We start from the raw sequence: 72089 nt of genomic DNA, 5'->3' as shown, positions 1-72089 counted from the left end.
CAATTTGCACGAACTTTTTTTAAGTAAAATTTACTGCTTTTTTATAAGTAAAACTTACCTACTAAAATCAAATAAAATTTACTTAAAATTGCATGATAAAACATATGTTAAATAATTAATTAAATGTTACTTAATTATTTTATTTAGAAGTTAGATTTATTTTAATTGTTTAGGTAAAGTCTACTAGGTTTTTTTTTTAAATTTAAGCATTGCTGTCCTAATAATATTAAATAAATCGTATTTTCTGTTTGTTATTTTCTTTAACATATTAATATGGACCTAGTTCTTTTAAGTGTTATAAATGGCATTATAACACACAATTCATGACTGACAACAAGTCAGTCATTGAATAAACTTGATTCGGAACAGAAATGCACACAAACTGTGTTTCTGACATGCATTATCAGCACTGTGGAGAGAATTACAATACAATGTTCTGAACAGGGTTCATGTAAAGAAACACTGAGCACCTGAACGGTGACTTCACAAAATAATTATTTACAACAAAACAACATCAATAATATAAGAGCTTAAACCTTTATGACATTTTGCTAACAAATATTTAAGTAGTTAAAGTTCTTATCAGTTCTTATTCTGTGATAAAGCTTAAAAATAAAAATATTCAGGCGCAAAGAATTGTGGGTATTCCTTACAACATGTGGAAATAAATGTAAGTAAATTGTACTTAGATTTTTTTAGTGAAATGGATTTAATATTTTTAAGTAAAATGAACTAAGATAAGCTAAAGTTTTTTGATTAAAATTTACTTAATTATTTTAGGACTATGTGCAGTGACTATAAAACAGTTAAATAATACAAGAAAATATCTAATAAGACTTACTATTCCCACACAGTTCATTTTTTACACACTGAAAAAAATGATTCATTGAATTTAATCAATTTTTTAAGGTAAGTGGTTGCAATCAATTTATTTAAGCTACATTTAAACAAAAGTTTTATATTTTATTTTGCATTACTAATCTTTTTTGTTTAAATGTAGCTTAAATAAATTGATTGCAACCACTTACCTTAAAAAAATTGATTAAATTCAATGAATCAATTTTTTCAGTGCATGAATTAATTGTGTATTTATCATCATTTTACTTAGTAAAATCTAGTTCTCAATAAATGTTAATATTATTATGTAGAAATTATGAGAGTTAATCTAATAAATATTACTACACCAAAAAGTTCGTTTTTTCAGTGTATAATGATAAATTCTGCCAAAAATAATAGTAGGCTACTAAACTATGTGTAGTTTTAAACTCTTTAACAAATAAAGAGCAGAGAGACACAAGAGTGTTGCTGTCAGTGGCGGTCATCTGCGTTGTCTTTTTATTTATTTAAAACATAATAAACAATTAAATCCATGAAAATGCAGTATTGTAACTTTTCAGTAATTACTCATTTGACTGAATTCATATACAAATACATAAATAAACTGAACTGAATTTAAAAGCTGTCACACAGCTTATTGAACTATTAAGTACTTATTGGTAATTAACATACCATGACATTGACAGTTACCTTTCCACCATAACAAAACAGTAAGCAATATATTAAAATAGTTTATTGAATACTTTTACCAACCTTTAATAAAGAGCAGAGAGAGACAACTGTGATGCTGTCAGTGGCGGTCCTCTGTGTTGTCTGGCATCAGATCATCACAGTAACTCAAGCTCTCAACTGCCACCCATTTAAATAATTGTTCAACAAACTTGATGATGTGATTATGTTACAGTTTTTCTTGGTTGCTTAAACACATTTCTTGAAACTATCCCTCATATTTTGAAAACAGTAAACACAATATCATAACGTCTCACACAATTCTCCAAAAATCCTACAGTATTTTCAGGTAAAAATGAAGCTCTACACTCAAAACCATTTACTCTTGCTGAAAAACCAAACTTTTCCTTCAGACATCACACACAAGCTTTCAAAAACACACACACTACAACTTAGTACTACACACTGGTGCACAAAACAATATATCCAAAACTGGAAAGTTGCTTGTGGTTCTCCCGCTCAAAAACCTTTTCACATGACCAAAAAAGACACAATCAATGTATGCATTAGCAGATTTTTATTCATTCGTGTGCTACACAGCACAACTGTAATTTTTTTATTATTCTGCTGCCTCAATATCCCGCCTTTGTTCTGGGTCAGGCCAAAGAATCTCAACCACATCACAGGCTATATTGGCCCTAGCCAAACAGCGAGGATAAAATCTTCTTGCTTGATCCACCCCTGGCATTCATCTACTGATATGTCTGTCTGTATGGAAGGCAATTTTATTCATTTCTTTATTCCAGTAGCATAGTCCAACAATGTATGCACACTAAAGTTACTGTACAGAGCAGTCTACTGAAAGTACATCTATCTGATTGCCTCCCTGAAGACTCTCAAGATGGAAGTAACAGTAAAGCGACTCAAGTTAGGCTTTACTCATTGCTCAGCATCCCTTCTCCTCAACCTATTTCTTCATCATGTCCTCTTCCTCCTCCTCCTTTACAGACCCGGCGCCAGACACAAATTCACGGACGGGCATTTCATTTTTTAGGGGGGGCACAAATGAGAGCAACGTCACTGCAATGCATAATATCATTAGTTATGCATTAAGTGGACAAAAAAGCGAGGAAGAACTAACATACCTTTCCATTAACGCAATACGGAGAAGTCGTAAAGATTGGACCTAGCTTACTGAAGCAATCTAAACGCAAATAAAACACGTCGCAGGGCTCGACATCAACGCTTGTCCGGTTAATATCAGAGACAAGTGGATTTTTTAAAAGGCCAAGTGAAAGAGAATTTTACTTGCTCGACCGAACAAGCTGCCTAGTCTGATTAAAAAAACGCCAATAACAATCACCAAAACAGGATGATGATTCTGCATCCTTTAATCAAAGGCGACCGAAAGTGCATAATGTAAAAACGCAAAGTTAAACGAATAAGCACAGCAAACACAAAGTGTGTTAACAAAGTGGGTTAAACATACTGCGGTAAAAATGTGGATTTTTTTAATAACATGATACAGTTAAGCAGCATCATATCACGGTTGAAAATGTGACAGATTTAATGACAGTTCACTACAAGTAATTAATATTAAGCCACTTACATTTTAGACGCAATGTTGACTGTTTTTGTTGTTCCAGCAGCGAAAATAGTGAAAGATAACAGCAGAACCATAACGTGTCAGTCTCACTGCAGGCAGCACTCAATCGTGTCTTAACATTAAGCGGTGGCGCGCTTAGCAAACAACCAAACATTTCCGCGCTCACTACTGACAAACCAATCAAATTCGTTTAAAATATATATATATTTTAAATCAGACCAAACACATTTTTATTTTTATTCATGAGTTATATATGTACAAAACAATAACTTTTAATTAATAACAGTGGCCTATTGATAAAAACATGGAGCTGGTGAACAGGTGAAGGGAGACCGCAGGTTCGTCCAGGGCGGGCACTAGTGACTCACAGGGCGGGCCCGGCCCCCTAAAGCCCGCCCATGGCGCCGGGACTGCTCCTTTACCACGTCCACGTAATTGTTTGCTAATTGAGCCTAAGCTGTGCTGACTTGAGTGAACAGTAGTGAATGGTATGTTAAAGGGATAGTTCACCCAAAAATGAAAAATCTGTTATCATTTACTCACGCTCATGTTGTTACAAACCTGTATAAATGATTTTTTTTCTAATGACCACAAAGGAAGAAATTTTGAGAAATGGTTGTAACCAAACTGTTCATGGACCCCATTCACATCCAAAATAGGAAAAAAGAATACTATGAAAGTAAATGGGGTCCACGAAAGGTTTGGTTACAATCATTCCTCAAAATATCTTCCTTTGCAGAACAAAGAAACCAGCCTCTCTGTCCTGCTCCTGCTTCCTCGACGTGCGATTAAAAAAATCATAACAATCGACTTTGAAAGTGGGGCATATGAACAGGATTATGAAAAGTGGATGGGACATGTCCCCCTGTCCCAGTGGAAATTACCCCCCTGCCTTGATCCATTCAAGTTAGTTGTCACGGTATGTGACTGGAGACAAGGAGTTGAAAAACAATAAAATTTAATTTTATAGACGGTTTTATAGGACACACACGGTTACGTGTCTGTTCAGAACTTTACTTTTGGTTTCTGTTTGTTTAATGGTCTGGCTAGTGCCTAAAATGAACTCTGAAACAAATACCTTGTCAATAATAACATATGTTTTGGTTTCCAAAAAACCTCTGAGACGGCGATCATGACTCACCACTATGTGAAGGCAGGTTTGGCAGCCGGTTTGTAGTTAACATTGTATATATTATAATTTTTTATTATTTCTTATAATTATTTTCTTTACCACAACTTCTCTGTGTTTCAGCAAATGGGATGATTTTGGTGACAAATCTTATATTTACACATATTTTAAGAAAATGCTTTGAAGTTTTTCAAAAAATTGATAAGAGCTTTCACTATTTAAAATATAGGTTAAAGCTCTTCCAGGTGATCAGTGTTTCCTTACATGAACCCTGTTCAGCACATTTTATTGTATTTATCTGATAATGCATGTCAAAAATACAGTTTTGTATGTGTTTCTGTGGAGAATCACGTTTGTTCAATGATTTGACTTTTAGTCAGTCATGAGTTTTGTGTTATAATACCATTTATAACACCAAATGTATAAGGAAATAAAATAGAAAAATCTCGTGGATTTGTTGGACAGATCAATTTATATTACAATTTAAATCAACTTAAAATAAAGTTTACGGAACTAGAATTTTTAAGTTAAATGTACTATTTGAACTAATACTTTTTAGTAAAGACAACTAATGGCAACTTGATTTGTCTGCTACACCAACTAAAGGTTCTATGTTAAAAACAACTTAACCTGTTTAGTTTCACCCTGTGTAAAAACTGAAACGATTTAGTGCAACAGGTTTTCACACAAATTTCTAGTAATGGTAACTAATTCGGTTAAGAGTGCAGGCAGAATGGCACGGAGAATACTCACTAGCATTAGACTAGCATCAAAGTCTTGTATCACTGCAGAAAAATATTTATGACCCTGTTATAAATCTATTTGACAGAGTATTAACCTCTTAATACTATTTTAATGACAAATTATGTAATGTTAACACATAAAGCTAGTTCTTTAAGTTTGATAATTTATCTGTGTAATACTGGATGTTAAATAATTAACTTTAATTTTATTTATGAAGAGACACTATAAACAATTAAACCTCAGGTGATGTTGTGAACCCAAATTTGACTCTTGGGTGGAACTGGTTACAGACATGAAACTCTTGGTGCTCCTAATCTCTTCATCACAAAGGCTTTTGACTGAGTTTCTGCTGAAATATATGATGTAATGTATACATATTTTGTGGTTCTAAGATTGTAATTTTATATTAATGTTTAGTATTATTTTAAAGGTCATGGTGCGATGAGTAAAAAGGTTTCATTTATATAAGTCTAAGATCAGTTTTAGAACTTTGGATAGAAGATGCATTTCTTGTAGAGGAGGGGGTTTGCCTTGATATTTCTGGCTAGTTTGACCAGTTGCCAAGATACTCCTGGCTAGTTTGACCAGGTGCTCTTACTGTAAGTATCACTTGGCACAGGTCAAACTGGATTTTGACCAGGTGTTCTTTAGTATCACTTGGTACAGGTCAAACTAGATTTTGGTAGTTTTCTCAAGCTGTGTATAAAAGGTGGCCTGGCAAAATATTCTGGGAGCCATCCTGTAACCAGGAGCTCCCACACTTTGTGTGTATATTAAAACATCATGGAAGAAATCTTTAACAAAGAACACTGTAAAAAATTGCTGTTAAAAAACAGCCAAATTTAACAGTATAATTCTGTTTTTTAACAAAAACAGAAGTATACTGTTAAATTCTGCATTCTGTAAAAAATCAGTTCTCCGAATAATGTGAATTTACAGCCCTGAGAGTCCACCGTTTAAGACTGCGTCCCAAATCACACCCTACACCCTCATTCACTATTCCCTACATTAGTTTCCTAATGATCCACCTGAAATCAAGTCAATGAGTTCAAATACTGAAGCATTAATGATGGACACCTGCTGCTAAAAAAATCACTGAAGAAAACATAAACAAAAAAAGAGAAGACATGAGCAGAAACACTTACAGACACAAAGACTTAGATGAACACCAACTAAAAATAACACAAAACATTAAACATCTCCATATATCACCAGAGGAGAATTAAACATTTCCACAAACACCATTACCACCATCTTCACTTATAAACCACTTTGACTTTATTTCTGTTATACATTTACAAAAGTTCTTACTGAGAACAAACATGTGTTTACTAGACTTTACAAGCATTTTCTTTAAAGTCACCATTATGGTGATCACTGTTTCCATTAGTTGGGCTCTTGACTTGGTTTTCAGTCTGGTTGCTATAACTGTGTCTTTATGATGCATGTTTGTTATGCCAAAGAAAACCAAGAGATGATAGAGTCTCATGAGGTTGGGTGTCTGATTATTGATCAGTAGTTTATCTCGCCAGCTTTAAGAAGCTTAAACATAACAATTAATAGTACTTAGGGATGTTTATGATCGAGTATTTACATATTTGAATCAGAATCATTACAACTATTATTACAGTAATTTGATATCTTGACAGAATTGTATACATATGGACTTTGGTGAACGTGAAACCCTAGCCCTCAGCTGACACACACAGACATCAAGAATCAGCCTATGATTCTCAACTATGGTGACAAAAGAAAATGGGAAAACAGTTCATCTGCATAATTTATCCATGCTGCAATGCATGCTGGGAGTCATGAATGAGTTTTGTACTATGCTGATACCCAGCATGCATTGCAGCATGAAGCTTTTCATTTGATAGTCACCATTGTTGAGATTCATAGCCTGATTCTTGATGTCTGTGTGTGTAGTTTGCATATGTTTTTTATTTCATTTATTCCCAATGTTTTTAAAATTCCTCTGGCTACCTCAATACTCAGTTTCTGACTACTATAAAGGGTTGCCACCCATCTAACCACTTATGAGCTTCTGTATAAAATCAGTAAATTACTTTTAACTCATGACACTAACACCATAATGGTCATTAGTCAGTGATAATACTTTACTTATACTTTTTTGCCATATTCAATGTCTTTCAAATCACATTGAAAAGGCCTGAATAAATATAACACCAAAGGGCAAACCCAAGGATCAAGAGTCCTACTAAAGCAACCGCTGATCACGAGAATGGTAACTATTATTTAGGGATCAGACTATTAGACTACAGCTGTCCAAACTCAAAACAACTTGCACTGACATATCTTAAAGGGGACATATTATGAAAATCAGACTTTTTCCATGTTTAAGTGCTATAATTGTGTCCCCAGTGCTTCTATCAACCTAGAAAATATTAAAAAGATCAACCCAATAACTTAGTTTTGGTAAACCATTTTCTGCAAGCATGTGAAAAATAGGTCATTGTAATTTGGCCCTTATTGTGATGTCAGAATAAGGTAATACCGCCCCCTTTAACTGCACTATCCAACCACAGCACAACCATTCAGTAGGGAGAGAAAGAGAGAGATAAAATATTTCACAGCACAATTGAGTTTCAATTGCAACAAACCACCATCATTGTGATCAGTGGTTGCACTTCATCCGCTCATTTGCATTTTAAATGACACACCCAAAACGGCACACTTTTGCTCAGACCTATTTTAGACTTAGTTTTCATCTTTAAAAAAATCTCATAATATGTCCCCTTTAAAGTGGCTAAAACAGTTTTAGTCTGCCTGAGTTAGCTGGTGCATTTAGAACATATCTGCTGCATGCGTTTCACCTTAATATCAACATCAATTACCCAAAGAGGGATTTTACAAATGGCTGATTTTCATTTTTCACTAAGATAAAATTCGGATTAGGATAATTGTCTATTTGCAATATAATTGTTTATGTGCCCCTTATGTTTTGCTTATTGTTTTACTGTAAAAATGTCTGGGTTATTTTTGACCCTAATGGACAAAACACATGCTAGGTTTAAAATTACTCAATGCATCCATGAGTTATAACAACCCAGCAGTTGGGTTAAAACAACCCAGCATTGGTTCAATTTTAACCCAGCGCTTTGTTCTGTGCAACTACCCAGGGTCAAAAATAACCCAGACATTTTTCAAGTGTTGTTTACTTGATATTGCCATCTAAACAAGTATTTTACAAATTAAAGTCATGCTAATGGTTTAAAAGTGCTGTACAAAAATATTTATTATTAAGTCTTAAAATGTATGCAAACTAAATTGGTTTTACTGAATAAAGTGGTAAATGTATCAATTTATTTAAAAAGGTACCTGAATGTGGTCAAAAGTGGACGAGCTCAAAGCGGTTTACAAACTGTTTACACCCGTATTTAGCATCATTCACTTGTAATCCAATTGAACAAAACGCATTTTAATACCAGGTGTAAATGGCCCTTATTGACTCATATACTGTCATTTGAGAATATTGGTTTTAAGAGGGCAAAAAGTCTTGTTGCTGTATAGGCACTCTTTTGTGTACACTGTTAAACCTTGCTCTAGATTTCTGGGTAAATAACTGTAAAATTGGCAGTATTTAGCTTTAACATCGGTGATAGGTATTTTACTGTGATATGAGGTGCAGTTATGCTGCACTAATAAAAAACTACAGTAAATTACTCTTTGTACCAATTAAGGAAACTAACTGTAATATTATCTGGTAAATTACTGTTCTCTACATTCCCCATGATGCACTACGTCACAATTTATTGAAAACTGTTTACATCTTCAGTCAGAAAACAAGGATTAATGCATTAACACACACATACGCACACATACATGTGCATGCATACACACACATATCCACAGGTGCAGGTGTCACCAATTTCCCTTGATAAACTTTTTTTGTTTGTTTTTGTTTACTCTGGAGCTTGTTAAACAATATAATAGTGGTTCCCTTACAATACGGTTCACTTCGCATTGCGTCAGTTGCTGACGCTATGTGGGAAACTCCTGTTTACTCTGCGATTGAAGCCTATTGGTTAACGTCTGTAAAAATTACAGACCTATGGCGTTCGAGCCCACGAAAGTGGCGGGACTATGCCCTATAATAGTCCGAAAAAGAGCGCCATACCTCATTCGCATTCTCCTTCAGCGCGAACCTCTCACTGCTCCGAAGAAGAAGAAGCCTTACTCGCCGTCGACACAAGCCCTGCAGCGGAATCCAGGCCCAGCGTCTTCCCCTGCCGTTTTCCGTCTGAGAACCGAAGATAGCAGAATCCAGGTCTAGCGTCTTCCCCTGCCGCTTTCCGTCTGAGAACCGAAGATAGCAGAATCCAGGTCTAGCGTCTTCCCCTGCCGCTTTCCGGCTGAGAACCGAAGATAGCCTTCGCTTGCCGTGGTACGAGCCCGGTGCAGTGGACACCTGCCTGACGAGGTCTCCCCTGCGGCCGCCCGGTAAGATCAATATTTTTAATATAAGCTATAAGCTAAAAGAGCAGGCGCTGTTGTAATAGCGTCCAGCACAGCGGCTCGAGTGAGCCTCTCTGCTATGAATTTCCCCCAAGTGCGTCACCAGTCTGGCACCTTCCACACCGAGACCGCTCTCATATGCACGGTTGTCCTATCTATGTTTCGTGCTCCCCCTGCTTTTCCTCTCTCGCGGAGACAAACAAACGGCGAGCCGTGAGACTAAGATGGATGCATAGACTAGAGCACACGGGCTGCTTGATACTGTTAACATGCCGCCATTGGAGCACCAAGAGCACTTATTATAAGAGCCTAATGAATTTGTTTGATAATATGCTGAGGCCCGAACACCTCCCCTTATTCAGTCCCGTCCTATATCAGTGAGCTGAATATTGGTACATTTCTTATATACCTGGGTTTTTCTGCCCTTTTAATAAACGGCAAAACCACGGGCCTCATGGCAGACTTTCTCTCTGCGTATGAGTTCAGTCTGACACCTAGACATACTGCTCTGCTGTGAGACGCTCTGGTCACCGTCACTGCAGAGGCTCGTGCACCTGAACGGCCAAGCTCTGGTATTACTCGCAGCATAGCTGCGTAGACAGAGAACAGACTGTCTGGGAGAGGAAGGGTTAAGTTGCGCCTCCGCTGGACTGCCCTGAAATGTTTTTTGTGTGCTCTGTTTATCCAGAAACATTCACATGTAATACTGTCGGTTATGCGACCTCACTGTAGTGGCGAACGGTATTGAATTCCTCTCTAAGAGCAATTTCCGTGCTTACTATACTGTGTATTGACACCCCACGGCTGTACGGTGTCTCTAAACACTTTTTTGCCTAACCGACAAGCAGTCAATATACGCACACACGGCCCGCCATCCATAATTGTATCGACGCTCGCCGAAAAAACCCTGGTTTGGCGATCCACTCCCGGGACACTGGGCTGGATTCTAAACAATAATTCTGACGTTTTCTCGCTGAAATTCGCTTGCAGCCCACCTCAGTTTTTCCGCTATGATACTGACGGTGCAGGCGAGCACTGTCTTGCGGCTGTTATTTTCTCTTCCTAGAGAGACGGCAGCCTCAGACATTTTCATAGCTCCAAGCATTTGAAACGCGCCCTCTCCGGACGGCGACTCAAAGGCTTACAGCCAAGCGGTTTATGACGTTTTTCGGCAATATGGCTGGTTTATATCAGTGGATCCGAAGACGCTTTTACGACCGACCATTCATTAATTCACAAGCCTGTCATCTCTCAGATGCGGACGGCGGCGATAACAGCGAACCACGCTTTTACATCCGGCCATTCATTAATTCATAAGCCTGTCATTTCTCAGATGCGGACGGTGCCTGAGGCCCAAGGTCCTGAATGACAGATACGTCTGACGTACATCAGACGATCAGCTGTTTGTCTGCGTCACAGATCACTCACTAGCGCACCAGTCAACACAGGCTATTTATGGATCGTTGAAGTTATCACCTCCCGTAACAATGATGCTCACTCGTGGTTAAGTCTACTCCATGGATGGATTAGCTTTACCTCGGGCATGGTCTTAGAGGTTTCTCATTTGACATTTGTGACACGGCCAGCTGGGCCTCGCCGTCCACGTTGTCAATTTTACAGCTTCGACATCCCTGCCTTGCGCACTACTGGGGTTTGTTGCATTAAAGGTGCGCCCGTAAGCTCACCGGTATGCACGATATGGTTTTTAATTATATGCGTCCACCATGCGCTTAAAGAAGTTCACCTATGCACGCTATAAGATTTCGGTATACACTAAAAATGCGCTTGGAGAAGCTCACCTGTATACACGGCTGTGTTATCCTTTTGTGACACATACATTGTTGTTCATCTGTGTACGGTCATGGTGCGTTGGGTACCCACCGTTACGTTCATCAATCATATCTGTACACATTCACGGTGCATTCTGTGCACTGATTTACCTATACGCATTTATGGTGCACTGAAGGGTTCACCCGTGTGCGCACAATTTATTATCAGAACACATGACGGCGCGCTCTAGAATCTTGCCGGCCTGTGCACTATAACACTCTTATTCATCTATATGCATTCACGATGTACTCAAGTGTTTACCTGTGCCGGTGCAATTTATGGTCAGTACACATTTACGGCGCGCTTGGGAAGCTCACCGACCTGTGCACTATAATATTACCTACTGTATATGCATCCCCGATGCACTCGAGGGCTCACCTGGGTTCACACTATTGTGGTATCTGTATAATCCCACGCTACGAACCGTTCTGCCGCATATTAGTCAGATCGACCGTTCGTGAGCCTCGCAGATCACTCACTAAGTGTGCCGGTTACTCCAGTGGCTATTTGGATGGATCGTTGAAGCCATCGCACTGGCTCACGCCTTCCTCAATAAGCTATGATGTTAGAGCCCACTCTCTGCGAAGTTGGCTTCATCATGGGCTTGGTTTACAGGAGTGTCTATTCTTGATATCTGCAATGCAGCCGGCTGGTCTTCGACGTCTACTTTTGTCAGATTTTACAGCTTAGACGTCCCTGCCCTACGAGCGCAGGTTCTCTCGGCTTAACCACGCACGCGCATTCATGCGTTGTATATGTACACCGCGGTGCGCTCAGCGAGCTCACCAAAGTGACTTTGGACTTACTTATTCTCGCACACCAGCGGCGCGCTCTGTGATCTTGCTGTCTTGTGCTATGTAATGTGCTTCCCGATGCGTTTAATACCCCACCGTATGCGCGTTAACATTTTATATGGTGCTTACACTTTTGCTTCAAAGCTGTGAATATACGGAATATAGGGCCACATAGAGTGTCTCTCCGGTAAGGCACTTCAGTCCGTTGTGTATGCACGGCGTGATGGGATTACGTTTCCCCGTAGCGTCAGCAACTGACGCAATGCGAAGTGCGTATTGAAAGGGAATGCTTAGGTTACTCACGTAACCCCGGTTCCCTGAAATAATGGGAACGAACATTGCGTAGTTGGCCGTGCTACAAACGCCTACGCAGCGAGCTTCATTCGGCTACGCGCTTCAGTTGAATGCAAGTGAGGTATAGCGCTCTTTTTTGGACTATTATAGGGCATAGTCCTTCCACTTCCGTGGGCTCGAACGCCATAGGTCTGTAATTTTTACAGACATTAACCAATAGGCTTCAATCGCGGAGTAAACAGGAGTTTCCACCATAGTGTCAGCAACCATACAGGGAACCGGGGTTACGTGAGTAACCTAAGCGATTTGTATGTTTAAAAGCTAAAAAATGTATCACACAACTATGAGTAAGTAAACAGTTAAAATATTTGTGATTGTCTTTAAAACACATAAAGTTAAGGTTAACCCTTGTGCATTGTTCAAATCCACTGCCCTTTCGTGTTGTTCGTGGCCAAAAACTGCCACTAAATGAAACTGTTGTAAAAAATTATCAGATTTATATTTTTCAAAAAAAATTCATAAATCTGTTAATCAACCTCAATACTGATCAAAATTACCAAATATTTACAAAAATCCCATGATTGTAACTCTTTAAATGCCAAGTTAATAAGTGATGTTACTTATTTGGGAAAAAACACAACCCTTTTCACAGTCTTGAGCATTTCAAAGATTAGAAAAAAACATTGGCTTTGATGAATTTTTAGTTTTTGTGCAGCATCAGATTTTTTTTCTTCCTCATTTATGGTTTGTGGCCATTTTTGCCCCATTGACTTCCATTATAGCAACATTTTTTGATTGCAAAGCCATGACTTATTATCATGCATTATTGAATGTTGGTGGTTTTTCCTTTTGCAAATAGGTAAAATTTTTACTGTTGATCATTATGTGGCACCATTAACCTTTTAGTAGGCCTGTGCAAAAACAGAGCTAATTTCTGGTTTCTACTTCGAGTTATATGAAGCATTTTTGTTAATGCCTGAATTGTATGGATATAAGAAGGTCATTTAAATTATGTTAAATTACTGCAGGTTTGGAATAATCTGATGGTCAACAGTGACTGAAATCTTTTTTTTTTGGGGGGGGGGCTTTGACATGATTTTGTTAAAGGGGGGGTTTAATGGTATTTCAAGCATTCTGACTTATTAACACAGTTATAGAGTTGTTTCCTCATGCTAAACGTAGGCAAAGTGTCAAAAATGCAGTTGGGCGTGTTTCAGAGTATTTCTGTGCCGAATGCACTTCGCCAGGGTTCGTACAAGTTTCGGCTAATTTTTTTCGATTACGGTTCTAACTGACGTTTCAGGGGTTTTCGATACGTATCACTTCTTTATATGGGCTTCCGCCGGAAAACTTCCCCCGGAAAACCCCGCCCAGCCGTCAGTCAGCGGGAGACGCTAGAGCTTGCTAACACCTTATCACGCCACTCAGGCTTGTTTAATTACAAAAGTCAACAATGGCACAACAAGAAGTGTGTTTTTGGATGTAAGAAGACGACATCCAGCCTTATGGAAACAATGGATATAGTTTATTATCCGGATTAGCAGCGGAGTTTTGCGTGTGCGTTTGATGCTGTGGATTTTCAGAACCGGGTCATGACGAGTTACACGTGGTAAGTAAGACTTCTGTCTTATGTTGGAAATAGGCGCGTGTATATTATATAAATGACACGAACATGTAGTGAATCATAAGTTAAAACAGTGTTGTATAGTGTTGTATGACTCGTACTCGCTCCTCCCGTGTTATAACTCCTCCTTCTTCATTTTTTCGTACGTTATCGGAAAGATTCGGTAAAGCTAAACTTTCTTTTATAAATCTGATTAAACTAAAGACTCTTCAGAGATATAAAGGATGTCATACTACTCCATAGGTACTCCAGATTAATATCAGAAATGCAGAAACAGCGTGTGTTACGTGAGCTTTAAGTGTCTTAAAAGAATCTGTCTATTACACTCAAAGTAAACCACACAATTTGCCAGATGTGGTGCAATTAATTTTTTTTTTTTTTTTGGCTATGTGTCGTCCCTACCATCTTGCCAAGGAGTCTTGTATTGTATTTATATCTAGTCATGATGGCAGGGTTCTGGCAGTCCCATGCTCTATGTGGAGGTACATGGCCTTGTTTATTGGGTCATGTGCCTCCGGTGTCTTGTCTCTTGTCCCCGCCCCCTCGTTCTTCTGCTTATTAGTAGTCATTGGTTTTCTCCCATCACCTGTTCCCCCAACTTGTTTGGTTTTTGCTATATAATGTCATTGTGTCCTTAGTTCTGTGCTGGTTCATTTTGTTTTGTTCTCGTGTTTATGTGGTTATCTAGCCAAGTTATCTTGTCAAGTTTAGTGTTATCTGTCTGCTTACGGTGTTTCATGTCGTGTACCCTCTCGTGGGTTTTGTTTTATGTTAGGAAATAAAGTGTTTTCTGTTTTCCCTGACTTCGTCTGCGATTAGGTTCATCCGTCCTCTGATCCTGATATCTATTGCCACAGTAATAAAGTGTATTTGTCTAAATATTTTGGGGTTCTTTCTCCCTTTTTAATAAAGTAACATAAAAGAGTCTTTTAAAAGTTTAAGAGTACCACAATGAGTACGACATTTTCTATACTGTAGATACAGTATTATACCTCAAGCATGTGTGGTACTGTACAGTAATTAACTGAAATCACAGCTGCCAGTTATTAACTGTAATTACTAACTTACAGTATAAAACTGGCAACATTGTTGCCAGTAAGACACCGTAATGGAACAGAGGCAGTAAATTAAGTGACCATTACAGATGCTGTACAGTAACTAGCTGGCAACAGTGTTGCCAGTAATTTACTCCTAAAAGCCTGGAAAGGTTTAACAGTGTATAAATAAAAACATTTAACAGCATCAAGTTGCCAGGAGATTTAAATGTTTCCCTGTGGAGGTTGAACACAACCTATATCCTGCTGGAAAACCAGTTATACCAGCTGGAGATAAAGAGTGATAACATACAGGTATGATAACTTACATTATTATTTCCAGAGAAATAATTTACTTGCCTGAGCCAAAGATGTAATAGGCTTTACAAAGGTAAAACAAACAAATAAAATAACTGTTTTAGTTATTTAGTGTGACGAAGCAGGTTCCATTTGCAACTCTTTATTGATGTTAACACACAGCAAACAGTAAGTAAATAGAGGGCAAATCCAGATAATCATAAACGAGTACACAATCCAAGATCGGGGCAGGCAGATATCGTTCATATACGTTACTCAGTCCAAGATCAGGGCAGGCACAAAGCAGTCGTAATCGATAAACAGTCCACGGTCAGGGCAGGCGGCAATCAGCAATAATCCAAGAGACAGTCCAATATAAACACCAGGAAAGCAAACACAGGTAGACACAAGGAAACGCTCACCCCGGATTTCCACCGACTGCGGAGCGGCTGCAGATCGGCTCCGCTGCGTTACGGCTCCGCACTCGGCCGTCCGTCAATACCCACCAGATCCGTATCTGTTGCAGAGCGGCTGCGTGCTGAAATGACGAGGACCCATGAGGTCTCGCAAATTCACGTGATGATCGCGCGATACCTAGTTCTGACTCTGCCCATTATGCCGTTGAATTATGATGTTTTTACAAAACAGCCCAGATCACAACACGAGATGTCGCGTAGACAGAGCAGTACATCAAATCCATCCAAAATGTATAAAATAAGAAGGCTGCTAAAACATGTATTTATGCTCTGTCTTTAATGTATTTATTTGAAACTCCCCCTGGCTCTGTTCTTGTCTATTATTTGTTGTTTCTGTATTAATGACTTTATTTGTGTGTGTTTGTAATGTTTGTATTGCAAAGATTTAATAAAGAAAAACACGAGTTCTCGCGAATTCAGGTATGATCACGCGATAAAGTCATGGCTCCGCCCTGCGGAGCTGTCCGGCATCCGTCAAAAATAGAAGCTCTGCGTATTTGTGCCGGAGGGCTGCGGATGGCCGGAGCTGTGACGGATTCGGAACGCAGTCAGTGGAAATACACACATTGAATTGAATGGAAACCGATTGACTCCGCCGCCGTTCCGCAGCGGATCCGCAGCCGCTCCGCAGTCGGTGGAAATTGAGGGTCAGTAATGCTACTAGGGGCAAACAAGACTTCGCAAAGATAGAGTGGCAGAGTCCCAGGTTAAATAGGCCCGCTGATACGTTACAGCTGGTGTGTAATCAGCGGGTCACGGTGCATTATGAGGAAAGTAGTTCAATATGCGGGTGAATGGGAAGTACCGGGAGCGTTAACGCTGACATCCGTCACATTTAGTTATTTATTTAGTTATTTTGGAGCAAAAACAATATATATAATTTACACAATATCAAGAGTATTGAGGGGAGAATCTGCTATCTGCTTACATTTTGTTGATGAAAAATGTTTTTGTTTATTTAAAAACATGTTGATATTGTTTGTTTTAAAATTCAAAGTTAAATAAAATAATAGAATAACTCACTTTCTCTTTAATGTTTTCCGGACAGGGTTTAGATAATTTCAGGAATAGGCCTAGCTATTAGCCATTCAAGTATTTTTTACAAACAAATCTTACAAAAACAATACTGGTGCATCTTGAGACAAAACAATGGCACTGATATATGTTAAAATGTGTTTTAACCCTCTGGGGTTTGAGGATGTTCTTTTCCATGCTTTTTTCCAGATTGATCTCACGGAAAGTGAAAATAGGGAAAAAAGGGAAAACAATACATAAAATTACATGAAAAATAATGCCACCGACATGAAAAACTGTTTAAAGAAATTTGTGCAGTGACACGAAAGAGACATTTGTCCTCAAGGCATGAAAAAAGCTGAATTTCGTGTCATGGACATGAATAAATGTATAAAATTTTGTATAACTAACACAACTTTTAGTGAGATGATGTTGCTTTTTCAATTGCTTAAAACATTTATGTATCACATAACTCTGCTACAATAATATGCAAGTAAAATGTATGCACACATTTGCTTTTTTAAGTAATTCAATTCAATTCAATTCAAATCACTTTATTCATCCCCATGGGGCAATTAAGAGACACAAAGAGCAGCACATTCCACCACATACAATACAATACATCACCAGTACATAAATATATATAAGAGAGGGCAAGGGATATGAGATCAATGCATCAATTTTCAGTCTATAGAAAGATTTGTGAGGTAAGAGGGCTGAGAATTTAAGAGCTGAACAGCTCTAGGGACAAAGGTCACCTTCCTCCTCTGGGTCTTACACGCCTGACAGCGAAGTCTACGTCTTGAGGGGAGCCATTCAAACATCGGAAACACAACATGTGATGGATCACGAAGAATCCTCCAGGCGGTCTTCAGGGTCTGCTGTTCACATAAGGTAGACAGGTCTCTCAAGGGGTGTCCAATAATCTTGGAACATACTTTGACAGTTTGATGTAAACGATTCCTATTTTGTAGACTAATAGAATAGAACCAACAAGTGAAAGAGAAGGTTATCACACTTTCAATAAATGAATAATAGAATGTGGTCAGAATGTCCTTGTTTACATCAAATGATCTTAATTTCCTGAGCAGGTACTGCCGCTGATGGCATTTCTTCAAAATTTCCTCTGTGTTGGACGAAAACTTCAGCATGTTATCAAAAATGGTCCCAAGATATTTATATTCCTCCACAACCTCTACTAATTTTCCTTGAATAGTGGTGTTAACTGCCTCAGCCAACTGCATCTGCTTGGAAGAAAAGGTCACTATCATCTCCTTGGTTTTATCCACATTCAGCTCTAAACAGGACATTTCACACCACTCCACAAACTCCTGCAGAGCTGAACTATGGTTGTGGAGGGAGCCTGAAAGCAAGGACAAGATGACTGTGTCATCAGCAAATTTAACTATGTGACAGTTAGGCTGAGTCGATCTACAATCGTCTGTGTAGAGGATGTAAAGGAGGGGAGAAAGGACACACCCCTGAGGTGAACCTGTTGACGTGGTCAGAATATCCGAGTAAATGTCATTAACCAATACTCTTTGAGTCCTGTTAGTCAGAAAGTCTATAATCCACAAAATGAGATGATGACCCAAATGAAAGTGGGTGACAAGCTTTTCTGCCAAGATATGTGGCTGCATGGTGTTAAACGCTGACGAAAAGTCAGCGAACAGAAGTCTGGCTGTCGAGTTTGGGATTTCCAGATGTTTATGGATATTGTCTATAATGAACATTTTAGCATCATCGACCCCCCTCCCCACCCGATATGCAATGTAAATGATGTTTATGCATGGTTAATAACCCAGATAGCATGCAAACCATTGAAACAATGTTAAAAATCGTTGATTTGTCAATGTTAATACCATTGAATCAATATCACGTTTGCACCCTCCATTAATATTGAAAAAGTTTCAACAAATCACCATTAGCGTGATCAGTGTTTGGTTTAGTTGGGCCCTTTACTCTTGTGTTTTAATGGTTTCTTTGGCTGCTGAAGCAGTGTTTTAAAATACATCTGTTTTTGCAAAGAAAACAAAGATCTAATGTTATCAAGTAGTTTAATTATTGTAGATATACCTAAATGATATTAATGAAATACTGTTAAAGTTATGCAAAAAATGGATGTTACAGTAGTAGTTGGAAACAGTGTCAAGTCTTTTATTTTGATGATTACAAAAACACATTTAAAAAGTTAAACTACTAAATCTATCTCTGACATCATAAATCGGTCTATGAATCTCATCAATGGTGACGATCAACAAAAGAAAGCTTTATGGTGCAATGCATGCTGGGTATCATCGTAGTACTAAACTAATTTGTAACTCCCAGCATGCATTGCAGTTGACCGTTTTATCTGAATTTGTTTGATGATTGTCACCATTGTTGATTGATTTGTAGGATGAGTAATGATGTCTGAATGTGTCAACAATTTTTTGTTTGTCTTGTCACAGTATATTATAATTGTCAAAAATGGTTCAACATAATCATGTAAAGCAGCTTAATTTTATATAATCTTGACAATCTTCACAAAAAGCTTAACTTAACTTTGAAACACATCTTTCTTTTCCAACACACATGTGTTTCTACATAAACACATACAAACACAAAAAAAAGAAAAGAAAAATTTAACTTAGTGCATAACTAGAGTCAAGGACCCAACTAAAGCAAACACTGATCACAATAATGGTGGTTTGTTGAAATCTCAATCTATTTTCTATATTAATGGAGAATGCAAACCTGATATTGATTCAATGCAGTTAACATTGACAAATCAACTGTTTTTAACATTGTTTCAATGGTTTGCATGCTATCTGGGAAACCAAATATATTTTAGAAGTGGCTGAAATAAGGCCAAGGAACAAATACTAAACACTTTTTAGACTTTAAACATTAAAGACTTTTGAGAACTGAATCTTGTTGAGAATTTGCTACAGAAAGATGTTAACCACTCATTCATATTAAGCACTACATAGATTTAACTTCTGTATGACACTTTTTGTTCTGTAAAGGCAATATGCACGAGAGTTCTAATGATCATGAACATTGATTTGATTCACACCTGACGAGATAAAGAGCATGAGAAGCAGATAAAAAAAATGAATGTGAGGAGACTTAAAGAAAAAAAATAATTGTAGTTTAATAACAAAATAGTGTACAATATAATCAAAATACAGATAAGTATCAAATGTACATTTTTGTACATACAAATTTTAACAGGCATCTTTGTGCCACGTGTGAAGTTCCTGAAGATACAAGTGAACATCACATGCCTGCCAAGTCTTTTACCAAGCAAGGCTCAAAAGCATTAGAGGCACACTGTAAAAAAAATCTGTAGAAATTACAGTATTACTGATAAGAGTTAAAATATCCTGTTGTATGTTTAAAAGTACTGAAAGTTGCCATCAAGGACAACATGATAACAAATGTAACTGAGAATAAATGGCTTGTCAGGTATAATAACTCCACTGCAGGGGTGTCATGCACATATTTTTTAAAGGGGCACAGTGTGCATACTTCATACTGTAGTCATAATTATAAACAGCCATTAATAGAATACATTAAAACCTTGCAGCACCAGAAGCAACGTGTCAGCAACCGTGCACAATGATGGTGCCAGTGCTGTTCTGTTGCCTCCGCGGTTTTGTATCATTTATTAATAATTCATTGTGTCCAGAATGAAACACATGATTAAAACAGCGAAATGTGTGAAGTGAAGAACTGGTCATGTTTTGCCTATAAAGTTGCATGCAAAATCCACTTGGCTCAAAAAAAGTTTGTTTAAAAGTAGACATTTCAGGCTTTGTTTAGACATATCATGTTTGTGTAACGAGTATTCACAGATTATTAATTGGTTTTTGTAACATGTTTAGAAAGATGTTTGCAGAGTTTATTTTGTTTATTTGATAGAAGCACACAGTTTTGTTGCTATAAATGATCATAAAAAAGTTGACCCTCTTTACAGTTTTGAACGAAGTCTTATTGAATGATTATAAATAATGGAGTTATGCTTTGATGAGAAAAAAATCCATCAAACCACACCCGTCCGTTTGTCAACCTCAGGGTGTTAAATGTAGGCAGCTCAAACATGCATTTTAGTCCAGGATAAGCCCTGTCCAGGAAATGCACTGTAAAAAATAAAAAGTTGGATCAACTTCATAAAAAATTATGTTACTTGGTTGCCTTAACATTTTTAGTTAATTCAACTTAAAAATATTAGTTGACACAACATTTTTACTGAACTTTTTTGAGTTAACTAATATTTTTAAGTTGAAATAACTCAAAAGTTTTAACCAGGTAACTTTTTTTTTAAGTTAAAGCAATAAATATTTTTACAGTGTATGTGTGACACATATAAAAGACCCACAGATTTGTTTTAATCTCAAAATGTCTTGAAGAACATTTGAGTAGTAGGGTTTGAATCATTGGTAACACTTTATTTTACGGTGTCTTTGTTACACATGCTACATGTAATTATTATAGTAATAACAGAGTTAATTATGCATAATTACATGCAACTAACCCTAAACCAAACCCTAATCCTAACACCAACCCTATAGTAAGTACATGTTGTTAAGGATTATTACTTAGTACTTAAATGTATAATTACACTGTAACAGTGATGCAGTAAAATAAAGTGTGACCGAATAATTTATTGTGGTATATGGCATTATAAACAGGATTGTTTTATGTAAATTTATGTAAAGCGATTAAAGCATTATTTTGTACGATCTGTTTGCCTACTTCCTACAGTTTAAATTTGTCACAATCTTGTCTGTGTTTGCTTCCCTGTTTTTATATGTTACATTTGAATTGTGGCTTTGGAGCTTGTAAAATGGGCGTGCCAAATGAATCCTCAATTCGAAGCTTGTTTTAACATAGAAATCATGTGACCAATGACAAACAAAGCTTCACCTCTGTTCAGTTATGTGGGCGCTTCGCATTGCGTGTCAGAACGTTCGAACCCTAGAGTTTTTTTTAAAGTTCTTTGCCTTATTCATATTTTAGTCCCACATAATACTGTAAAGATAGAATTGTATGTACATATACTTGTGTGTGTGAGATTATGTGCGTGTGAACATTATTCTGTACAATACATTATTGAATCGTATGAAAATTAACTCATACTGGAATTTTCACTTTAATCAGTAAATGTATTTATTACATTGATCATTCACACATATGCTGCACTCTAAGCTTTATTTGTACACATAACATAATAATCAAAGGCATTGCAGATATGTGGGAAATTATTTTTGTCTAAGCAAATAAAAGTGAACAAACGCTAAAGAGCTTAAATCAACTCAACCATTTATTCTGAAATGTCTTTCCATGGCGTGCCATCCACTTAACACAATGCAGGTGTTTTAAACAAATTAGAAAAATTGTCATTGGGAGAAACTTAAACAATGCTTAAACAATGCAAACATCATATGCCAAACCTGAAAAAACTGCATACAATTAATGATAAAAAATGTGATGTGCCATAGTTGTGGTCTTGACCGGTCTTGAAATAAAATTCAGAGTCCTCTTTGTCTGAGACCGAGACGAGACCGAGTAAAAATGCGGTCGATTCCAAGACGAGACCAAGACCTTTTAAAAACTACAACACCACTGGTTGCTCTGTTCAATGGAGCTTCTTCCAGAAGCGACTGCTATATGTTTAATTAACCAACAGACGGCGCTGTTTTCAACACTCTCGAATTTTAGTTTAAACAATCAGGGGAAGTCTCTGTGCTTCATTCGAAGTGCCATTTTCAGGTCACAAAGCTAAGCAGAGTAATGCTCAAAAAGGATGCCAAGGCAAACAATACTTCTCAATTACCCCAGGGTAAAAGTGAAAAAAGTGAAATTTACATGCTTGTCAAGTGCAATGCATAATCAAAATGTGCATTTAACCCATCCCAGTGAGTAGTGAACACACACCCAAAGCAGTGGGCAACTATCCCAGTGCCCAAGGAGCAATTAGGGTAAGGTACCTTGCTCAAGGGCACTACAGTCACAACCTGCCAGCTGTGAGACTTAAACCGGAAACACTTGGGTTACAAGCACAATCAAAGAAAGTCCATGCATGAAAGTCCTTAAGCTAAGAAATCCCTTAAATATAAGGTTAAGGGTACCCTTAATAAAAAATGGGTTGCAAGAAAAAACCTTAAGTGTTCACTTAGGGAACCATAAGGCTGTCAATAAGTACACTGTAAAAAATGTCTGTAAATTGAACAGTAAAATACCGTATATATGATACAGAATAAAACCGTATTTCACAAAACATGTGATAACCGTAGGATTCACTGTGAAAAACTTTAATTAGTTTTACAGACTAAGACCTTACATTTAACAGTAAAAAACATATAAAAATATGGTTTATTGCAGTAAAATTAACAAGATACTGTATTACCATAAAAATGAAAAAAAAAATCTTGAGCAATATCAGCGTAATAGATATGGCATTATGCGTTACTGATGTAACATTAAAACTTTTAGAGAATATATTTGTTACCAATATACTGAACCATCTGTTTATATTTTATTAAATCCTTGTTGATAGAGTTTAAAAATTAGAATAATATCAGTCTGCACTATAGTGGTCATCATGCAGGCATTTGTCATCAAGTTCCTACTTTTATCACACTAAAATTACTTTTAAACATAAAATTACAATTATTTTCTAAACATGGACGATAATTTTACAACTGCTGTCAAAACAAGATACAAGTCCTCAACTATTCCAGCATCCACACACGTGATTTAGTAGACAAATCTCCTTTCCGACGTGATGTAATCACAAGTCAAATGGATATTTTCCACCAAATTAATCCCATTAAATCTCCAGTTTGTGGTTGTTTAAGATTCATTTGAAGTCACCATTATTGTGATTAGTGTTTCCTTTAGTTAGGCTTTTGTCCTTGTAGCCTTCACTGACCTAACTCTCCTCATTTAGCAATTGCAACAGTGCTTTATTAAGATCACTTGTTTATTGCTAGAGGGAGTAGGAAAAACTATCATGTGATCTATTGATTGCTTGTATGTCATGCATATAATTTTATATGCATAAAATTTTATAAATATTTTATGAACATAAAATGATAAAAGAACAATAAAGATATAAAGCACAAAAAAGTGATGCTCTATGCAAATGACACTGTTTTGAACAAGACTGCTGTAATGTTTTAGTTAGTTTCTTTCTTTTAGTTTCTTTAGACATCAACACTTTGGATACAAATCTCAACAATGGTGACAGTAAATGGTAAGAAAGTTGCAAAATTTTGTCATGTCACAATGCATGATGGGAGTTATGAATGAGTTTTCTACAATCCTGTTACCCAGCATGCATTGCAGCATGAAGCTTTGTTGTTGAATGTCACCATTGTTGCGTTTCATAGGCGGATTAAAGTGTCTGTAAAGACTACGGAGAATGTACTGTAAATTTACAGTATTTTAAAGGAATTCAAGGAAATGTCTGTAAACATAATGGAAATAGTACTGGTAATCTATTTTACTGATTTTTTTTACAGTGTAGCATTTAAATTTGACAGTTCTGAGCTGTAAAATAGATGGTACTGAACCGTCATTTGTACAACATAAACCTTTACAATAAATAGTTTTGAGCTGTAAAAAATGGTAATGACCCATAAATATTACAATGTTAAACCTTGAATTTGACAGATATAAACTCTTTTAGCAACATAAACATGTTAAATAGACAGTTATAAACTGTAAAAAAAACATTTAAAATTTGTAAAATATACAGTACAATGGGTGCAATCCCGTAAAACCAATAACATTGCTACCGTATTTTTGACGGTAAAGATCTGGCAACCACAGCTGCCGGTTTTCTACCGTAAAATGCACGGTTTATTTTTAACAGTGTATTAACCCTTAAATGCTAAAGTACTACCTTGAGTTCTGCTATGTGTTGCTACAGTCCCTAAGTCCCATTTTCCCTTAAAAACTTAAGGGACTATAACAGGTCCCTTAACGTCACAAGCGATGTCTGATTTTATGGTTATTTAAGAAAAGGAAGTACCAACGCACATTTCTAATGATTGAAATAGTCTCTTGTAGAAAAGTGATGTGCAGTTATTAGGAGTTTAGTGGTTTGATCGTCAGTCAATTCAAAGTGCTTCAAGTTTGAATTACTTTGAGCTTTTATACATGAAGTCTGTTATTTGCGTCATTTCACTGTACACAAATCCGCCGTCTGTTGAGCTGCGTGCGTTGATTTGTTTGCTGTGAGATTTTGCAACCGCTTCTCAATTGCTGTGTTTTGGCAGACTACTGTAAAATATCTAAGTTTATACTACGGGTCCGTTGAATGCTTGAATGTGATTGGCTAATGAACGTTCTGAGGTGTACAATTATTTTCTGGGAAAAACACAATGAACGTAGTTAACTGTAATAACGGACTAACAAAAACAACATGACAAACGATTTTCCGAGGCAATAACAGCGCTGTTTAGAGACGCACAGAGGTAGCCTCATTCACACAATCTCTCACTCGCTCTCCCTCTCTCTCTCTCTCTCTCTCTCTCTCTCTCTCTCTCTTTTCTCGCTCGCTCGCCCTCTCTCTCACTCGCCCTCTCTCTTTCTCTCTCTCTCTCTCTCTCTCTCTCTCTCTCTCTCTCTCTTTCTTCTCTCTGTGTCTCTCGCTCTCTTTTGAATAACTTCATTAATAACTGCATTAGAATGCTATCAACGGCTCCAGCCTCCATTGTCAGCTTTAAAATGACCTTTTGGAGCAAGCAAAAGAGCCGTTGGATGAGACGCGAAAAAAATAGTCCTACTCACAATAGCGATTTAAATACAAAAACCGGACGAATCCCTGTAAATATAAAATGTGATCGATGTCTTCGAGGTGTGGTAACTGTAGTATAAGCGGAATATTTTACTCCGGGCCGTTGAATTATTGAAAAATGCACACCCATGGTGTAACAGCCACGACGCATCACCACCTCGGCTATGCATAATTTTTCGAATTATTCAACGGCCCGTCGTCAATTATTCCTTACATAAAAACTTAGGTAAGGGTGACAGTTAAGACCATTTTTTGCAACACTCTTAAAGAAATCCCTTACCTTAGGAATTTTCTCTCTACCTCAGGGAAACACTCACTTAAGGAGTTTCATGCAACCGGGTTTAGGTCATTAGGCCAAGATTCCAGTTCTCAATAGTGACTCTCTTTCATCTAAACTTTCTTTCTCTGTTCTCTATACTATCAGGTAATTTTTCACATACATTGGAAACAGTTAATTGTACTTTTTTTTCAATTTTTCAATTTAGCTGTTTCCCCATGTGATCGAGCGGTTAAGGGGAATGATGGAGGCCGTGAGGCTTGCCACAGGACAAGCAGTGTTCCTGTTTGCCATTTTTCTTTCTGCGTTATTTGTTTGTGAAGTGTCATGCTTAATTCAGTACACTCGATCAGAGCTCTTAAACCTCAGATACACCTCTCACTGTGATCTGGGTCTGTCTACGTCCTTACTGGAGAATCTATGGGAACTAGATATACCAAGCCAGTCAACACCATGGCTGCCGACCAAAAAAGGCCATCACTCAGGAACCTTTGCCAGGTTCAGGAGATGGCCGCACGGCCACCGATCCTAGCCCTCTATGCACAAAATGGATGAACTACAACTTATGTTACAATTCAACAAGGCTACAGTGTTTGCTCTGCTTTCTGCCTAATGGAGACCTGGTTGGATCAATCGGTACCCGATTAAGCGGTAACACCTCCAGGTTTCACTTTACATCATGCCAATAGATCACCTACACCAGGGGTGTCCAATCCTGCTCCTGGCGATCGACTATCCTGCAAAGTTGAGCTCCAACCCAAATCAAATACACCTGAAGCAGCTAATCAAGGACTTCAAGATTATTTGAAAATTGAAGGCAGGTGTGTTTGATTAGAGTTAAACCTGAACTCTGCAGGATAGTCGATCACCAGGAGCAGGATTGGACATTCCTGACCTACACTATCGAACAAGTCTAAAGGCGGTGGTATTTGCATAATGATTAATGAACGCTGGTGTACAAACAGGTAAAATATAAAACAAGCTTTATTTATTTAAATATTAAAAGTAAACTTGGGGAATGGGGAAGGGGCAATTAAAACTAATGGTCTCAGCTCTGCCCTCCAGGTAGGCCACGGCCAGGAAGAGTAACGGGAAAAGAAGGGGGGGGGGGGGCAACAGGGGTCCGGGGCACTATAGGCCGGTGAGCGTGGGACTCAGGCTCCTGCCTAGTCTTAACTTCCCGTGGCGCCCTCCTTTTCCTCCTGGAGGCAGAAATAAAAGCAAGATAAGTGTTGGGTCTAATGTCTCTTCACTGTGTACCTTTCAGTCCCTGTGGGGTCTCCTCTGTACGTGCTCAGGGGGGGGGAGGAAGTCTGATAGATATAACAATGCTTCCTTGTCTCACATGTATCTCCTTTTTCTACAGGCTGCTGCGGAACACCGGGGATCAGCTGCCACCAGCTGCGAGTGGCCTCCTCTCGTCCTCGCTTAGGATGCGGTCGGGTAAGTATGGATCTCTCTCCTCCTCTCCTCGTCTCTTCTCCTTCTCTCCACAAGCGGCGGCTGAGACACAGAGACACAGTTACTTGGACTCGGTTTTACTCTCACCTCTTTGCTGGGTACAGCGTACGGTAAGTACAGGATTCACGCAGTGCGTTTTCGTGGTGCTCACTCTCTCTCTCTCTTCCTCCACAGACAGCGGCTGGGACACAGAGGCACAGTTAATTAGACTTGGATCACTCTCACCTCTTTGCTGGATACAGCGTACGGTAAGTACAGGATTCACACGGTTCGTTTTCGTGGTGCTCACTCTCTCTCTCCTTTCCTCCACAGACAGCGGCTGGGACACAGAGGCACAGTTAATTGGACTTGGTTCACTCTCACCTCTTTGCTGGATACAGCGGACGGTAAGTACAGGATTCACACAGTGCGTTTTTGTGGTGCTCACTCTCTCTCTCTCTTCTCCTCCACAGACAGCGGCTGGGACACAGAGGCACAGTTAATTGGACTTGGTTCACTCTCACCTCTTTGCTGGATACAGCGTATGGTAAGTACAGGATCCACACGGTTCGTTTTCGTGGTGCTCACTCTCTCTCTCTTTTCCTCCACAGACAGCGGCTGGGACACAGAGGCACAGTTAATTGGACTTGGTTCACTCTCACCTCTTTGCTGGATACAGCGGACGGTAAGTACAGGATTCACACAGTGCGTTTTCGTGGTGCTCACTCTCTCTCTCTTCTCCTCCACAGACAGCGGCTGGGACACAGAGGCACAGTTAATTGGACTTGGTTCACTCTCACCTCTTTGCTGGATACAGCGTACGGTAAGTACAGGATCCACACGGTTCGTTTTCGTGGTGCTCACTCTCTCTCTCTTTTCCTCCACAGACAGCGGCTGGGACACAGAGGCACAGTTAATTAGACTTGGTTCACTCTCACCTCTTTGCTGGATACAGCGTACGATAAGTACCGGATTCACACGGTTCGTTTTCGTGGTGCTCACTCTCTCTCTCTTCTCCTCCACAGACAGCGGCTGGGACACAGAGGCACAGTTAATTGGACTTGGTTCACTCTCACCTCTTTGCTGGATACAGCGTACGGTAAGTACAGGATCCACACGGTTCGTTTTCGTGGTGCTCACTCTCTCTCTCTTTTCCTCCACAGACAGCGGCTGGGACACAGAGGCACAGTTAATTGGACTTGTTTCACTCTCACCTCTTTGCTGGATACAACGTACAGTAAGTACCGGATTCACACGGTTCGTTTTCGTGGTGCTCACTCTCTCTCTCTTTTCCCCCACAGGCAGCAGCTGGGACACAGAGGCACAATTAATTGGACTTGGTTCACTCTCACCTCTTTGCTGGATACAGCGTATGGTACGTACAGGATTCACGCAGTTCGTTGTCATGGTGCTCACTCATTCCAATTCCACACAGCACGTCCTCGGTTCCTAACAAGCAGATTCCAGGATATAATAATACGGTGAACAGGGTGGCGGACTTACGGCACTGGCGTCTTTGAAGTGTCAGCTGGGGTAAACGGTTCCAATGGGGCGTCGGGGGCAAACCCTCTCGACGACTCGACGGTTGCAGAGGGGGGGGGGGGGCGTCGTACTGTCTCACCGGGCCGAGCGCTGCCCTCTCCTCGCTACTGGTTAGGTGATCGAACACCGGACAGGGGCGCCCCTTTGTAGAGACCTCGGGACAGACGGGATGTACCACCTCTCTCTCTCTCTCTGCAACGGTAAGTATCATACAATGAAGGTATCCAAAACAATGACCCGTAGTTGTACTCACACAACTGAAAAACTCCAGCGCTTCACCGCCACTCCTAGACCCACTCAGATATCAGCAAGGGAGGGTCGTCCAGGACACCACACTGTTACTACACGCCTGGGGCGGCTTCACAGCATGTATTGAATAGCCACACTGGACACGGCAGCCTCTTCGTTCTCCCTCGACTAGGCGTATGAAAGCGGGGGTTTTGTCTGACAAGACACACAGCAATACACAGCAGTACACAGCAGTACACAACACCACGTCAAAAGTGAAAGTTTAACAGCACCAAGACTCACCCACCACAATCAAGTGTACACTTAAAGACGCCCGCCTTCTTCCACTTCGCCGGGGTCAGTTCGGCGGTGGTTAGTACGGCCCAGTCGGTAGATGCGTCGCTGTAGCTAGCCCCAGCAAAATATTCCTCCGGCTCACCCACCGCGCCAACTTGGGGGTAGGGCCGTTTTCCTTCCCTTGGAGGTAATCGCAACAACAACAGCTATTATGCAGTGTGTCTTCAAAATCAATGTTCAATACTCACGGATGATGTAATGTTGGTTCAACCGTTCTCTGTTTCAGTTCACACGGCGATCGCCTCCTAATCCCAAAAACGGGGCGTTTCTTCCCCTAACAAGGTTATCACAGCAAATCCATGCATCTCAATGACTCTCATGCAAGTATACACTCACGCTAACTCCTTTTTCCTCTCCTTTGTTGCGTTTCAGTTTTCAACAGTCTCCGTCCGTTCTTCAACCCGTAAGGTTTACAATGTTCACACAGCCACACACTTCAGCCTGGGAGAGAGATAAACAATCCGCAACGAGTGCACCGGGCGATAGGGATGGCTCCCGCGAAACTGACGTTTCGACACTGTGTCGAGATCCCGAAGCGTAAATGTTTCGAAACACTGCTCCGAAATGTGATTCGAAACACCCATGTCACGTGATGAAGTGATTCGAAACACCAAGCGCTGCATTTCACAAGTGTTTCGAAAGGTGAGGTACCTGTCGAATCTGCGTCGAATCTTAAACTGACAGGGTAGGAAACAAATCTGACAATACCTCATAGATGCGTTTTTGGCAAAATCAAATACTATAAATTACTGAAAAGAAGTATTTTTTCCTCATATATATATAGGTATGTAACACTTAGGCTACTTACAAAAATGCATATCAGCAACAAGTGTCCCTTGTGTGAGAATGTTTTCAAAGGCTGGAGAAATTATATGTAAAAAAAGAAGCTGGTTGAGTTTATCAACACAGAACAATTTATATATTTGAATAAAGATCTTTATATGTAAACAATGTGGCATATTATGGCTTGATATATTTTATGAATCTCTTATTATTTACAGTATTTGGTATGTCTCTATTACATTTTTTTTATTAAATAGACCCGAATAGCCTATAGTTATCGACAATTGTGAGCCTAAAAGCTCATGTAGTTGTCAAACAGATGTTAAAACAACAACAACAACAACAACAACAACAAAAAGCATTTTATTATGATGACGTAGCGCATGCATTTCCCATGATCGATCCTAAGATCTACGCATGAGAGTCGAGAGCACTATCCACTCTCCCATTCTATCACTTGTGTGTCAATCAAACAACATGTGGGATACAATGTGTCAGCGCTCGTCTAAAATCTTGTCAAGGCTGCTTCATGTAAAGACATGCAAACGACCGCTAGGTGTCACTGTGGAGGCGGTTTCGGATTGATGCTTCGAAGCCTCGAAACAAACGGCACAATTGATTCAACTGTTTCAGTGTTTCACGAAGCCTCGCTCTGCCCACCACTACCGGGCAAGCACAACACAGCACCTCAACACTGCACACGAACAACCCCAAACTATGATTTTAACTGTCCTTAAATACCGCCCTGCTCGGTGTGTCCTCCAATCATCGTCCGCTCTGGTTAACTAGGCACATCTGTGTTCAATTCACCGATTTTCCCTCTCGCGGCGCTACCGGAAGTTCCGGTGTTCATCTTTTCCGGTCCGGGCAGAAACGCTTCCGGGCGGAACCAACCTCTCGTAACTTCGGTTCCGCCACTCAAAAGATCGTCACCGTGTGACATTCTAACTACATCCATTATAGTCTGGTTTGGCAGTCTTGACACTTTTTACCAGAAGAAATTACAGCGTATCATTAACAGAGCATCCAAAGTCATTGGTTCACCTCTACCATCCCTTGAATCACTCTACCACAAACGGACATTACGCGTAAGATAATCTCAGAAACTACTCACCCTGCACACAACGCTTTTCAGCTATTGCCCTCTGGAAGGCACTATAGGGTTATAGCCTCCAGAACAACTCAATTTAAAAACAGTTTCATCTCAAAAGCAATAAACATTCTGAACTCTGAACGCTGAGGACTGTGTTAAGTACAACCCGTTAAATACTTTGTATTGTGTATTTATGTGTTTTTCGGTATGTATGTTACTCTATATGTTTAATGTTTATTGTTTAACGTAATGTTGGAACCTGTACCAAAGATCTGTACTGTAAAACAAATTCCAACAGCCTGGCTGTGTGGTCATTAAAATGGAAAAAAAAGTGTTTTATGCAGGCCATATGGCATCCTAACACGTTGTATTTTTCTTTTACTTTTGATATTTACATTAGATGTTTGCAGTTAAGATAATGGTGTCTGATTATTTTATCAGATGAAGTAAAGAGCATGTTTCAATATTGTGTCACTTGCCAAAAATAAGGAAGGTCTTTCATGGAAATTATAATCCTTAAGCCTAGGTGATAATGGAAATGTTTAAACAAATGTTTTACAGTTACCGGTTTTGTATAATGGTCAGGTATTTTCACAACGGGGCATTTCATTTGTTGCTATGGTGTAAAGCATTTAACAAGATTACCTGAATTTGAAAGACAACCTGAACAGACAATATACAAATACAAATTCATAAATGCATGCACCTCATTTAAAGAGGGTTTTATTTGATATTATTTGCACATATTTTTTGGAACTCAATATATAGAGCAATATAAATTTCCTACTAAAGTCACATCAAGACTTAGGGTGTGGTCAGTACAAACAGTTAGCACTTTAGAACAAAAAGTTAGCAATATAAAAAATAAGAAACACAACAACACAAGATACTACACATTGACAGACAAAATCTTACCTGACAAACTAAAACTAACATAGATTCTGTAATTTGTAGTGTTGCAGAGTCAACTTCTTGATCCCATTTTTCAAACTTTAGTTAGTGTTTAATGTTGCTGTTGGAGCATTGGTCACCAACTTTTTACACGCAACCTGATGAAAGGAAAGATCTACCCATCAAAGGGCCCAGACTGAATCTCCAACCTGAGGCGTTTAAATTACATAAAATGCATGGATCCAATTTTCAGATGCCAAGAAAACTTTATTTAAAGTTTCCAATATCCATGTGGCAAAATGAGGGAAAAACATTGATTGAGAAAGTTCTTAGCATGTGAAATTTTATTATAATAATGACTTGGTATTTCATAATAATAAAAACTTGTGCATTGTGGCTAGAACACTGCATGCTGGTGACACCCACTGGTAAAAGCTGTGTAGTAAATGCAATTAGAATGATGCAGAAACTGATTTTATAAATCAATTGTTTTTATTACATATAATATTATAACAATTTTAAGTTGATGTATAATTGGTAGGTTTAGTAAGACGTCTTCAAATAATTTACATTAGGTCAGATACTGTATGTAGCCTAATTGTTTTATCAGAACTGCCCACATAGCAATTTTGTTCCGGCCCAGATCCGGGCCACACAACCAGTTTTCCTCGACCCACATACAACGAAGAATGACAGCCCTACAGTGGCCCAGTTCTGGATTACAGACAATAGCCCATAACTGGCCCAGACCTGGGCCGGACCCAGCTAACAGAAAAAAGTTCTAAGAACGTTCCCTGAAAGTTCTTTACGTTCCCAAAAACGTTCTGCCAACGTTAACAGTGTCCAGTTTTCTTGACGTTCTAAGAACGTTTTTGTGTTGTCTCAACGTTAGAGGAATGTTACATTTTACCATTTTTAAACGTTATGACAATGTCATGTTTTAATGTTCACACAATGTTTAAAACAACAACTGTTTATTATATTGACTTGTTTAATTGTTATGTAAATGATAGAGAAACATTGCATTTTATTATATTTATTTTTTATATTTATATTATTTTATTATATTTATTATATATTATATATTTATTATATATTATATATCTATTATATATAAGTTTAGATGTTAATGTTTTGTTTCATTTTAAGTCACCATTATTGTGATTAGTGTTCGTTTTAGTTGGGCTCTTGAGCCTTGTCTTTTGCTTGCTAGTTTTTTCCCTGGTTGTGTTAACTTTTTGTTAATACACCACATTTGTTATGAACATATTAAGTTAGTAGTGTAATTCTGTGGTGTGGTGGTTGGTACATAAAGGAAAAAAAAATCATCCCTAATTAATTAAAGTTTATTTTCTGTCAATAATGTAAATGAGATCCAGCACTTTCACAGCAGTTTGTCATTAAGGAGTTTAAGAAACTTTGGACAAAAAATATCTGCTGTATAATTGGGACGCACAAACATCAAGAATCAGACTATGAATCTCAACCATGGTGACAAAGAAAATTGGGAAAAAAATCATTATTTATCCATGCTGCAGTGCATGCTGGGAGTCCTGAATGAGATTTGTAATTTGTTAATACCCAGCATGCATTGCAGCATTACGTTTTTCATATAATTTTCACCATGGTTGAGATTCAGAGTCTGATTCTTGATGTTTGTGCGTCCCATTTGTACAGCTGATGTTTTTTGTCCAAAGTTTCTAAAACTCCTTAATGACAAACTGCTGTGAAACAGTTGGATCTCATTTACATTATTGACAGAAAATAAACTTTTGATTAGTAAATTAATTAGGGATGATTTTTTACCATTATGTACCAACCACCACACCACAGAATTACACTACTAACTTAACATGTTCATATCAAATGTGGTGTATTAACAAAAAGTTAATACAACCAGAACAAATGTGGTGTATTAACACAAAGTTAATACAACCAGGGAAAAAACTAGCAAGCAAAAGACAAGGCTCAAGAGCCCAACTAAAACGAACACTAATCGCAATAATGGTGACTTAAAATGAAACAAAACATCAACATCTAAACTTATATATAATAGATATATAATATATAATAAATATATAATATATAATAAATATAATAAAATAATATAAATATAAAAAATAAATATAATAAAATGCAATGTTTCTCTATCATTTACATAACAATCAAAGAAGTCAATATAATAAACAGTTGTTGTTTTAAACATTGTGTGAACATTAAAACATGACATTGTCATAACGTTTAAAAATGGTAAAATGTAACATTCCTCTAACGTTGAGACAACACAAAAACGTTCTTAGAACGTCAAGAAAACTGGACACTTTTAATGTTGGCAGAACGTTTTTGGGAACGTAAAGAACTTTCAGGGAACGTTCTTAGAACTTTTTTCTGTTAGCTGGGGAACAGGCCCTACAAACAAGCCTACGATGGCCCTTGCATGGGCAGCCCTCACTTAGCCCCCAGGAAGCCCCCATGCAGCAAAACCCCCAGAGCCAAACAAACACCGCTGGATGCAAACACCGTCCCAATCCTACAGAGCGTCAAAATGCAACACCGAAGCAGAAAGCTCCGCCATCCTCTCTCTCACCATCTCCGTCCAAACCCAAAACTGCATTTTCACCATTATTGTGATTAGTGTTTGTTTTAGTTGGACTCTTGACCCTTGACTTTTTTAGATCTAGTTTTTCCTTGGATGTGTTAGCTTTGTGTTCATACTGAAAAACACATTTGTTATGGTAATAGAGCAATTCTGTGGTGGTTGGTACATAATGGTAAAGATCATCATCTACTTAATTTACTAATCACAAGTTTCTTATCTGTCAATCATGTATATGAGATCCTGATTCTTGATGTTTTTGTGTCTACATTACACACCGGTTAATTTTAAGTGTCAGTGTTTCAAAATTCTTCAGAATAACAAACTGCTATGAAAGAGCTGCATCTCATACTGTAGTATCACATTATTCTCAGAGAAAGATGCTTCTGATAAGTGTTCAAACACTACATTAATACATACATTTTCTAGTTGATGATGTGAACAGTGCGAACCACCATCAAAGAATTGCTCTATTGTCTTTTCCCTGCTATAAGCAGCATGTCTTAAAAACACAAAGTTAAAGCAGTCAAAAAATTAAGTAAGGTAGGAGTCAAGAAACAAGTTCAACTAAAACAAAAACTGTTCACAATAAGGCTGACTTTAAATGAAACAAAATCTAAACCTAAAGTAAGAAAATGACTCTACAAGTAAGATGTAAAATAAAATTTTTGGTTTCAGACAGAGATGGTGAGAGAGAGGACAACAAAGCTTGTAATTCTGCCCCAGTGTTACCCTTCAACACTCTGCAAGATTGGGACAACACACACATAAAGCTGTGCTCATTTAACACCTGCATTTCCTGCATTAGGGCTTCCTGGGGTCTAAAGGCCGGGATACACTGCACGATAATTGGCCGTCCCAGAAGAAAGATCGCCATCGTGAAACTATAGTCGCGATTTCTGTGATCGTGGCTCTCCATCGGTGGTCCTATGTTGTACAGTGAGAGAGGTTCAAAGACAGCCGTTTTCCCGGTCTTGCGTCCAAAGATAGCCTACGATAGTTTTCTGGCAGTGTCAGAAACTTGGCATGATCACCGCACAGTGTGTTTGCTGCTGCGACCTGCGCGCCGGTATTTGTTTACCACGAGCGCATGCTGGTGACATTGCGCAACGTGTGACGCAGCCGCCGAAGCTTCCGTGTCATCATCGTACAGTCTACATGCCTCTCGTACCCGAGTTTAAATGATACATGTCGCACAGTGTGATAAGGTAATGATCTTATAAGAGGACAAAAATCGTGCAGTGTATTCCGGGCTTAAGTGAGGGCTGCCCATGCAAGGGCCATCATAGGCTTGTGCTATTGTCTGTAATCCAGAACTGGGCCACTGCAGGGCCGTCATTCTTCGTTGTATGTGGGCCGAGGAAAACTGGTTGTGTGGGCCGGAGCTGGGCCGGAACAAAATTGCTATGTGGGTGGTCCATTCCACTGTAGTAATGTTTTCAAATATCATTATAGTCGTATCTTGATTTAATAAGATATTAAGATAAGATAAGATAAGTCATTATTATAAGGAAGTTTCTGGTTCACCAAATAAAGTCTGACAACAACTTATGGAATCTTATATTAATTGATAAATTAGGATTGACTGTTCCCTAACAAATAACACTTAAAACTGTTCCATAATCCATCATCAATCACTGACAGAAACGCTTATCATTCCGCTACTATATGTGAAGAACATGTTCCGTTTCATGTTGAAGAAACATTCATGCAGTCCATAAAGGTTCTTATGTGTTTTTATATTATGAGTAGGGCCGGGACTCGATTAAAAAAAAAAAAATCTAATTAATTAGAGGCTTTGTAATTTATTAATCGAAATTAATCACATTTTAATCACATATAAATATTTGACCTGAGAACATTGAGAAGTTATTTTTTCACATGGATTTTTAGTATACCATGAATAATGACTGATTACATAAGCTTAAGCAACAAAATATTGTTTATTTTTGTTCAACCAAGTCGTTGTACTCGTTGTACTGTACACTAGCTGCTATATGTTTTGCATTGAGATGATACTTGAGGCTCGATGTGCTGCAGTGATATGTGAATTCCTTGTTGCATAGCTTACACACAACCATGCTCTTATCGACGCTTCCATCCGTTCGTTTTTTTATAAAAAAAATTCCCATCCACGGGGCCAACCAAAGCGATCTCATCAGCTTCTTAGTTCATGTTCACTGTGGATTGTTGTTGTCTGAAGTCATGAACGCTAGTTGGTGCTCCAGTATAATCGGTCCGCCGCGGTGCAAAAATAAGTGTGATTAAAATGCGTTAAAAATGTTTAACCCGTTATTTTTTGTGTAATTAATTAATTAATCTTAATTAACGCATTAAAGTCCCGGCCCTAATTAGGAGTATATAAAAAATAAAGTGTGTTATGGTGTTGTGCCGAAAAATGACTCCTCTTAAATTGTGATCCATTTACCAATACACACTATACGCGCTGCAGTGCATGGTGCTTGCGCAACACGAATGCTCTGCTCGTGTGTGGATTGAAACTGATTGAAGATTTTTCTATTGAATGCCTAATTCTGAATATTTGACTTAGTAGGGCAAATTTGTCGGCAAGCTGCCGGAAATTGTCGCGGTGATCCCGATGGTCCGGGCCTGGACCAACTTTTTTTCTCTTACTTACAGGATCTACAGTGGAAGTCGATCGACGTGTTGGCGACCACTGTATTAGAGTATACATAACACCTGCAAAATGATAAAGCCCAAAGTTCAATGCCAAGTGATATATTTTCCTTAAACCTCAAACGGTCCTTGGGGTCTATATGACCGCAAACAACATTTCATTAGTTAAAAAAGTTCCTTTCATCTCAGAGATGTCCCAATATGACCCCAATTGAAAGTGAATGGGAAATTAGGGAAAAAATTGTCAAAAAATAAATATCAATAAATCCAGCATAAATCTGAAAGTTTTGACACAGAAATGAAGCCCTGGTACTTGTGCACACACACACACAGTGCCCTATTTTAACGATCTAAGCGCATTGTCTAAAGCGCACAGCGCAACGTCTAAATGGGCGTGTCCGAATCCACTTTTGCTAATTTAACGACGGGAAAAATGTTTTTTTGCGCCGAGCACATGGTCGAAAAGGGTAGGTCCTATTGTAATGGGAGTATTTTGGGCGTAACGTGCAGTAAACCAATGAGAGTCACAGCTCTCATCCCCATTAAAAGCAAGTTGCGCTGGCGCTATGTCTAAGCCCTATTTAGATGACGGACTTTGTAAACTGAAAAACTAAGCGGAGGAAGAAGATCCCCAGTTTAAGATTAATGTTAAATAATTGTGTTGTTTTTCACTTGTATTGAAATTGTTATTTTTTTATTAAAACCTTTAAAACCCATTTTCTTTTAGTCATGGAAGTAAAAAGCAGGCTTGTAATTGCTTTAAATGTATGGCTATCCAATATCATCAAAACATAATTTACAAGTATCTAAGATAAGGTTTGTACTCTAAAAATACTTTATTTGTAACAAACAGGAGATAAAGAATTTACAAACGGCTCTCCGCACGTTTCAGCACTTTGGACAGCGTTTTTTTTTAGCAAAGAGTTTTTTTAAGCATTACTTAAAAAAATTTCTCATCTCACCATATCCACAGGTACATCATATACAATAAATCCATGAGGTAGCATTAAAAAAAAAAAAAAAACATTTAAAAACAGACGCCGTTGTTCAAAGCAAAGCATTTATTTACTTACCAGGCTGCAGGTGAAGCAGCTCTTTGCGCCTTCTAACGTCTCATAATTACTCCTCATTTATGTCCAAGAGACTCAATAATAATCTTTTACATTCAATCATTTAATCTTTCATATTTAAAAGCATTTTTGTGCTGCTGCGCATTCATGTGCTTTGTGATAAGCAAACCCGCGTTGTCCTCCCGTTTATAGGCGCATTTTACTAATGCGCTCTTTAAATAACATAAAACACATTGCGCCATTGACTTTAGACTTTAGAGCAGGTTTTTGTTGGTCAATGGCGTAGTCTATTTTAGTTGCCTCAAAATAGCAACGCGCCAATAATGCGCCTGAACACACCTCATTTTCAGACCAGAACGCCCATGGGCGCAAAAGGGGGCGCAAATGCATTTGCTATTTAAACAATGTGGCGCTAAACGTGAAAATTAGGGTGGAAACTAGCGAAAGACACTTGCGTCGCGCATTGCGCTGCATTGCGCCGGGTGTAAGATAGAGCCCACAGACACACACACGCGCACAGACACACACACTTACACTCAGTCAAATTTCTGGGGCATTTTGTAAAAACAGACATTTCAAAATGCATCAAAAACTATAAAAAATGACTATTTGAAATAATATTTATTTTTAATGTCCTTTCTAATGTTTATATAAACATAAATTCACTAAAGTAGTGATTAGAACAGTTGTCCATATCCAGTAAAATGAATGGGTCTCTATGGGCATCTGTTGGTCGAAATGATTTAATTCCTAAACAGTAATTCTTTTATGTAAAAAAAAACAGGGCCAGAAATGTACACAGAAAATGAGGAGCATTTGAGGGTTAATAGAATTCCCCTTTCAAAGCCCACAGCCCTTCACTTCCTGGTTTTTGACTAAACTCCGCCCACAGGAATACGTCAGTCGCCAAGCTAAGCTGCTGTCGAATCACAACACATTTAACAAACTACACAATCAGAACTTATTTCTGAAGGAGGGACTTCCCACCTAGAAATAAAAAGTTCTAAGAACGTTCCCTGAAAGTTCCCAATGTTCCCATAAACATTCTGCCAACGTTAAAAGTGTCCAGTTTTTCTTAAGTTCTAGGAACGTTTCTGTTGACTGAACGTAAGAGTAATGTTACATTTTACCATTTTTAAACGTTATGTCATGTTTTAATGTTCACACAATGTTTAAAACAACAGCTGTTTATTATATTGACTTGTTTAATTGTTATGTAAATGATAGAGAAACATTGCATTTTATTATATTATAAAACATTATTTCTGAATGTTCAGTAAATATATTGCTGTAGAAAACACAATTCACTTATTAGGTTTAGATGTTGATGTTTTGTTTCATTTTAAGTCACCCTTATTGTGATTAGTGTTTGTTTAAGTTGGACTCTTGACACTTGACTTTTGGCTTGCTAATTTTTTCCCTGGTTGTGTTAACTTTGTGTTATAATGCAGACGTGCTCGTCGCAAATGTTCCGCCACAAACTGCAAGTCTGGAAAAAAACTGTTATGGTGTCCCTGATTCTCAAAATGTGGATGTTTTTCATCGCTAAAATGGAGTTTGGGAACTTATAGCAGAGCACAGATGACATGTTTGCTCGAGACAGTGCAAGCTAGTACTGAGGTAAAGCTAATCTTTTACATTATAGTGATGACGCTGGTAGTGATGTTTCTCTCAGACCAATTAGTGATCTACAGTGTTTTAGCGTCACGTTTGGTACTAGTTTGGGTCGCTTGGAACTCCAACCGAGGTGGTACGACAAAAGTATCGGGTACTACGTACTGCACCCAGTGGAAAAGCTCACAAAAGTAAGCTGACCCGACCCAAACAAAACCAAACTGTGGGATACTATGCAATGGAAAAGCGCCATTAATCTCATATGTAATCCGAGTTTAGTGTTAAGTTAGTGTTTTGTGAGTTTTTGTAAACATGCACGTCTCTTTTATCATAAACCCTTTTGATGTGTGCAGCAGGCATGTATTTTGACGACGCGTGATGCACATAAGTTTACATGACGCACCGAGCACATATTTTGACATGACGAGCCATACACAACCCTCAACCTTTTTGAACTCCCAAAACTATTTTTTGATTCACCGGGTAGTGGGCACCACTTCTTCTCTGTATGGTTTTCTTGAAACACTCTCACAGAATTATGATGTTATCTGCCTCTCAGTTTTTGTGGCACCACATGAAGTCGAACAAGCCTGTTTTATCAGTCACTATTAAGATCGGTGTAACAGTTTAAAAACTGGACGTGGGAGGTCCCATATGGGACAAATCAATAAGCTCAAAATACTGGACAGTTGGCAACCCTGGTAGAGACACTCCTCACAAAAAGTTATAAAAAACATTTTTATAGACATAAAATACTTTCTTCCGTGTCAAAAGAGTGATCATGCTTAACAAATATAATGGAACACGATATAGGTCATCAAAATCATGGCCTGAGGGTACATGTTTGTTTACTGAGGGCACATGTTTTGTTACAGTTCCACCTTTTGATCCAGAGATTTGGAATAGCTGTTTCCTTATCTGTTAGTGTTCTTATTCTACTTCTGCAATGGAGGTCGGTGGCAGCCCATAAAACTGTACATAGAAAAGCTGTAAAATCTGGAAAGCAGATAAAGGACATTCGGAACTGTTACAATACCAAATTTGGAGCTTCTCTCTCAAACTCTCTAGTGCCAAAGTGAAAAGTTCATTTATGTGTATGCTCAACTTTTGAATCCAAGTCCTAGAAACAAGCTTTTTTACTCTTTTAAATCTTTGGCTCCTGATGAAAATGTCCCTGCTATTTATCCTGCTGTTAATAACCCAGCATACAATTTAAACAACATGGCTAAGGTATTAATGTGGTTCTTCTAAACTTGTCATCAGAGGTGTTAAGTACTTGACTAATTTTACTTGATTACTGTACTTAAGTGTTATTTTTGGGGATTTTTACTTTACTTGAGTACAATTAAAAAGCAATACTTTTACTTTTAAATTACATTTTTCTAAGAAAAAAAGTACTTTTTACTCCTTACAATTTTATTTACAGTCAAAAAGTACTTCTGTTTTAGAGATCTATTTTGCCTTGCTCTATCAAACCAATGGAATTGCGCTGATGTCCAGTTAAATTTAAATGTTATTTATTCTGGAGCCTTTGGACCACACTAAGGAATTGCCCAACAGTTCATCTAATGATGAAGATTTTTTTTGCTTCTTTGAAACTGACAACACATGAAGTGTGACACATTCCCTGTTGTTTGCAGCCTTTCTATCAAGACTAATACCTTGTTCACACTGTCAGTCCAAATCTGGTTTTGGTGTATATTTAATTTGACAGACTCACTGTCCACACTGTGTATCACAACTGTTCAGATCTGTGCATCCTGTAGCCGTTTTCCGGATTATCTGTTTCTATGACAATGACGTCGCACTGGCACGACAATCTGCCTCGACGTCTGACATGTTTTAATGTGACGTGACAGCATGATGTAACCGAAAAGCTACACAAATGCGATCAGGGCGTTCAGACTGAAATGGATTCCTGGAAATGCAATTTGAAAAGGATTTCAAACCACCTCTGGATGTAGCCTGAAACGAATTAGAAAAAAAACAGATTTCATGTGGATTTTAGCCGTTCACCGTTCTAAATGTGATTGGATTCCTATCGGATATGCACCAAAATCGGATTTGGACTGACAGTGTGAACCAGGTCTAATACACCTCTTCCTGCATCGTTTGCTTGTGAGAGGCTTAATAGAGCTTGAAATTTAAGTTAAATTCGACATTTTACAATTTTTAAAAGCATGTTGTATACTGAAATTCATTGTCATTGTCACCGATTTCGGCATTTGTCTGTGTCTGTTCCACGAACTTTCTTTTTCTGTGTCAGTTTCACGTATTGGTTACTCAATTGTTTTTCCCGTTTTCTTACCATTTTCGCGTGGGTTTGGGGTTAGAACGACTTTCTGTAATATAAAATGACATCCAAACCCAACTCCTAACCCTAACGTCAGGCGACAATTGTTTAAAAGTCAGAAAAAAATAGTATAAACCAATAGTTAAAGTGGCATCCTAAGCCAAACCCAAAATCTAACCCCAAACCCACGCGAAAATGGTTTAAAAATAGGAAAAACAACCGAGCAATCCATTTGCTAAACCGACACGAAATAGAAAGTCTATGGCACAGACACGGAAAAATGCGGAGATCCGTGACAATGACACGGATAAATGAGCAAAAAAATTCTGTGACTATACCACGAAACTTTGTGAGATCATGTTGGAAATTATTAGTTTTAGGGGGCGTGCACACCAATGCTTTTACGCCCGCGGCCGGCGCATGTTTTCAATTGTTTCCAATGGAAGCTTGGCATTTTTCAAACTAGCCAGCAGCTAGCGGTTTTCTTCCGCTGAACGCCGAGAGTTGAAAAATATTCAACTTTGGGTAAAAAGCTCCGCTCGTCAATGTCAGTCCTCAAACGGCTGTCCAATCACAGTGGAGGAGGGGTGGGGCATTACCACAGCAACCAACCGGCTCACAGCTATAGTATCACAGCTACCAAAGCGTTTAGATAAAGAAAGCTGGATCTCAGCTGAAAAACAGCTGGCATTCGGCGTTGTCCAGGCGTTTTTAGCCATGTTTAAAAGTTTTGGTGTGCACAACCCCTTATAGTTTGATAATGAAATACAATTAAATACAAACAGTTGAAAAGCAGGATAAAACATTGTATGTGGTTCATTCAATTCATGTTTTTAGAGATTAAAAGCTTAAACATGAATCTCTTTTCTTCTTCCTGTTACTTTTACTTTTTTAATACTCAAGTTCAATTTTGATGTGGTACTTTTTTACTTTTACTCAAGTATAATTCTGGCCAGATACTTTTACTTTTTGTTGAGTAAAATTTACACTCAGTACTTGTACTTTCACTTGAGTAACATTTTTGAGTACTTTTTACACCTCTGCTTCTCATATAGGGAACTTTGAATAAATTAACACATTCTGAAAAGAATCTGTAAAAATCATTCTGAACATTTCAAAATTAATTTAGCATTACACAGAATTAATAAGAATAACTAGCTAAAATTCCTAGTAAAACAGCACCGTGCATTTAATAGATTTTAGTTAAAACATGTTTGTTACATAACAATATTATATCACAAAACAACATTAAGTCTGTATGGCTCCTTTGTTACTTCCAATGGTATTTTGAGTATATCCTTTTGACACTTCTGGGGCCTGTCGATGCAGGGGAATATTGCAATTGGTAACTGTTGCTATAAGTTTGAGCGAACCTCAGCAACATCTTTAGCTACACTACAGAAACGAATAGTTTTTATTGTGTCTGTTTTGGCATTAATATCTCGCCAAAGATACTCAGGTGAGAGCACCTTACTGGGTTTATAGTAAAGAAAATATTTGTTCAAGTGAGACTCATCGTGCCATATTGCCTCAATAGATTTAGCAGCATCAATTTTCTGCTGCTCACTGCAGGTTTTGGTGAGTTTATGCACTTCCTGAATCGAGCCACCAAATGCACCACCAGCGTAATAATAATCACCTTCTTCAACCGGAATGAATGCTTGCGACTCTGGTCTACGTTCTAAGGTGAATTGATCCCGTCGATAATCATATAGCCAAGGATGAATCAATCCTACAAGACTGCCTAAAGCCTCCACACTCCAGCGGGCATAAAACTTTGTATCCACATCAAGGCAGAAAATGTAGTCAGCCTCATTAACCAGTTCACTCTCAGTTAGTTTTGCAATCATTTCCATTCTGCCCATAGTAATGTCCTGCCACCTATCCATTTTCGGCACCGTCTGCACTCTCAGCTCACGTTGTTCACCGAGCTTTACATCAGGAACCGCTTCTGGTTGATCTGTAAACAAGTAATAATGCACCGGAAATCCAACAAAATAATGCTGCTCAGCTGACTCCAGAAAATCTTTGAGAAAACGTGTATATCTGAAAAAGAAAGAGATTTTTAAAAATGTATCTGTTCGTTTTTGAAAGCATAAAAGACAAATTCGTATGAATAAAAAACCACCCCAAACCCCAACGTCAAAGGGGGTCAAGGCATAGTTTCATTTTCCACTGAGGGGCATCCCTTGTACTGTATGCACTAGGGGTGGCACGGTTCACAAAAGCCTCGGTTCGGTTCGTATCACGGTTTTATGGTCACGGTTCTCGGTTCAGTACGGTTCTTCTTGTTATTTTTTCTTTTAATTTTTTAACACTCCAGAAATGTATTATCTTATTAATGTATTAATTATCCATACTTTAGGATAGAGTATTAAAAAGTTATGTCATGTAATCATGCACAAACTGAATTTGACATTAAGCACATTATTGGGACCATCTCTGAGGAAAGCCAGGTGAGATTTTGATACAGGAAGAGAGAAGACATTGATGATTTCAACATGCTTAACATTTATTTGGCAAAAATATAGACTGTGTATTGCCATCTATGTGAACTTATGTGCCTTTTTAGCACACAAAGATAACTTGCATTTATCAAACTGCCAACTTCAGTGTAGCTCTAAGATTTATCATTGAGAGGCTGCTTAAATACTGCAGAGAGTATGTAGACGAGAGAGAAACATAACGTTTACACCTGTAATATTAAAAATCTGTCTCTTTTGTCCACTTCTGTCCTGATTACTTTGAGGGCCAATTTATGAAATAAGATCGCACAACTTTCACATGCTAACAAAATGAAACTATGCAGAAATCAGCTGCGTCTGTTTTATCAATGAAAGGCTAGAAATAGCGCTGTTCACTGTATGTTCCCAGCAGAAGTCAGAAAAGACGTATAACAATTGTGTTCAGTACCTCAGATTAGATAAATGGGCCGAGAGGCGGTCTCCTGTGGCTGTTCGAACACATTCAACCCATAGACCCATATTTCCGCTGTCATCAAAGGTAACATGAAATAAAAAATGTTTCCACACACCAAACTTATACGACGCTGGCGCATCCTCCAACTCCGGGCAGACTTCCTTCCCACTTGCCATTTCTACACGTAACTTGACCTGCAGCACTCACTCTCCACATCAGTCACCTCTTCTTTCGTGCAATTCGCAAAAGGGAAACATGCTATCTGAGGTCACATACAGGGCACGAGGCTACATACATTGCGCATGCCATGAACCATCGAACCGTGCGACGCACATATGCTCTGAACCGAGACAAGCAAACCGAACGGTTCGGATTTTTTTTATGAACCGTGCCACCCCTAGTATGCACTACAAATGCGTCACTCGTTGCCTTGGTAAGAAAAGTGTTTACAAATGGTATGCAATGTAAAAAGAGAGTGTGTTATGGAGGATGATCATCTACTTTTTGTTTTTAGGACTACTTTTTACCTGATCTGTGTTTACTTTGCTCAAATATCGCACTTTACCAGCTACAGAGAGAAGCTTGTAGCCAGGCCACATACGAATGACAGATCCTGAGCGGAGGCATCAATAATTCGTAAGAATTTATATGAAGTATGAATTTAATTGTGGCGTACTATTTTAATTATCATATTCTTTATATAGCCGCCATGTTCCCTTGTCCTTTGTTTAGCTTTAATGTCGGTTGATCTTCTGTTCAGTGAGTTTATGCCATGCTCACTGCTCGCCTTTTAGTGGATTACATTATAGAAAACTTGCCAGAAAAGAATGAACCCACCCTGCAAGTAAGCCTACAATGGCCCTGTATGGGCATAGCCTAAGGGCCTCACGCAGGTTTGCTCACTGTCGAAACTTTGGCCCCTTAGCGCTGGCCCTGCATGAGCAACCCTCACTTAGCCCCCAGGAAGCCCTCATACAGAAAAATCCCCTGAGTTAAATGAACACTGTTGGGTGTATATATTGTCCCATCTTACAGAGTGTTAAAAAGTAACGCTGAAGCAGAATTAAAAGCTGTGTTATCCCCTTTCTCACCATCTCTGTCTGAAACCTAAAATTGCATTTTACATCTTACTTGTAGAGTTATTTTCTTACTTTAGGTTGAGATTTTGTTGCATTTAAAGGCACCATTATTGTGATCCGTGTTTGATTTAGTTAAACTTGATTCTTGCCTTGTTTAGTCTTTTGATTGCTATAACTTTGTGTGTTTAAGACATGTTTGTAAAGGGCATTTTCCGTAATAGACTGAATAATTTTTAAACTATCTAATGCCTGATAGCAGTGGCCCATTGACTCATGGGGAATATATTCATTATGCACTCTTGTTGAGTTGTTCTTAATTTACTGTGGGGACAGTGGAAGTGGAACCCCACATTTCTACAGTGCCTGCTGCTCCATGGTCTGGGCACACCAGAGAGTCTCCATACCCCTACTGTCATTTCTGGAGTTATTCACATCATGCCTGGCAAGCCAACGCCTGCTCACATCATCCCTGCTAAGCCAGAGTCTGCTCATGTCATGCCTGCTAAGCCAGATTCGGCTTATGTCATGTCTACTAAGCCAGTGTTTGTTCATGTCATGTCTGCCAGGCCAGAGTCTGTTCACATCATGTTTACCTCTCCAGAGCCAGTCCCCAAGATGGCCACCTCACCAGTGCCAGCTCCCAAGATGGCCGCCTCTCCAGAGCGTCTCCTATGATGGCCACCTTTTCAGAGCCAGTTCAAAGATGGCAGTTACTGGTTACCCGTGGTCTTCAGTCTGGTTGATCCTCCACTAATCTCTGTGCATGCAGCTGGCATTCCAGTGGTCCCAAATCCACTGCTACCAAATCCAGTGGTCCCAGAAGCGTCTGCAGTGCTTTCTGAAGTGGCTACTGCTCTATGGTGTGTATGGTCTACTGTCAGCTCCTATATGTCTCCAGAAGTTGATACAACCCATAAACCTCAATCGCTCGTGATTTCCATCTCAACCAAGTTGTCAGACCTTCCCATAATGAGCAAACATCTGTACCTAAGTCCCCTGAGCTTTCTGTCTCAAACAAAATGGCTGAATCTGAATCTTCTGAACAAAACATCTGAACTTAAGTCACATGCGCTTCCTGTCTCAATCAAGATGGCCATTCCTGAGCTTTCTAGTCTCGCTACCATAGTCAAGATGGATATTCAGGAACTCTCTAGTCTTTCTGCTATAGCCAAGACAACCTAACCAAATTGTCTTGTCTCTCTAACCAGGCCAAGATGCCTTTTCTCTTCCTTCTGTCTCATCCTAGGTTCGTGTTCAGGTTCCTCCATGGCTCCCTGCTTTACCGGCTCCTGGAGGCTTCCTGCTCTGCCAGCACCTCCATGGCTTCCTGCTTATTTTTGAATTCCAATGTTGACAGGTAAGCCATAGTGTTAGCCAAACGTTAATTTCAGTCCTTGGGCCCCCCCTCCCAGAATGTTTTAGAGATCTCCTTATATGACGTCACATCGTGACTGACGAATTGGGAAACACTACCAGAAGAAGAAAGAACATGAGAGGATACCGGCTCGATACGAACACAATATCACCTGTTGAACGTATTAGGTGTTGCCCAGCCTGCAGCTCTACAAATGTCTGTTAGCGAGGAACCATGAGCCAATTCCCAAGATGATGCCAAACTACGTGTAGAGTGAGCATGTAAATTAAATGGGCAAGGAATGTCTTGTTTTTGTCATGCAAGGGCAATAGTATCCACAATCCAATGGGACATCCTCTGCTTGGTGACAGCTTCCCCATTCTGCTGACCACCATAACAGACAAAGAGCTGGTCCGAGGTTCTAAAGCTTTGCGTGCTGAAGGGAGTGGTGGGAACTTTCGGCACATAGCCAGGCCTGGGTCTCAATGTTACACTGGATTCAGCAGGTCCGAACTGTAGGCATTAATCGTTGACCGAAAATGCATGGAGATCCCTATCCTCTTAACGAAACGCCAATGCGAGGAGTGGTAAAGTTTTAATTTGTAAGAAACTTAATACTCACAGTATGCAGAGGCTTTTCAGAGGCTTGTCCTGTAAGGCTTTCAGCACTATGGACAGATCCCAAGGAGGAATAGCGGGAGGGCGCGAGGGATTTAACCTACGAGCGCCTCTAAGAAATCTAATGACCAGGTCGTGCTGACCCACAGTTCTACCATTTACGGCGAGTGGAGGGCAGATATTGCAGCAATATCGACTTTAATAGTAGATGGTGAACTCTCTCAGAGGCACACTGGCCCAGAAAAATTTCTCTTTCCAGGGAGCGAATGTGCGACAAAACGTAGGTGTAATGATAGCAAGGTGATCGCCCTCTCCTGGGGACGTGAAGCCATTGGTCCAGGTCCAGGATCGGTCGCAACCCTCTGCTTTTCTTGAGTACAATAAAGTAAGGGCTGTAAAACCCCGACCACATCTTGGCTGGAGAGACCGGCTTGATCGCGTCCTTCACCAATAGGACATCGTGCATGAAATACGTGCGCATCGGCAGCTTTCACAGTAGTGAAACGAATGCCTGAGAATTTTAGAGTCGGATCGTGCGTAAAAGCCAACGTGACGGACTGGGAAGCTGTTCCCACACCCCCAGATATGGTGTGAGAGGAATTAACGGCACGACGGCTGTACCCGTGGCAGGAGGGGAGGAGGTGATTGCTGGTGCATGCGTATCGGCCACACCAACTGTGTTGTGTGATGTAACACTCACCTGAGCCCACTGAGGGGTGGGAGAACGGGTGATACTCTGCTGAGGATGTCTCAAGCTGCTCGATGCACCCGTAGGCGAAGGAGAGAGAGGAGGATGCTAGGTTATGAGCCCGTGTGTGCCTCCCGTGCTCCTGTGAAGAGACAGAGACCGAGGAGAGGTTATGAGCCCGCTCGAGTCTCTGGTTCCCTTCAGAAGACCTGGGGATGAAAGCAGAATTCACTCTTTTTGTGAAAATTGCGTGCCGCTGAAAAGCCGGCGGAACAGAAAATAACTGAAACCAAAGATTCCCCACCCGGCCCTCCTCTGGGGAGAGTTGTGCCTTCACCATCTCCCAAAGAGCGACCCCTTTCACCTCCAGGTCTATTTTCTTTTCCACCTTGTTTAGCGGGCTGAGCGGGGGGGCTTTGAAGAGCCCCAGGGAGGAACGGGGGCAGCCGCTGCAGGACGCCCTCGGCGAGGGGCAGACTGAAGCGTCAACGGGGCAGGAACGGAGCTTTTGTTGCAGCACAATGTGGGCCGCAGAGAATTGCTGGGCAAATTCCTCGACCGTCTCTCCGAACAGGCCGGCCTGGGAGATCGAAGCATTGAGGAGCCAGGATTTATCGGCGTCTCTCATGTCCACCAGGCACAGCCAGAGGTGGCGTTCCTGGACCACCAGGGTGGACATCGCACGACTGATGGCACGTGCGGTGACCTTGGTCACACAAAGCTCCAGATCAGTAGCCGAACAGAGTTAGGAAAACTATGCAGAGTCGTGACCCCCCTTGTGCAAGCCCCTCAGAGCCTTAGCCTGGTGGACTTGCAGCAATGCCATGGCATGCAGAGCTGCCTTCCCACAAGCCTTGTAGGAGGAAACAACACCGGTCAGGCACAGCTGCATTGCAACCGGGCGCTCCACCCTTGAGAGAGGTGAGGGGAGAGATGATTGGAGAGTAAAGTACCAATCATCACAGGGACAGTTCAGGTGGGGGAGGTTGAGTCCATTCCAAACCCCCCCCCCCCCCCCTCTGATGTTACAGTGGACATGACATCCAAGGGAGGCACGACAGAGGGTGAGGACACCGTAGAACACGGGCCGCTCGTCTACATCAGAACCTCCGCTGGCGACGAATCAGGTGGCTGAGAGTCACTGGACATACAAGCGAACCAATTCAGCCCCGTTATACGGAAGTGTCCCTTCGCAAACTTGGTAACTGCCCCCTTGGAAGTACAAGGCTTGGAAGCTGGCTGTTGTTCCCAGAGAAACGACAGCCGCCTCCTCAAATCCGCCATGGACATGCCCTTACAAATGGAGCATGAAACGCAGCCTCAGTGTGCTGGAGCCCCAGACACGTGACGCAACAATCATGACCATCCCGGGGAGCCATGTACGCACTGCATCCAGAAACGGAACACAGCTGGAATGACATCTTTAAAAAGACGCACCCAACCGTGACACGAACGAGTAGCTGTCTTCAAAAAGACACAAGCTAGAACGTGCAACTCTTTCAGAGGAATCACTCTTTCAGCGCTGAGTTGATTAAACACACAGGGGAGAGGCAACACACACACTCATCTCAAGTTCAAAACTGAGAAAAAGAGGAAAACGGCGAATGCTTCCGCTGTGGTGCTGAAGTCAGACCAACTTGAGCAGCAGAGTACTTCCTGGAGAGTTTAAAGAGTAGCTTCTTGTGAGTAGAGATCCTGCTTGGTATTTTGCACCAGCGGCTTACATACGCACCTGGCGGGGCGGCCTCAGCATTATGCAAATACCTGCATCCCAGCTAGCAGAAAAAAGTTCTAAGAACGTTCCCTGAAAGTTCCCAAGGCTCCCAAAAACGCTCCGCCAACGCAAAAAGTGTCCAGTTTTCTTTAAGTTCTAGGAACGTTTTTATGTTGTCTGAACATTAGAGGAATGTTACATTTTACCATTTTTAAACGTTATGACAATGTCATGTTTTAATGTTCACACGATGTTTAAAACAACAACTGTTTATTATATTGACTTGTTTAATTGTTATGTAAGTGATAGAGAAACATTGCATTTTATCATTTAATAAAACATTATTTCTGAATGTTCAGTAAATATATTGCTGTAGAAAACACAATTCACTTATTAGGTTTAGATGTTGATGTTTTGTTTCATTTATAGTCACCATTATTGTGAGTAGTGTTTGTTTTAGTTGGACTCTTGACCCTTGACTTTTTGCTTGTTAGTTTTATTCCTGGTTGTGTTAACTTTTTGTTAATACAATTTGTTATTAAAAGTTAATAGTGTAATTCTGTGGTGCTTCGTGCATAATGGTAAAGATCATCACCCAATTAATCCACCAAGCAAAAGTCCATTCTTTGCCAAAAATGTAAACGAGATCCAGCACCTTCACAGCAGTTTGACATTAAAGAGTTTAAGAAACTTTGGACAAAAACCATGCTATATAATTGGGACGCACAAACATCCAGAATCAGAGTATGAATCTCAATCATGGTGACAATTAAATTAAAAACGTCATGCTGCAATGCATGCTGGGTATTAACAAATTACAAATCTCATTCAGGATTCCCAACATGCACTGCAGCATGGATAAATAAGGATTTTTAAAGGGGTCATTTTATGAGATATTTTGAGATTTAAAATAAATCCTTGGTATCCTCAGAGTGTGTATGTGAAGTTTTAGCTCAAAATACTCCACAGATAATAGAGCTAGAGCTTGCTAACAGCTTATCACGCCACTCAGCTTTGTTTAATTTCAAAAGTCAACAATGGCACAACAAGAAGTGTGTTTTAGATGTAAGGAGAAGACATCCAGCCTTATGGAAACAATGGATATAGTTTATTATCCGGATTAGCAGCGGAGTTTTGCGTGTGTGTTTGATGCTGTGGATTTTCAGAACCGGGTCATGACGAGTTACACGTGGTAAGTAAGACTTCTGTGTTATGTTGGAAATAGGCGCGTGTATATTATATAAATGACACGAACATGTAGTGAATCATAAGTTAAAACAGTGTTGTATAGTGTTGTATGACTCATACTCGCTCCTCCCGTGTTATAACTCCTCCTTCTTCATTTTTTCGTACGTTATCGGAAAGATTCGGTAAAGCTAATCTTTCTTTTATAAATCTGATTAAACTAAAGACTCTTCAGAGATATAAAGGATGTCATACTACTCCATAGGTACTCCAGATTAATATCAGAAATGCAGAAACAGCGTGTGTTACGTGAGCTTTAAAATCACAAATTTGTAGGCCTGAGCAACAGTGTGCCGTTTTTGGGTGTGTAATTTAAAATGCAAATGAGCGGATGAAGTGCAAACACTGATCATAATGATGGTGGTTTGTTGTAATTGAAACTCAATTGTGCTGTCAAGTACTTCTTTTCTCCCTCTTTCTCTCTGCCCTAAATGGCAGTGCTGTGGTTGGATAGTGCAGATAAAGAGGGCGGTATTATTGTAATTTGCCTTGCTACCTACCTCACTAAACAGGTGAAATCTGAACAACCTAATTTTTCACATGCTTGCAGAAAATGTCTTACTCAAATTAAGTTACTGGGTTGATCTTTATCATATTTTCTAGGTTGATAGAAGCACTGTGGACCCAATTATAGTACGTAAAAATGAAAAAAAAGTCAAATTTTCACGCTATGACCCCTTCAACAATTTTATTTGTCACCATGGTTGAGATTCACACTCCGATTCCTGACGTCTGCGCGTCCCAATCATACAACAGATATTTTTTGTCCAAAGTTTCTAAAACTCCTTAACGACAAACTGCTGTAAAGGTGCACGATCTCATATACATTATTGACAAAAAATAAACTTTTGATTAGTAAATGAATGATCTTTATCATTACATACCAACAACCACAGGATTATACTATTAGCTTTACATGTTCATAACTAATGTGGTGCATTAACACAAAGTTAACACAACCAAAGAAAAAATAGCAAGCAAGTGTCAAGAGTCCAATCAAAACAAACACGAATCACAACAATGGTGACTCAAAACGAAACAAAACATCAACATCCAAACCCAACAAGTGAACTGTGCCCTCCACAGCAATACATCCACTGAACATTCAGAAATAATGCCTTATAAAACAACAAAATGCAATGTTTCTCTTTCATCACTTACATAACAATTAAACAAGTCGATATAATAAACAGTTGTTGTTTTAAACATTGTGTGAACATTAAAACATGACATTGTCATAACGTTTAAAATGATAAAATGTAACATTCATCTAACGTTGAGACAACCCAGAAACGTTCTTAGAACTTAAAGAAAACTGGAAACTTTTAACGTCGGCAGAATGTTTTTGGGAACATTGGAAACTTTCAGGGAACGTTCTTAGAACTTTTTTCTGCTAGCTGGGATGCCAAGTTCATTGGCGTTTTGTTAGTTTCTCGAAGTAGATAGGTCTCCGCGAAGCGGTTCCCAATTGACGTCATAGTGACCGACTGAAAAGGAACTATAATTTCTGTCAGAAAAAGGTAAATACCTCAAAAGGATTGTTTGTATACTTTTACAATGTCTAAAGATGTACTGCACAAACAGGTTTAGATGAATTGACATTTAAATGAATTGAATCCTAAAGAAATAGTAAACAAATGACAATCTAAACCTTTTTTAAGATTCATTAATACGCTAAAATATTAGTAGTGTGTGGAACTCACTTTCCCAAAGCAAAAACAGTGGTGGCTATGGTGATGTTCTGTTGTTTGTAGATAGAGTCGATAAGGGTAGGATCAAAGGTTCCCTCCCAAACAATTGGCGCCAACCATGGCGTCACATAAACGACATCTGCTCGCCTGTTTTAATCAAGCAAACAACACTGTTATTCAAACCTGCCTTTTAAATTGAATGTGTAGTGCTCCAATGTAATACGTACCCATTGAAGACACTAGGCTGATTGTACAATAACCTGTGCAAAGATTAAACAGAGTAGATTATTGTTTATGGACTTGGTTTTTGATAAACATTTAACACAAGTTATAATTTTGTGTATGTATGTGTAGCTGTACACACCCAGGTTGTGAACGCAATCCCAAGTCTTTAAGCTGCTTCTCTTTCTTGATAATAAAATAATCTTTAGTATATGTAGGCTATTGTGAACATGTGGCATTTAAATATATAAGCATGTGAACACTGACAACAATGTTAAATTATACATAGGTGGCATTTGTGGCCAAGGGATTTGCATGTAGAAATAATGCATGTATTTCTATTGTAAAATTACATTTAAAAATCATGTAGTGAAAGTGACTTGAGTTTAGCCCATACTCGACATGTGACCTCTGTGTTTAAGTAGTGAGTAGTAAATACACACGCACCCGGAGTGGGCACCTCCGTCGCTTTCTGCCAGTTGTAAGAATAAAAACTGAACCTTCAGGTTTCAAATCCCTTGGCCACAAATGCCACCTATGTATAGGTGTGTGCATATGGTTCTTTGTATATTGAAAAGTAAATGTGTATGTCTATGCCTAGATATTTAGGAAACATCTGTACAGTATAAGTATTTGTGAATCTTTTACAGTGTACATGTGAATGTTTTAATGCACGTTTGTACATGGATTACATAAGCACTTACTTGATAATGTCTTTTTGTTGAGTTCTGCAACTAAAAACAAGAAGTCACAAAAATTATTTAGGAATAGACTTTCCAACTTTTCATTCTCTTTGAGTTACTCTACGTGACTATTGTGGAATTTATACATTTGTGTACATGTGTTTTTTAGTTTTGTGAAACTCACTTTAGCCAATTGGAGTTGTAGCCCACAAACAATAGCCTGTAAGAGAAGACAAAATATTCTAATAAACAGACAAACAGACAGACCAATGTGAACTTTTTTCATTGGATAGTACAAGTACACAGCAATAAGATGCATTTAGCATCTATCAGAATTACAAAAACACAGTACAAATGAGTTGATTTATAATAGGAAAAACAAACACAATGGAATTTAGTGGGCAGCATCAACTGTGTGCTTACCATCACTTATTAAAATATCTCCATCATTTATCACAATACTTCCATAATATTTGTATTCCTTCTGTGGAAGTCAAGGTTTACAATCAGCTGTGTGCTTACCATTTATCAAAATACCTATTTTGTGTTCATCAAAATAAAAAAACTCACACATGTTTAGAACAACATTGGGGTGAGTAAATGACATAATTTCATTTTTGAGTGAATTATTCCTTTAAAGGAAAGAAAGAGTAAATCTAAATCCACATAATAATCAGAATTAATTGAATTAATTGTATTACATAAAAATGTTCATGTGTCAAACACGCTCTGGTGCGATTTGGTTTGGATAGTGCACTGAAAAAAAATGATTCATTGAATTTAATCAATCTTTTTAAGGTAAGTAGTTGCAATCAATTTATTTAAGCTACATTTAAACAAAAGTTTTATATTTTATTTTACTTTACTAATCTTTTTTGTTTAAATGTAGCTTAAATAAATTGATTGCAACAACTTACCTTAAAAAATGTATTAAACTCAATAAATAATTCCTTCCAGTGTGAGTCCACTTTTAGCTTTTGCATGGCTTTGCTTGGCAGCAAACAGATGCGCGCTAAATGCGGGTAATTTTTTCACCACTTGGCAGAAGCTCCCACGCAGTGGCGGCTCGTGACTGCTCATCCGAGGGGCGCAAATTCAAAATAAGTGTTCGGAGTGTCATGTGTGTTTCTTGTGTTTTCCAAATATGTGCTTTTTGCATCATGTGAACAATGTGTCAAAATAAGTGCCTACTGCACACACATCAAAACTGTTCATGATAAAAGAGACGCTCACGTTCACGAAATACACTCAAGACACTCACTTAAAAAGGACATATTATGAGATTTTTTTAAAGATGTAAACTAAGTCTAAAATAGGTCTGAGCAAAAGTGTGCCGTTTTGGGTGTGTCATTTAAAATGCAAATGAGCGGATGAAGTGCAACCACTGATCACAATGATGGTGGTTTGTTGCAATTGAAACTCAATTGTGCTGTGAAATATTTTATCTCTCTCTTTCTCTCTATACTAAATGGTTGTGCTGTGGTTGGATAGTGCAGATAAAGGGGGCGGTATTACCTTATTCTGACATCACAATAAGGGCCAAATTACAATGACCTATTTTTTCACATGCTTGCAGAAAATGGTTTACCAAAACTAAGTTATTGGGTTGATCTTTTTAACATTTTCTAGGTTGATATAAGCACTGGGGACACAATTATAGCACTTAAACATGGAAAAAGTCAGATTTTCATAATATGTCCCCTTTAACAGTAAACTCCGATTACGCATGAGATTATGTGAGCAAACGCGAGCATCTCTTTAATCATAAACCCTGTAACCCAAACAGGCACTTTTCTGACAAGACACATGATGCACATAAAATCGCTCGACGCGCAGATCAAATATTTTGAAATTACAAACAACAGACATGACGGGCTACATACATGTTGTGACGAACTTCGCATCGAGCGCCCTCGAAAAAAAGAAGTCACTGGCCGCCACTGCTCCCACGACATTGTTTTCTATCGGCTGGCAACTGAAACTGAAATTACACAGAAATAAAGGGAATAAGAATAAGAACCCGGATGCAGACTTTGCAAGGTTTATTATATAAACAAGGAAAGCAAATACCCACGAGTGGCAAAATATAGACCAGGATATCATAATACTAAACATGACTAAAACAAACAATGAACTTGACAAAAATCTCACTTTTAAATAACACTTGACACAGGGAATGTTATTAAATGAATTAGCACAAGACAGCAAACACAAGGGCAATAAATAGGGCAGGAACTAAACAAGGTAACACGGGTGTGGGGCATAAAACAACAACGACATAATTAACGAGGAGACAAGAGAGTGGGGTCTGGAGATGAGACAGAAGCAGGGCTGGACTGGGACAAAAATTCGGCCCAGGCATTTTGGCCCAAACTGGCCCACACTACACTGCAAAAAAATGATTTTCAAGAAAAAAATTCTTAGTATTTTTGTCTTGTTTTCAGTAAAAATATATCTAAAAGTTCTTAAGTTAAGATGCTTTTCTTGATGAAAATTACCCAAGAAAATAAGTCTAGTTTTTAGACCAAAAATATCAAATTTAAGTGATTTTGTGCATAAAACAAGCAAAAAAATCTGCCAATGGGGTAAGCAAAAAATCTTGAACATTTTCTTAAACACTAAATGCAATAAATTCCCCATGCTTACCCCATTGGCAGATTTTTTTGCTTGTTTTATGCACAAAATCACTTAAATTTAAAATTTTTGGTGTAAAAACTAGACTTATTTTCTTGGGTCATTTTGCTCATTAAGAAAAACTATCTTATTTTAAGAATTTTTTGATATTTTTTACTGAAAACAAGACAAAAATACTAAGAATTTTTTTCTTGAAAATCATTTTTTGCAGTGTATACACTCTAAAAAAAATCCGTAAAAAACACGGACAAAGTACTGCACTGAAAAAACGAACTTTTTAGTGTAGTAATATTTATTAGATTAACTCTCATTGTAACACCCGCCACTCATTCATCCAATGCCCAGAGGGCGCCATCGCCCGAATATTGACTGTGCTCTTACTCTCTCTCTACTTCCTGTGTTTCACTGTCTTAAGCCCCTGTTTGAGTCTAAGATGGCGCGAAGTATTGCCAGCTCACCACTGTCTCTACCAAGCGTTTTGTCATTGCCTTCTTTGCTAACTACGTGTATGATTACTGCCTGTTTTTGACCTTGTTTCTCTTGGATTGTGATTTGGACTTGTTTGTTATACGGACTGCCTATTTGTTATCGATCTACTGCCTGCCTATATCGACCACGATTCTCTGCCTTAGCCATTGTTTATACTGTGTGTGCCTCATAAAATCTGCATATGGATTCTACCACTCCTCCGAGTCATTCACCGTTACAGAATACTTCGCCTGACCAGAATCCAGCGGAGATGTCACAACTACAGGCCGCGTTCGCTTATCAGAACGAGATGATTGCTGATTTTCAAACCCAGCTCTCGACACTACGGGCCGCGAACGACCATCTCACACGGTACATCCATTCTCTACCCACCAATCGACCTGAGACGGTAAGATTATCATTACCGGATAAGTTTGATGGAAAAGCGGAGAAATGCAAGGGGTTTATACGACAGTGCACGTTATATTTTGATAACCAACCAGAGGCCTTTGCACATGATAATACCAAGTGCTCATTCATGATGTCATTGTTTACCGGAAAGGCTTTAGAGTGGGCCGCAGCTGTATGGGACCAGGATGAAACGCTACGTACATCATTTACTTACTTCTGTAAACAACTCCGTGAAGTTTTTGAGTATCCAGCTGGTGGACGCGACGTATCGATGCAGCTAGTGGATATCAGCCAAGGTAACCGCACTGCTTCTGAATATGCTGTTGACTTTCGCACGATCGCTGCACAGAGTGGATGGAATGAGACGGCGTTAAAGCCGATGTTTAAGCGGGGTCTTCACCCAAGGATTCAGTCAGAGATTGCGTGTAAGGATATTGACATGGATTTGCATCAACTAATTTCTATGGCCATTCGCATTGATAACCTCCTTCGTAACAGCCCCACAAGCCATTTGACCATGTTAACATCTGCATCTGCTTTGAGTCCATCTGAAGTCGCTGAACCTATGCAAATTGGATTCACAAAACCATCCATGGAGGAACGGGAAGGGCGACGCGTTAACAGGCTCTGTTATTACTGCGGTCAGGCCGGACATCAGTGCCGTTTTTGCCCAAATAAACCCTCTTCAAGCAAAGTGAGTATTAATTTCACTAATCTGCTTCATAGATGCTTTACCCTATTGTTAACTCTCTCTTACGCAAGCTCTACCCAATGTGTTTCAGCGTTAATAGATTCTGGATCTGCATTAAATCTGCTTCACCATGAATTGGTTCATCAACTTCATATCCCTCTAGTGCCTTGTATACCACCTATTAATATCACTGCTATCAATAGCCAACCCATTGGAGACGGTATTACCCATCAGACAATTCCCATTACAGTCAAGATTGGTCTTTTCCACACTGAAACCATCTCATTTTATGTCACTAACACACCTCAAAATCCAGTTGTTCTAGGAAATCCATGGCTTGCTATCCACGACCCACAAATTTCATGGACCTCCAGAGAGCTGACTAGGTGGTCGTCTTACTGTCAGAATAATTGTTTACAAGGTCAAATTCACTATTCATGTCTCACCACAAGTATTGAAAGCCCTGTAACCAATGAATCAGTCTATATTCCCACAGAATACCAGGGATTCAGTGAAGTCTTCAGCAAAACTAAGGCCACTAAACTGCCTCCACATCGCCCCTGGGACTGTGCCATAGACCTTCTACCCAACACTTCACCACCTAAAAGTAAGGTTTATCCATTAACCATACCAGAAACACAGGCAATGGAACAATACATTGAAGAGGCTCTCGCATCAGGTTTCATCCAACCGTCCAAATCACCAGCGGCCTCGGGATTCTTTTTTGTAGAGAAAAAGGATGGAGGCCTTCGTCCCTGCATAGATTATCGTGGTCTGAACTCTGTAACAGTCAAGAACAGTTATCCACTGCCACTAGTCCCCTCTGCATTAGAACAACTACGTGAAGCCACAATCTTCACCAAACTTGACCTCCGTAGTGCATATAATTTAATCAGGATCAGGGAAGGGGACGAGTGGAAGACGGCATTTGTGACCACTAGAGGGCACTATGAATACTCTGTGATGCCGTATGGTCTTTGTAATGCACCGTCTGTATTCCAGTCATTCATAAATGAAATTTTCAGAGACATTCTTAATCACTATGTCATAGCATACATTGATGATATTTTGATTTTTTCAAAGACACGTGAGCAACACATTCAACATGTGAAGGATGTTTTATCTCGTTTATTGGCAAACCAATTATATGTGAAGGCGGAGAAGTGTGAATTTCATGTATCCAACACTAATTTTTTAGGTTACAAGATTAGCCACCATGGAGTAGAAATGGATATAAAGAAAGTTGAGGCAGTTACTGAATGGCCACATCCTAACACAATCAAAGAACTACAGCGATTTCTAGGATTCGCCAATTTCTACAGAAGGTTCATCAGGAACTACAGCTCTATTGCAGCCCCGCTCACATCATTACTAAAGGGTAACCCCAAGACAATTCTGTGGACACCCCAAGCCCAGTCAGCATTTGACAGATTAAAGACCACACTCTAAAAAAATAATCCGTAAAAAAACGGATATTGTCCTGGCAGAAAATTACCGGTACCTTTTCCATTATGTTTACAGACATTTCCGTTTATTCAAAAACTGAACATTCTGTAGATTTATAGAACATTGTCCGTAGATTTACAGAACATTTTCCGTAGTCTTTAGGGACACTTCAATCTGCCTATGAAACGCAACAATGGTGACAATCAACAACAAAGCTTCATGCCGCAATGCATGCTGGGTACCAGGATTGTAGAACACTCTTTCTTAACATTTACTCTCACCATTGTTGAGATTTGTATCCAAAGTGTTGATATCTCTGAAGCAAAAACCACAGCTGACACATTTGCAGCAATCTTATTCAATACAGTGTGTTTTTAGAACAGCATAGAGTGTCACTCTTATACATTTCAGCTCATCATTTTTATTTTATCATTTCATATTTAAATGTTAGCATATTTATGAAAACATTCATAAATATGAAACAACATATAAACATTCAAGCTTAGATGACAACATAAACAATTCTCCTTCCTCATGCAACAAACACGTTGTAATTGCTACAAGCAAAAACACTGTTGCAATGTTAATAGAGCAGAGTCAGTTCTGGGAGGTCAAGGGACAAAAGCCTAACTAAAGGGAACACTAATCTCCATAGTGGTGACTTCAAATGAATCTAAAACAAACACAAACTGTAGATTTAATGTGATAAATGTTGTGGTAAATATCCATTTGACTTACACGTCACGTCAGAAAGAAGATTTGTCTACTAAATCACATGTGTCGATGCTGGAATAGTTTAACACTTGTATCTTGTTCTGACAGCAATTGTTTAGAAGTTAAACATCATCCATGTTAGAAAATAACTCTGCAAGCAAGTTGTTATTTTAGGTTTCAAACAGAGATGGTGATAGAGAGGCAAAAGTGAAAGATTGCAGCAGGGGTTATTGTACCCATAATGCAACATGTTATTAAAAAAACTGATAAATGCCTGTAAAACATAAATACGGAAAATTCCTTCATATTTACACAGTACTTTGTCCGTTTTTTTACGGATTTTTTTTAGAGTGCAGCTTCACCACTGCTCCAATACTAAAACATCCAGACCCTGAAAAGCCATTTATTGTGGAGGTGGACGCTTCGGATGTGGGCATCGGAGCAGTATTATCTCAGAGGCATGGCACTCCAGGTAAAACTTATCCATGTGCTTTCTTTTCCAGAAAATTAACAACAGCAGAAAAGAACTATGATGTGGGGAACAAGGAACTACTCTCCATTAAAGAGGCCTTGGCTGAATGGAGACACTGGTTGGAGGGAGCCCGCTGTCCATTTCAGGTGATCACGGACCATAAAAATCTGGAGTACATTAAGAGTGCAAAACGTTTAAATCAAAGGCAAGCCAGATGGTCATTATTTTTCACGAGATTTCAATTCACAGTAACATATCGTCCTGGAAGCAAGAATGGTAAAGCAGACGCCCTATCAAGAAGATATGAATCTGAGGAAAAGGTCACCTGTCAGGGGCCTATATTACCACCGTCAGTGATTGTGGCACCGATCCGTTGGGACATCATGGAGGAGATTCAGAGACAACAACAGACCCGGCCGGCGGTGCTTGGTGGGGCGGGTGGGGGCCCCGTGTGGGCTTGCAGTGTGGGCCCCGGGCTGGTCTTGCGCCCGGGTTTCGTGCTGGCCCCATCTGACTTGGCCCACATGAGCCTTCTGTAGAAACTAAAGCCAATGTGGACTAAACCAAAGTCAAGTATGGGTGTGGTTGGGTTGAAGAAGTGATGAAGTTAATTAGATAATGAAGAGATGGACAAAGTGATGATTGACCATTAATGATAAACACCTGCTGTTAATAAACAGAATCACTAAAGAAAGATGAACAAGAAGAGAATAAAGACAAAATACCAGCAGAACCACAACAACTACAAAAAATAAATAAACATTTCTTGGTGTAGCTAATGTAGACTGCAAGAGTTAAATTAACCAGAGTTAAATTAACATTGACACTGCTTAGTGTTTATATGGATCCACACTGCAGTGTGTTGGGGGGGTAACACTTGAGGCATTTTACATCTTACATCTTACTTGTAGAGTTGTTTGTTAACTTAGGTTTAGATGTTTCATTTAAAGTCACCATTATTGTGATCATTGGTTGTTTTAGTTGGACTCTTGACTCTTTATTTTTTCTGCCCACTATAACTTTGTGTGTTATATTTGTTATGGTGAAGAAGAGACCATGTTGCAATTCTGTTATGGTGGTTGACACGTAATGTTGAACATCTAGAAAATGTATTTATTCATTTGGTGTTTGCTCATTTAGCAGATGTACTGGTCTCTCTCAGTTATGTGATGCTACAGTATGATATCTGGCACTCTCAACGCGGTTTGTCATTCTGAAGATTTTGAAACAATGTGTACTTAGATTAACCATGCTGTAACTTAAACACACGAACATCAAGTCTCACAGTATGAATCTCAACAATGGTGACAAAGAAAAATGCCAAAATGTTCATGATTTTTTTTCATGCCGCAGTGCATTCTGGGAGTTCTGGATAAGATTTGTTTATACCCAGAATGCATTGCAGCATGAAGCTTTTCATTTTATGGTCACCATTATTGAGATCCATACACAGATTCTTTATATTTGGGTGTCTAAATTGGACAACAGTTAATTTTGAACTGTACAGTATTTCAACTTTTAAATGATAAACTGATATGAGTGTGCCAGATATCATACTTCAGTATCACATTACTGACAGAAAAAATATTTTTGGTAAGCAAACTAAAATAGCATATTAGTTTTTTTTACATGACAATCAACACTATATCCTAACCACCACCACCGCTGCCGCCATAGAATAACACTGGACACTTGGGTCTCTTTCGTTGCCATAACAAACAGGTTTTAAACACACCAAGTTACAACAATAAGTCAAAAACGGAGTAAAGAGTCCAACTAAAACTACCACTGATCGCAATGATGGTGACTTTTAATGAAACAGCCAACATCTAGACCTAGGTTAATAAATGGCTCTACAAGTAAGATGAAAATGCCTCAGTGTTGCTTTTTTGGCACCCTGTAGTGTGGATCTGAACACTGAGCGGCATTAATTGAACACTGGGGAATTTGCAGTCTGCATTGGCTCCACCGGGAAGTGTTTGTTTGTTTTTTGTGGTTGTTGTGGTTCTGCTGGTATTTTGTCTTTGTTCTCTTGTTTATCTTTCTTTGGTGATTCTGTTTATTAACAGCAGGTGTTTATCATTAATGGTCAATCATCACTTCATTCATCTCCTCATTATCTAATTAACTTCATCACTTCTTCAACCCAACCACACCCATGCTTGACTTTGGTTTGGTCCGCATTGACTTTGGTTTCTACAAAAGGTTCATGTGGGCTAAGTCAGATGGGGCCAGCATGAAACCCGGGTGCAAGACCAGCTTGGGGCCCATATTGCAAGCCCATATGGGGCCTACATTTGCCCCACCAAGCACTGCTGGCTGGGGAATGAACCAACACCGCCTGGATGCCCACCAGCACGGCAATATGTTCCTAAGGCCCTTCGTCAACGCGTCATGCAGTGGGTACACACATCTTTGAGCTCTGGACATCCGGGTATTCAAAGAACGGAAGAACTGGTGCGTAATTCATTTTGGTGGCCAAATTTATCTAATGACATCTCTATGTATGTTCAGGCTTGCAGTGTATGTGCCCGATCCAAAACACCACGAAAACTTCCAGCTGATCTTCTGGAACCACTACCCATCCCGCAGCGGCCATGGTCTCATGTGGCAGTGGATTTTGTCACAGATCTTCCTAGTTCTGAGGGCTACACTACTATTCTGGTAATCTGTGACCGATTCTCTAAAGCCTGTCGTTTTGTACCATTAAAGGGCCTACCTACAGCCATGGAAACTGCACAAGCATTATTTCAGCATGTTTTTCGAAATTATGGTATACCAGAGGATATAGTCTCTGACAGGGGCCCACAATTTACATCTCGTGTGTGGCAAGCATTTTGCAAGCACTTGGACATTAATGTGAGCTTAACATCAGGTTATCACCCCCAAGCCAATGGCCAAGTGGAAAGAGTTAACCAGGAATTAGGACGCTATCTGAGGTCATACTGTAGCCAAGAACAGGAACGTTGGGCTGAATTTCTTCCTTGGGCAGAATACGCTAGGAACTCATTAACTCATTCATCTACAGGTCTCACCCCCTTTCAGTGTGTACTAGGATTCCAACCACCCATGTTCCCTTGGTTTGGTGAACCATCTGAAGTTCCTGCGGTGGACGATTGGGTCAGAAGAAGCGAGAGGGTGTGGGAGAGCGCCCATGTGAGGTTACAAAGAGCAATCAGAACTCAGAAGATTAAAGCAGACCGCAGGAGGCGTCCCCACCCCAACTATCAACCGGGTCAGAAAGTATGGCTATCCACAAGAGATCTACGGTTGCGGCTACCCAGCAAAAAACTCAGTCCACGGTATGTAGGCCCCTTTCGTATTTTGCAACAAATAAATCCAGTTACATACAGATTGGAGTTGCCTGCTCATTATCGCATTTCTCCTTCGTTCCATGTGTCATTGTTGAAACCTGCTCACCCGGCTCCTGGGACTGCCACTGAGGAGAGGGAACCGCCCCCGCCACTGGATGTTGATGGAGCTCCGGCTTACCTGGTAAGGGATATCATGGATTCCAGAAGGCGGGGGGGCCGGCTACAATACTTAGTGGACTGGGAGGGCTACGGTCCTGAAGAAAGATCTTGGGTACCCGCTAGGAACATTTTGGACCCATCTTTGACCCGGGACTTCCACCGTGCTCATCCCAATCGTCCAGCACCACGACCAAGGGGACGACCACGAGGAACACCTGGAGGTGTTCCTAGGGGAGGGGATTCTGTAACACCCGCCACTCATTCATCCAATGCCCAGAGGGCGCCATCGCCCGAATATTGACTGTGCTCTTACTCTCTCTCTACTTCCTGTGTTTCACTGTCTTAAGCCCCTGTTTGAGTCTAAGATGGCGCGAAGTATTGCCAGCTCACCACTGTCTCTACCAAGCGTTTTGTCATTGCCTTCTTTGCTAACTACGTGTATGATTACTGCCTGTTTTTGACCTTGTTTCTCTTGGATTGTGATTTGGACTTGTTTGTTATACGGACTGCCTATTTGTTATCGATCTACTGCCTGCCTATATCGACCACGATTCTCTGCCTTACCCATTGTTTATACTGTGTGTGCCTAATAAACTCTGCATATGGATTCTACCACTCCTCCGAGTCATTCACCGTTACACTCATAATTTCTACATAATAATATTAACATTTATTGAGAACTAGATTTTCCTAAGTAAAATGATGATAAATACACAATTAATTAATGTGAAAAATGAACTGTGTGGGAATAGTAAGTCTTATTAGATATTTTCTTGTATTATTTAAGTAAAATTTACTTACATTTATTTGCACATGTTGTAAGGAATACTCACAATTCTTTGCGCCTGAATATTTTTATTTTTTAAGCTTTATCACAGAATAAGAACTGATAAGAACTTTAACTACTTAAATATTTGTTAGCAAAATGTCATAAAGGTTTAAGCTCTTATATTATTGATGTTGTTTTGTTGTAAATAATAATTTTGTGAAGTCACCGTTCAGGTGATCAGTGTTTCTTTACATGAACCCTGTTCAGAACATTGTATTGTAATTCTCTCCACAGTGCTGATAATGCATGTCAGAAACACAGTTTGTGTGCGTTTCTGTTCTGAATCATGTTTATTCAACGACTGACTTGTTGTCAGTCATGAATTTTGTGTTATAATGCTATTTATAACACTAAAAATAACTGGGTCCATAAACATATGTTAAAGAAAATAACGAACAGAAAATACGATTTATTTAATATTATTAGGACAGCAATGCTTCAATTTTCAAAAAAACCTAATAGACTTTACCTAAACGATTAAAATAAATCTAACTTCTAAATAAAATAATTTTAAGTAACATTTAATTAATCATTTAACATATGTTTTATCATGCAATTTTAATTAAATTTTATTAGATTTTAGTAGGTAAGTTTTACTTATAAAAAAGCAGTACATTTTACTTAAAAAAAAAGTTCGTGCAAATTGTTACGAGGATTTTTTTAAGTAAATTTTACAAGTTGTTTTTTTCAGTGTGTGTAAATATGAAGGAATTTTCCGTATTTATGTTTTACAGGAATTTATCAGTTTTTTTGTTAATAACATGTTGCATTATGGGTGAAATAACTCCTGCTGCAATCTTTTACTTTTGCCTCTCTATCACCATCTCTGTTTTTAAACCTAAAATTACAACTTGCTTGCAGAGTTCTTTTCTAACATGGATGATGTTTAACTTCTAAACAATTGCTGTCAGAACAAGATACAAGTGTTAAACTATTCCAGCATCCACACGTGTGATTTAGTAGACAAATCTTCTTTCTGACGTGACGTGTAAGTCAAATAGATATTTACCACAACATTTATCACATTAAATCTACAGTTTGTGTTTGTTTAAAGGGGACATATTATGAGATTTTTTTTAAGATGTAAACTAAGTCTAAAATAGGTCTGAGAAAAAGTGTGCCGTTTTGGGTGTGTCATTTAAAATGCAAATTAGTGGATGAAGTGCAACCACTGATCACAATGGTGGTGGTTTGTTGCAATTGAAACTCAATTGTGCTGTGAAATATTTTATCTCTCTCTTTCTCTCCATACTAAATGGTTGTGCTGTGGTTGGATAGTACAGATAAAGGGGGCGGTATTACCTTATTCTGACATCACAATAAGGGCCAAATTACAATGACCTATTTTTTCACATGCTTGCAGAAAATGGTTTACCAAAACTAAGTTATTGGGTTGATCTTTTTAACGTTTTCTAGGTTGATAGAAGCACTGGGGACACAATTATAGCACTTAAACATGGAAAAAGTCAGATTTTCATAATATGTCCCCTTTAAGATTCATTTGAAGTCACCACTATGGTGATTAGTGTTCCCTTTAGTTAGGCTTTTGTCCCTTGATCCTCACAGAACTGACTCTGCTCTTATAACATTACAACAGTGTTTTTGCTTGTAGCAATTGCAACTTGTTTGTTGCATGAGGAAGGAGAATTGTCTTTGATGTCAAATAAGCTTAGTTGTTTTTATGTTTTGCTGCCTGACATTGAAATATGAAATTTTAAAATAAGAATTAAGAACTGAAATGTGTAAGAGTGACACTCTATGCTGATCTAAAACACACTATATTGAATAAGATTGTTGCAAATGTGTTAGCTGTGGGTTTTGCTTTAGAGACATCAACATTTTGGATACAAATCTCAACAATGGTGAGAGTGAATGTTAGGAAAGAGTTTTCTACAATCCTGGTACCCAGCATGCATTGCGGCATGAAGCTTTGTTGTTGATTGTCACCATTGTTGCGTTTCATAGGCAGATTGAAGTGTCCCTAAAGGTTACGGAAAATGTTCTGTTAATTTACGGACAGTGGTCTATAAATCTACAGAATGTTCAGTTTTTGAATAAATGGAAATTCTGTAAACATAACGGAAAAGGTGCCGGTAATTTTCTGCCAGGAAATTATCCGTTTTATTACGGATTATTTTTTTAGAGTGTAATATTTCTGATTATATGGCATAAATTTCTTCCCACCCAAATGGGCTAATAAAGTAATGATTAAAAAAATGTTTAATCAACTGATCAACCGCGGCCCAACCCGGCCAGAGGATATAGCAGAAAATAACGACCCTGGCAGAAAATCTAAACTCTACTATGTTGCAATAGGCTATATAGTTTGTATGCACCGTCAGCTCATCAGTAGGTCTACTTTATGGATGGAAGGTGCGAGTGAGTTTTTAAAAAAAGATGTAGAGTGGTCTGCAGAATAAAAAGCTTGTGAACAACTTTCTCATTCAGGCTGAGCTTGGGCGCTTCTTACAATCGCGAATGAAGCCTACAATACACGAGTAAAATTTAAACCAATCATAAAGCGAAGTAAGTTAGAGAGGCGGGACTTAAGAAAGGTAAAGCCAATCATATTAGCGATGTGAGTTTTGGAGGCGGGACTCATCTGTTAACCGTTTATGTACCACATATAGCGCTATTTTTCTTTTTATAAGAGTTTAAATCTCCTTTAAATGATTCCTGAATGAATTCATGTTAAATTAAATAAGTAATAAGTAAAACACACAAGATACAAAGAAACATCAGTTGTTATATGAATAAATATAATATTATTTAAAAAAATAAAAAGCACCCCAGAAATAAGGGCACTTTCTCTCCAGGAATAAAAAGGGCAGGTGCTCAAGCCCCATTTGATGTCTATCTGTGCACGTGCCTGGGTCACAGTGTTGAATAAAACGTAAAAATTAATAAAAAAAAATGAAGGTTAACAAACATTTACATGGACTTCATTTTCATACATTTTCGTAAAGCTGGTTTATTTTCCTTATTTTCTGGTTTATTATCTTTCTGTCAGATGAACATTCCTGTCAGTAGCACCTTTAAAAAGCGCACTGCTGTCAGAAAAGATTGTGTAAGATTATATTCAAATATTTTTCATAAGCAACTAAAACACGTCGTTGTAAAAATTTAAACGGGTCAGTTCAGAGAAACGACCGGTTCTGTCAGACGCCGTTCTGCTTTGCGCATGCACGCTCTGCTTAGTTCAGTTGTATGCTGCTTTTAATTCCCATGTAAAGAGCAGCGTGTATTACACCTATTTTGACTTATCTAGGACAAGCTAACTTGAATTGAAAAGCAAATTAATGTTTATATAGTTGTAATGGTAATGAAATTAACTCCCTGGGTTGTAGCCTATTAGTTACGTTGTAACACTATTAATACGCTTGCTTGTACGGTTTAACCTTAGCCGCTATGTTCTACTGCTTATATTATCTATTGATTTTCTGTGTTCTCCTTTACATCATGTAAAGCTGCTTTGCAACAATTAACATTTGTGAAAAAAGCGCTATATAAATAAAATTGAATTGAAATTGAATTGAATTACGTTGTTAATAGTCATAATTACCAAAATAATACTAATATGTTATGTAACTGGACCGTCCCACACAGCAATATATATATATATATTGTTTAATGTTAGATATAGCCTTTATTTCAGAATATAAACAAAAGGGCCAAAAATGTAATAGATTTTAAAATATGTTTACTAAAATTATATAATATATAAAATATATATTTTTATATCATTTAGACGATCACCGAATGTTTAAATACATGGTGCCTTCTGGAATAAAAGAGATCGAATCAACCTCGTTTATAAACAAAGACCAAAATAAAGCATGAATTATTTTTTTTATTTTTTTTTTATTAAAGTAAAGTTAAAATAGCCTAAATAGTTTTTCCAGCCCTAATGAATACTGTTTACAGTTTTTCATGTTGCGTGGTAAAATCACAATTTACCTGCACATTAACTAGTAAATCACACACATATAAATCTCACATAACTATTCAACTCTGTATCACGATATAAAAAAAATGCTGAGCGAGCGAACAATAGTAATTCAAAGACAGAAGAAAATATTGAATAGACATAGACAAGTGTATAGACTACAGCTTCAGGAATCCAGAAGTCCAATCAATTAATGAAATAAACTTGAAACTTTTAAACTTTGATTTCCTGCCTTTTAACTTTTTTTGACGGTCAATTAAAAATCCCGTAGCATATAAATATCCATCACGTCTCATCAACTACACAGCCTTGCCAAAATAATACTTTTTAACATTTAACTTCCAAACACCTGTAAATCATCTAAATGTAAATTGGATTTACATAGCCCAGTCAGTGACATGCCAACAAACATAAAATAGAAGAAATTTATATTCTGACGAAGTCCTGTCATCGCTGGATCTTGTTTCACTTGATGTCTGAACAATAAAATTATTGAGGATGGAGAGAGGAGCAGAGTGCTGCAAAAAAAAAGAAATTTAAATGTCAAGTGAAGTCTGGAAACATTTTCATTTTTATAGCTCTATCTTAGCATTTACTTTATATATTCAGTATCCCCAAACCAGCCAGTATAGAGCTAGGAACCAGCTGACAAAGACAAATTAGCGCTCCGATGATACACATATTAATTTATTTAAGATTTTAAAATAATTGTATTTTTAACCAGTAAATATTGTCTATTTTACCAATTGTTAAAAACTCTGACTTGAAATATGTGTGTTATAGAATAAACGTATAGTAATTAATTGTATTAGTATTTAAAGAAATTATCGACAGAAGAAATAACTAAAGCTCATGATGATTTCAAAATGTTATTTGGAAATGTACTTTTAGATATTTAAAAATCACCAACTTTAGAATTAGAAAAAAATCATGTTATACGTGCATTTTTAGTTAAAAAGCCCAGTAAAATCCTGTTTAAACAGAAGACACAAAACATTTTCCAATCTATTGACCAAAGGTCAGCAGTAAATAATTGTTTTTAGCATCAGACCTGATCACTGTCATCAAAATGTACCCTTGACGTTGTGGTAGACAGTCCCGCGACGCACCTGTCTCAATCTGTTACCATAAAGCGTCAGCACCATGAAGGTATGAAAAAAACTCAAGGTTACGAGTTTCGTGATGACAAAACCAAAGCAAGGCTTCACTGGTTTTAATGACACTGTTCATCAGCTTTCTCTGTCAACTCAAGCTTTGATCATAAAGCTGTAAGTCCATTAGCGCGTGCATATGCTATGACGCTGGCATCGAATAACCAATCGTGTGCACATGGAAAGATTTGGATCCATATATTTCCATAAAATAATCATGCAACGGTATTAAGAATATGTAGATGTATTATATGCATGGAATAATATTGGTTCTGCTGCTGTCAATGCAAGTGTAATGTTGGAGAAATACTGATTGATGATGATTGCGTTAATATGTAAGTTACACAAATATGATATATATATAATGATGTTTGTGTAAATATTCATTATATACAGCATATTTAGTTATAGTTTTTGGTTATTTTGGGGAACTAAATATAACTTTATGGGAACATTCTTTATAGGTTTTATTTTTGTAGCCAAAATAAGAAAGTTACAGGGCTGTTATTTTTAAATAACCTTAAATAACTTATACAGAATGTTTTGTGGTGGTTTTTCATTATGTTTTATCATAAAATAACGTTACCATGATTTGGTTGTTTAATTTTTTAAATTGAAAAAGACATACATGTAATGCCCACTGCCCCTAATCTTAAGTGAATGAAATATTTCTTTATTTGTCAGTAAATATCTGTTTTAAGTCCTATATTTTGTGTTGAAGTCATTGGTTATTTATATATTTGATAAATTACAATTTTATCTAAAGGCTTTTTATATGAAAAATAACCTGTGTTGATACGTATTTAACATTATTTCAGTCTTTATTATTAATAGAGAATTTTAATTAAATAATTAAATATTCACTATGGTTGGTAGATCTTAAAGCTGTCTGTCTCAATGTCAATCAAACAATAAAATAAAAAAGTTTTACACATGTTTATGTGTGTATTTTTATGTAGATATTGTTTTTGACTTTGTGTGTGCCAAAACCATATAGTTTTAACAGTGTATGTGTTATCACTCTTTATCACCAGCTCGAGCTGCTGGTGTAACTGGTTTTTCAAACAGTGGATGTTTTTAACCTGCACTGGGAAAACTGTTAAATCTTATAGCCACTTGGTGCTGTGTTAAATGTTAATGTTTATGCACAAAAGGGTCCAAAGTCCTGCTATTTGTATTGTATTATTTAGTTAAAAATTAAAAAT

At 38.6% G+C, this 72089-nt stretch overlaps 1 protein-coding gene and 1 long non-coding RNA gene across 2 annotated transcripts; both read right to left on the bottom strand.

The window, feature by feature from the left end:
* Window positions 1–43485: 43485 nt before the first annotated feature.
* Window positions 43486–54370, bottom strand: LOC129431207 (histo-blood group ABO system transferase). The gene is made up of 5 exons (XM_073856632.1): window positions 54364–54370; window positions 54109–54169; window positions 53972–54004; window positions 53757–53891; window positions 43486–44482 (listed from the first exon to the last, which is right to left on the bottom strand). The coding sequence occupies exons 1-5, from the start codon at window positions 54368–54370 to the stop codon at window positions 43792–43794; spliced, it is 927 nt and encodes a 308-aa protein (XP_073712733.1). The 3' UTR covers window positions 43486–43791.
* A 295-nt stretch (window positions 54371–54665) lies between these two features.
* On the bottom strand, window positions 54666–70938 carry LOC141350818 (uncharacterized). Its single transcript, XR_012358965.1, has 4 exons — window positions 70785–70938; window positions 70120–70251; window positions 54834–54869; window positions 54666–54700 (listed from the first exon to the last, which is right to left on the bottom strand). It is a non-coding gene; the product is annotated as an uncharacterized lncRNA (long non-coding RNA).
* Between the last annotated feature and the right edge of the window lie 1151 nt (window positions 70939–72089).

Source organism: Misgurnus anguillicaudatus, chromosome 19 (genome assembly GCF_027580225.2).
Source record: "Misgurnus anguillicaudatus chromosome 19, ASM2758022v2, whole genome shotgun sequence".
NCBI lineage: Eukaryota > Metazoa > Chordata > Actinopteri > Cypriniformes > Cobitidae > Misgurnus > Misgurnus anguillicaudatus.
The sequence above is the reverse complement of the archived record's forward strand: the minus strand, read 5'-3'. Positions and strand labels throughout refer to the sequence as shown.

Coding starts and splice junctions, on each gene's coding strand:
- LOC129431207 (XM_073856632.1), bottom strand. Junction 53,892..53,971: donor CAGCCTAGTGTCTTCAATGG/GTACGTATTACA, acceptor TGATTAAAACAG/GCGAGCAGATGTCGTTTATG. Junction 44,483..53,756: donor ACTGTTTTTGCTTTGGGAAA/GTGAGTTCCACA, acceptor TTTCTTTTTCAG/ATATACACGTTTTCTCAAAG.